Raw genomic sequence first — 72089 nt, forward strand, 5'->3', positions numbered from 1 at the left:
ATACAAACATATGTACACACATATGTAGACACACATACATACATATGTACACACATATGTAGACACATACGTACATACCTACACACATATGTAGATACATACATACATGTGTACACACATGCATGCATACCTATGTACATGCATACATGTGTACCCATGTACATACATATGTATGTATGTACATACATATGTACATATGTATGTACATATGTATTTATGTATGTATGTAGATATGTATGTACATATGTATTTAGGTATGTATGTATGTGCGTACATACATACAAAGACATGTACGTGCATACATACATACACATGTACATACATATGTACATACATACATACTTTCATATATTTCACCTACATATATTATACATACATTTGTTATACATAACATATGTTATACATATATACATGTTCTACAAGTTATAAACGTTATATATGTTATACAAATATGAGTCATACATAAATTTGTATACAGAGCCTAATTAGTTTTTATTGTATCGTTATTAATGAAAAAATTTATTTATCAATTTATTCAATTATTTGTTCGTAACAGAAGATTTGAGCATTTATTATAATAATTATTATTTATTTATTAACTAATAATAGTAGCAAATGTCAAGTGACAAATAAATGTTGTAAATAACAAATGAATATATTATGATAACAACAATCAATCATTTAGATAAAAGTTAGTTGGTGATAGTTTGAGATACAACAAAAATGGAGATCTTAAGATAGATCAAAAATAATTAAAGATAATGTTCACTCTCATTCATTTAATACATTTAGGCTCCTTTGTCTATTTAATATTTAATATAGTACAATAACTACCTAAACAAATAATAACTTACTTACCACTGCGAGCTGAAGAAAAGGTGGCATCATAGCTAGCGCTAGTCCTATTAGTAGTGTCCATCATATCTATAATATGATTATAATAATACTGTAAAAATGAATAGAAGTTGTTTTTAGGAAATTGATAAAATATATTTAATAAATATTCAATAAATTAGTGCAGCCATTAAACTAGTAAAAATGCTTATCCAGTGAGAGAAAGTCTTGCCAATCACCCACAAAACTCAAAACAACTAGACCAGTTAGCTACATGTAGGTACAACTTACCCCTGAGTGATAACTTTGGGAAAAAATGTAGGACGTTGTCTGATGCTTGAATGAGGTGTAGAATTTTACATTTATTCAGATGACCATCAAAACAGCATAGCTAAACTTGTTGCCGGTAGACAGACAAACCATAGAACTAAACCATATTATTGTGTGGTACATAAATAATAATACTACATGTTATTGACAAATCAAGCATATGCAGTGAGCTTTATGGAAAGGATAAACACGTTTGGCTGGAAATACTAGACTGCACTTACATTTAACTGATTGGTTTAACAGGATATCACTGTCTATGGTAGGTGTTCCGTCAACACAGTAATAAATTAGTAATCATAGAGATACTGAGATGGTAATAATAAAGAGAGGCATTGACTCAATTCTTTCTGCTTATTGAAAAATAAAAAATCAATTCAATTAATCTACGGATACTGTAAAAAACTAATTAAATTTTCACTGGTAGAATACGCTAAGCCATTTTGGTTCTACATTAAGTAAAAGATACCAGAGAACCTATTCAATCTAAATTTGCTTGCAAACTGAGCCGTAAGGCTTGCTCGAGCAATCATGCTAACTCTAGTGTCCGTCCCTGAAATTTACCTTACTAAACAAACACTAAGAGCTGAGTTTTTGTATGTATTTTACTGAATTTTAACTTTGTTTTCGTTTAAAATTTGATTGCCTATCTTTTTCCGGATTCAGATTTAGAGTTTCAGAGAGAGAGAGAGGGAGATAGGGAGAGAGGGGGAATAGGAAGAGGGGGAGAGGGGGAGAGGGGAGAGGGGGAGAGGGGGAGAGGGGGAGAGGGGGAGAGGGGAAGAGGGGAAGAGGGGGAGAGGGGGAGAGGGGGAGAGGGGGAGAGGGGGAGAGGGGGAGAGGGGGAGAGGGAGAGAGGGAGAGAGGGAGAGAGGGAGAGAGGGAGAGAGGGAGAGGAAGAGAGAGAGAGAGAGCGCGCGCGAGCGAACATTGCATCCCTTTCAGGTATTGTGAGAAAGATTTCGGCAAAAAGCATTTTCGCATTTTCATTATTCCAACGTATTTAGCATATCTACTTCCAAATTTGAGTTTTTGAGAAAATTTGGTTGATGTCGTATGGCAAAACAAATGTTGCATTGCAGGGAGAAGAAAAAACATTGTGTTCCACATCGTAAGACAAAAAAATTGAATATCGAAAGTTATGCACTGTACTGTCCTTTGTATAGCGTTACAGCTTTTAAAAGGTGTGCATTTAAATTCAGATTTTTAAAAGTTAAAAAGGCATGCACAGCCTCCGACTAGTTGATATGCATTTTTGTTTTAATTTGTTATTTATTCGTTAATATTACCAACACTTTTATACAGGATCATATTATTCATAGAGTTATATTTCGTTAAAGTGATTCCTTCCTGTATTTTCGCAGGCTATTTTATTAATGGAGGAACACACACATGAATAAATTAATTTGTTAATCCAGCTAGCAATAGAATGCAAAGCCTTCACATGAGCATAGCACAGGTTTAATTTTCTATTGGTTACCTTTATTCTACAAGTAAACGTACCTGCTAATCGGATCGTATATATTCCAATACTTCTAAATTGGAATCATTTGTCAATATCCTCAACTTCGATACTAAAAGATGTTGGAGACACTTTCACAATTAAAATTGCCAAGTATGAATTTTGAGATGACGATTCTATGCTGTATTTTGAAGAAATCGTAACAAGCTTGAGTAATTTTGTAAAAATTTGTGAATTATCGGCAACTAGTCGAATGCTGGGCATTGCCCGAGTAAGAAAATTTTTTTTGTACAGAAATTCTACTTTTTATTTGACATATAGAAAACTCACCATCATAACTTTTAAACTTCATATTATGAGAAAAATGTTTTGTGCAGCTCAAATAAATTAGGAAAAAAACTAAAGCAACTGTAAAGGCACTTAAATGGGGAACATATAGCAAGTAAGGGCTAGATGAAGAATGTTTTGCTGCAACAGCTCTAATAAAAAGTGATTTGATATTGATACAATCAAAACAAACTGATAAAACAAAATAAAAATCATGAATATGTTGAGTTAATGATAACAATGAGTACATAGTATTATGCGTATAAAAAAGGTTACTGTCGCAGCAGAAGTTATCCATCAAAATACAAATACAACCATACTGGTACCTCTCGATACCGGTACAAATTTCAAAATGAGATATTGAAATCCCATACATCGAGAAGATACAGAGATAGAAAAAATATAGAAGCCATTCTTACTTGAGAATTTCCATGTGAACATTTTTTAGTTTTATAATTTCCAGTGATTACCCTTTGTTATACCAGGAAATTAGAGATTCAAAATTGTCATTACAGTTGCATTGTAACAGAACATTTGAAATTGAAACTGCCATGAATAGTGGATTTTGAAATGGGTATTAAAAAATTTCAAAAGAAGAACAAGCGCCAAGGTAATATTAGCTCATAATAAAATGGACATATGCAGCTTTAACTACAATAAGAAGTCCGCAGTTAAGCCTAAGATGCTAAGTGCTGCTTAGCCTTGTGGTTACGCGCACATGTTTTCATACTTTTAATTGCAATCGTTGCGAGTTCAATTTCAGTATAATACATGTTTTTTATTCTCAGATATTAATTGCTATAGCTGAACACAGCAAAGGCAGAAGACAAATGACCAGCAAAAACTAAACATTGAGATTTGTATGTATAGAGGGCAAAACTCTATGGCAAAACTCTATGGGCAAAACCCGGCGAGAGTTACAGAAGAGTTTTAAACTTAGCTACGACTACTCATGACAACTAAATTTTAATTTAATGGTTTACTCGCCACAAAATTAACATTACAGTTATTTGGTATTAAAAGAAGGTTCAGCATGTTTTACTCTGTTGTAGTGTAGGTGCAAAATATGTGGAAATGTGATTACAAGCTCTTAAAAGCTCAAAAATAAACAGTTAACGTCAGCCATCACCAAAACGGTGTAGGCTGGAATCAATTTATTTCTCTGACGTACTCAAGCAATGGTTATAGTTTTGACAGGTGAAGTTATCACGTGAATTGAAAGGCCAATAAAAAGCTCAATATAAAACGTCTCGTAGCACTAGTTTATGACAAGCACTTTGGGATTTTTCCCAAAAAGCCTGTATCAAATATAGATGCTCGGTACTTTATAGTTTTGTTTCGGCTTGGACTAATCATCTAGTCGTAATCTGATCATGTGACCCATAATTCCTGCCATACCGCGCAAATAATTTTTGCAGCATTTTTTGACAATTACAGATGACCAACAAGCTTCTCATGCTTATCAGAGAATGATATGCACTCCTTAGAGCTAAGGTTAAAAAATTAAACGAATTGGTACGGTGGGTTTTGAGATATCAGTGCTCAAAATGACAGCATTACAAAGATGATGAAATATGACAAGAGGCATGTAAAGACGTAAGGTCAATAGACATGGTTTTGTTGAATGCAAGAATAATATTTGTGAAAATATTTCGATGAATAAGGTTGCATCAAAGTGTAAACAGAAGCCATCTTGTTCAGTTACGCCCCATTTGAGCCATTTTTGAAAGATATTCTAATCTACGGCGGTTTTGTGTGGCTGCGATCAACTGTTCGTTTTTGAGCTTTCGAGAGCTTGTAATCATATTTCCACATATTTGGCACCAAGAACACAACAGATTAAGACATGGTGAATCTTTTGATACCAATTAACTGTAATGTAAATTTTGATGCAAATAAAGCTTTAAGGTAGTAGTTATTCTCTCTTTTTAAACAAGCCAGCAACTCTAATTATTTGCTGGTTACAATAATAATTAAGTCACAATTATTATTTAAGAGATGCTAAAAATACCATTTGTGATTAGCTGATAGCTAAGAAACATTAAGGAACACTATTTTTTATTAGCTGATAATTGAGAGACGTTAATGAACACCAGTTGTGATTAGCTGATAGGTGACCCTGAGGACCTGGAATGATTTCTAAATGTTCATGAGTTTTTGCCAATGAGTCAGATTGGTTAATTATTTTATTGATAGAATCTCCATTGCTGTTAACTACTCAGCTGACATCAGCAGAAAAAGCTCACACCATAGAGTGACATTTGCTTTTATCAATGCATTCGTTTGAACTAATAAATATATGCATGACAAGAAACCAGAACATCAGCAGATTTGTATACCAAAACCTATTTTGTTCTAGGCACGCAGATTGAGCAGACAGCCAGGCATATACAAACATCATTGGAGCAAAACTAATGGTAACTTAGAGGTGACATGTTATGCTGAAAATTTCAAAAACGAATTGACACTCAGTTCAAAATAGCTGAATTCATGATTTGTGTAAATTTATGTGACACATATTATGTGATTTTTGGAAAAAATAGCAAATAAATTTTACATAATGCCAAATATTTGCTCACAACAAGCTAATTTTATATGTTGATAAACACATTAGTGGTCTTGATAGAGATTTGTTTACAAGAAATTATAGTTTTTGCAACATTCTAGTTTCTACATTTTCATATTTGTGACTTTGACTTTGCACCTTCACTTGCTTACTTAGCCAGTACTAGCAGCACTACATGTATGTTTATTTTGATGATGAGCTATCAAATGACATATTACCACGGTAACTTAACAAGTTAACATAATGCGTGCCGTCTTCAGGAAATTGGAAGCTGTTTGATTTTTAGTAACTTTTGTTGGTTTTTTTTCCTCTGTCGAGGTTAAAGAGCAAGCTAAACTTTTTCAACATAATATCTCATTATAAGTGAGTACAGAACAACAAAGAAAAACTATTAAAAACTTTAACAAAAGTATAGCAGCGGTTTTTATAAACAAAAGAATAATGAAAAAGTTTCTATCAGCTGATGAGGTACATTCGAAAAATCAATTTACTGATTGATTTTGATGAACGGTAATTACAAAGAACCAATTCATTGTATAAAATTTAGATTATCTGTACTTGCTACACATTTGTGGCTGTTTGTCAACTTCAGTGCTCCAAAAACCTCTAAGTTTAAGGATTTCTAGAAGTGGTTGCAAATTTCTTATCCTTTTGTGTATAAAAATGAGTTTCAATAAAAAAATATGACAACAACTTATGTGTAGATTCTAAACTAAGATTTTTTAAAATCAAAAATATTAAAAGAGGCTGTAATTTCCATTAAGGAATTTTTTTCAAGAAAAGTTTTGTTTCCAAGTTGTTGCAAATCACACCTTTTTTAAAAGAAGTATATTTAGTTTACAAAGGATTTTTCTTTCCCAAAAACATTTTTCTTCTTTTTATAGTACTGTAGTTTGACATGTAGAAATTAGCATATACATATAAAATATTTATTACTTGAAAATATCTATGTTTACCCTAAACTTTCTAGTTGATTCCCGAGTAACCCTTGCTGATAACGAACATAGTGGAAGTAATATTACCCTTGTCTTTGCACTATTGTTCTTTTTTGAGGAAACAGCTGGAAAGGGGATGTTGTATTTCAACTACTGAATTAAAAACAGCAGAAAAAAATATTTGGTTAAATGCATGAATTATAAATATTCTTCTTACTGCAAATGAAAAAAAGCATCAAGTGTGCTGTCTTGCGACAACCAGTTTATCTTTGTGTTGTATTAACGACTTCACGAAATCGTTAATATTTCAGGGTCCATCACTACTCACATGGGATTATGAAATCCAACTCTGTACTGCAATCAGCTGAAATGCAAAAATTATTCATATCTTTCTGGAATGAAAAAAATAATCGATATCATGAAATCGTCAATTTCGCGAAATCAAAATACTAATTTTGGTTTTACAAAATCAAAATACTAATTCTGATTTTATGAAATCAAAATTGATAATCACATCGATAAGTCCTCCTTCTATTCTTTGTCTTTACCTCTCTCTAGATAGAAGAGTAAATGGTTGGTCATCAGCTGATAAATTTAATATTGCTCATAGTGTACTGTAATCAATCTTTAACAGTCTGTCAAGTTAAATGAGAGGACAATTACCCTTTTCTAAAAGACAATTTTGTATTTTAAGTATTCAAGGTTAAGAATTGTATGGACGATTATGAGCTTAAATAGTTCCTTTTAACTATATAAACATTTTATGACCTTGACCTTGCAAAAGAAGTGAAGAATTTTGATTTGTGAGATGGTTGCTAGGGAAAATATCAAAATGGTGCTAGAAGAGTTGAACGTCAAGTGAAAATGCCCAGCTTATGATTTGTTACACGCTTACACTCTGGAAGTCTAATGTATGTGAGAGACCTTCAGGTGCTCTGATAAATCACAGGGACTAACTATTTGGGCCGAGCAGTGTATTGATCTGCCAGGCCAAATCTTGCTATTGTGAGCCTTATTGAAAATAGTGTTTTACCATAGTCTCCATCTTTGAATTTACACAGATTGGTTTTAGCTCTTTTATAGTACATATTAGCAGTGGTTTATACAAATATTAGCGCTTCAACTTCAAATAATAGCATATAATCTTACCAACATCACAGGAAATTTATTAGTGATTATATACACGTTTGTGGTGATATAGAATACTTAACTACTCTAAATCAGGTTTCTTGTTGATTTTATATTTCAGCGCTTCATTGATCTACCCATAAATCAAATTACATCAGTACCAGATGTAAACTGGTGCTATTTCTGTTCAATGATGTAGCATCAACAGATGTTTGTTAAATTTTTGTGTTCAATTTTTTTGCTTTTTTGTCTTTTAGATCAGATTGATCATGCTATTAGTTTACTAACAGGTGGTTAAAACTTCATTTTAATTACCTTCTCCTTGATTTATTGACTTAATTTTTTTTAATAATCAATAGCATTTGATGAGGAAATTTAATCTTAAGCTTTTAGTTTATTTTACCTTTATTTTAGGTTCATACCATGGCATGAAAATAAACAGGTTCATTGGGTTATAACCAAGCATAAACAATGATAATAACTTGCAGAAGGTACACACTTGCAAAATTTGATGAATAACTGCCATAAAATCTCTGTTTGACTGCTATGATGCTGTGTGTTTTAACCCTTTTCCTATAGTGGCATTCTATTAGATGTGACATTTAAATAGAAGGTGGCCGTGTATTTTTTGAATCGCTGGTCAACACTTTGGGAAGATAATTTTAGCTCTTTTTTACGGGCAAATCAATAATAATCTTGCTTATATTTTGCACGCTCCTTTCTGCCGGGCAACATTAACAACGCCGATGTCAACAATTTTGCTAAAAAGCTTTCAATATAGATTTATGGTGAAATATTAGCTCCAGCTAAACAAAGAACTGCTTTAAGTAAACTTAATTATACCAATACAATTAATTTTCATTTTTATGGTATCACTTTCAATGTATTAAAAAGAATACTGAATAAAAAAACGGAATTCGATACGCCGTAATAACGAATGCTACAATATTTGCCGTTCCTAAGGAGTATTTTCATCAGTCATCCAAATGTTTCAAAGTTTTCATATCAGGTTGTAAACCACTTTTACTAATGAAGCTAAAGACAATTTTACTTTGAATCAGAGTGTGGTTTCGGGGATCATGATAATCAATCTGCTCAGGCACACTGTCACTTGAACCATGGTAACAATGAAAATATTAATTGTTTTTAATGTAATCCAGTCAATATTACATCATTTTGTAAAAAATTTCTTACTGATCACTTTCTATTTTAGGTTCATAAAAACCAAATATGCAGAATAGAAAAAAGATGATCTACTAGAGGTACAGATCAATTAAAGGGGCCCACTGTATTTTAGAAAATCTTCCTCATTGGGAGGTTCTATGAAAGGTGGTGTTCAATTAGAGGTTTTACGGTAAACCAAACATCCTATTTCAATCACTCATTCCCATTGGTCACATGGTGGTATATAAAACAAGTCTTGACTGGCATGAATTATTGCAGCTGGTGGTATTCTTGTCAAAATTGTATGGTAAGTAAGAAAGTTTGTACAAGTTTGCTATATTAAGCTAAAAAATTGGATTTAAGTTGTTTTTTATTATGTTAGGGGTGCGACAACACAAGATTACACTATGGGATGCGAAATAATACATACAAAAATTTTCATCTAAATCGGTAATTTATGGTGAAAGGTATTTCATTGGCTTAGAGTTTAATGATATGGGATAAATATATCTTAGTTGCAGCAAGGCTATGCTATAACAGCTTATTCGGCAAGCCAAACACATTGATATACTGTACTTTAGGATCTTGACACATAAAACCTTTTGAAACCTAAATAGTTGTAGCAAGAAGACTATTATTAATGAAGTCAGTTGTATTGTTAGTGTACCGCTTTACATGTAATTGGTGGAGTTTTTAAACAATATAATTCTAGTTCAGTGCAACTGCAAATTAATAAAGCTTACGAATTCTTCTTTTACGGTGTTTTATTATACTTGTTTTATTTTTGAAAATGATGTATTTAAATTTTTTGTTGTGTTTTAGAAATGTGATGGCAACATAATCTTGAACTATTTTGTTATATATACTAATGTATAGGACTAATTCTACACAGAAATAGGAAGTGATTTTAATCTATTTGCTGAATCACAGACTAAAAATTATCAACTCTGACACAGGCTATGTAATAAATGAGTGAATCCAAGATTATTCATTTTTACCTGATAATATTTTCTAATAAACTTGCTTTACCTTGGCTTTGCAACATGTTGATGCATCAGCCAATAATTTGCTTTGTTTCAGGGATGGTCGCAATTAAATCATAGATGTGTTTTAACAGAGCTGAGTGAAATAGATTGTTTATATTCCTTGTGAAATACATGTAACTGATAAATGTATAAGAGATTGGTGGTCTTTCAGTTTCAGCTGTAAAGAGAAATCACTAATGAAATGACAGAAATTAGATAACCACTAGATGATTTTGCTATTTCTAGAACTGAAGTCTGAAGGAAACTGCTTACCATCATGAACTGTATTGCTCTCGCTGGTGTATTATGCAGTTTAATAGTACTTTCAAGTAAGTTGGATAATGCTCTCAAAGTATTCAATAGATGCTCTTTCAGGTTTATATTGAAGTACTGAAATAAATGAACACATATTAAATTTAAATTATAACACCTCTTTATGATGGTTTATCTTGTTGAATTTTTCCATCCATAAACTATTTTACTCGAACTAAGATATTTTGCTCATTGAACAACCTAATTGTTTATTTTAATTCTGGAAATGTATAACGCAAACATTAAAATTAGAAAATTTGCTTAAAATCATGCCAAAAGATTAGAACCTGATTCTTTATACCTGAAATAATTTCCAGTATTTTTTTTCTAAAGAAATGATTTTAAACCAATTATTTAGCTGGTTGTCAAAGTCTTACCAGTGAAATGTGAATGCTGTGCATCCACTTTCATTTCAGATCATTTAATTGTGGTAGTGTATTTTACTACATGCTGAATATTCATTTTACATTTTGAGAGTTTGTCAAATATAGAGCCCCTAATTAAATGAAATATCTAGTTTACAACATACAATTTAGAATTAAGGTAATCTTCATTTACTTTTATAACAGGGCAGTACCATAATGAAAATAAATTTATTTTGTTTGTTTAAGAATGACTATAGTTTTAAACTTTCACTTTATTTACAGTTCAACAAATCTTTTAATAATTTATATTAATTCAGTTTACGATTACCAACAATTTTTAATATTTCAGGTGTAGAGGAAGTTCAATCACAACCTTGTGGCCTTTGTGAAGCACACGATGCGGATAATGGAGAGTGTGTTCACTGTGAAGAGTGGTGCGATAGAATTGGCTGTGAAGATTATGGATGCAATGCGGCTCCAAACCATTGCAGATGCAAATTGTGCCCAACCGATGATTGTCGAAAAGCATGCAAAAGACGAGGCTGTAAGACAGGCGTATCCAGTGGAGATGACCAATGCGCCTGCAGAAAATGCCCCTTCTTTGAATAAAAGATTTAGAACTTACCGTTCTATTTTGATTGAGTTGATTGTAAGGAAAGGTTGTTAACCAACCTCAAAATAAATGCGATACTGCATATTGTAAAGCTGTTTTATATACACTGTTTTTTTGTGTTGGTTGTAATAAATTTGGTTTGTTAGTATCACCTTCCGATGTTGCAATCAGTTTTTGTAAACTGTTGAAATTACTAACATTAATTTTTTAACAATAGATCTATCAACACGCATGCTTAGGTTTATGTATAACAAGTGAGATTAAATAAACCGTCATTATTGAGTAATGAACCTTTTAACCATAACGTCTTGCTAATCCATTTGAAAAGTTGCTTTATTGGCTTATTGCCAGAACAGAACAAGGAAAGCTTCAACACTTTGAGCATATTAAAATCAGCTAAAGTCTTCAACTGCCCATTTATGTGGTGCTATATTTTTGATGACGGTTCTGCAGATGAGTCCAAATCAATCAGTTATTGTCATCTGACATGACCATCTATTAACATATATTTTTTTATTATTTTAGTAGGAGAGATATGTTTATCATTTTGGTCATATCATATGAGAGCCATTTACCATATCTGAAGAGATATTTTTATCCTATTATTGGTTGTCATAAACAATTATCACACAATGAAAACCAACATTACAACATAACAACAGCATAACAAAACATTTTTAAACATGCGTAACTTTGCCACGCTTGACTAGAAAATTTTTTATTTGGTGACAAAAAGCTATTGAAATAAAAAAAGATTTTTCTGTTCACTCTTTTTGCTAACAAGCATAAAATATGTTTGTATATTCAATCAGCTAAAGATATATATATATATATATACATACAATGTGATGAATAAGTTTTAATTTTTGACAAAGTGTAACACCTTATGTTCAAGTTGAGCATGAAAAACCTTTTTGCTAGATATTTCTGCCTACATAGCCATACAAACAGGTTGCTTAGTTGAAGTAAAAAGATTTTACCACTCTCTGCTGCCAAAACAGCGCAGAACTCAACTTTTAAAATTTATATGCTAAAAATTTATTTTGTTTGGACAAAAACAACCTAAATATATCAGTTTTTTTCTTTTTGTGGCGTTTCCTACATATTGGTTGTTATTGGTATTAGCATATTCTGGTGCAGAAGTTATTGTGACCATCGACTCATGGGATTTTGGTACAGGAGCAATTGTGACTGGACGCCCTTCCTAACACCCTTAATGGTATTTTCATGATTCAAACCATTGACCTAGTAGTCTTATGACAGCACACTAAACACTTAACACCGCTTCCTTCCTGACTGTATTATTGATTGCCAAAAACATCCGAATATTTTTCAAACGTTACACAAAATATCAACTCATTTGAAAGAAAAATTTTGGGTATCACTGGGTTTGACATGATAAAATTTAATTGTGTCACATGAGCTTACTTTAAATTTTCATAATGCATAGTTGCTTATTTACATTTAGTTCAGAAACACAGAATTAGTTTTAATTCAAATTACTGGTATAAAGCTCAGCAAGACAAACTTTAGCTGCTCTACACAATGACTCTCTGTTTGCAAGCAATACTCATCTTGCCAAAACAACTTAACAAATCATTTATTCTATTGCCTCAATAAAAAGGATTGGAGCTTGCCTTCAAGGTTATGGAAAACAGTTAAAGGTAAATGAGGTCATGAGTAAAACTGAGTCGAGGGTAAAACAAAGGGATAAATGAGTCGACAAGATTTAGAAGCTGAAAAAAATGAAAGTTTAAGAATGTTATAATAGTAGGATGTAACAAATAAGCCAATAGTTGAGATAAACTACTCAATGCAAATTTGTGTTAACACACAAAATCTGTAGTTTAATTATTTGCTGGAATAAAAAAACTATATTCGCAGACATTCGAAGAAAACCAAAAGTCACCATAACTTGCTTGAAGATTGTCAGAAACTATTGCAAGAAACCAAGGCAGAACATTTATCCAGTAATTATTTAGTGAACCTATTTTACTCAAAATAATTTTGAGTTACACACTATTGAAACCAAGAAATTCAAACTCGAAACTGTTTAAAATCCTACACCACTTTATTTGTAGACTTATTTGTTCCGTAATTTAAAGTTGGAAAGATTGATCTTTATTTAGCCACTGGCCGGTGGTTGGGATAGTTGCAAAAAATCTTATAGTGGTCGTTTTGAAAAATCAATTCAGAATACAGTAAAAGAGTTGGAGCTGGCATCATCAGTTATATTGGCCTTAAACTGGCATCATCAGATATATTGGCCTTAAACTGGCATCATCAGATATATTGGCCTTAAAGATAAAAACTGTTGTGCTCATGTCTACCAGTCATTTATCTGTTGTTGCGTTTGTAAACTATGAGTATATGTGTATCAAGAAGAAAAATACCTTTTAAGTTCATGATTCACATGCGTTTTTCTACATGTTTTCATTTATCTATTTACCTATTTTGTTTATATAATCAGCTACTATAAAAAGTTTACTATGAAAAGTTCTAGATAAACTATTCTACCAACTTTTTTAGTTGCCAGACATATACATTCAGACTTTTTCAGTGTTAAAAGATTTGGTAAACGTCAATGTCTTTCAGATACATTTTGACATTGATCGTGGCTTATTGATATTTAAAAAAATTGTTTGTAGCATATCTCAAGTTTTGTGATATGCTACAAATGTTAGTGTATCATAATACTTGCTATAGGAATAATATAATAATATTAGCCAAGACATTGCAGCGTTTTTGTTGTGTATTGACTAGAAACAATTGAGCCTGAAGTGCAAATATCTTGGTAGGTGTCATCAAGTGCTACATTGAGGATTAGAGTGAAGTATGATGGTGCTTTTTATAGTTGACAAATGATTTATTTGAGAAGCGCACGAATTTTTTGAACATTTGTTAAAATATCTAAAATATTCAGTTCATGCAAGCTTGAAAATTGGATTACATTATGACCTTTACTTAATAACAATTTTTTGGCACTGATAATTATGTGAAGCTCTTTAACGATTAAAATTGCAATCGTAATGTATACAAGAAAACGCAAAAAAGTTGACTCTCAGTTAAAGATAGCTGATTTCATGATTTATGTAATTTTATGTGGCACATTTTATGTGATTTTTGAAAATTCTTAGCAAATAAATTTTACATTAAACTAGATATTTGCTCACCAGAAGCTAATTTGGTATGTTTATAAACACATTAGTGGTCTTGGTAAAGATTTGCTTACAAAAACTTAAGCTTTGTGCCACATTATATTTTCTAAATTTTCATACTTGAGGTATTTGCTCACCAGAAGCTAATTTGATATGTTTATAAACACATTAGTGGTCTTGGTAGATACTTTTATATAAGAACTTAGGCGTCTTGCACTATTCTAGTTTCTACATTTTCATATTTGTGACTTGGATTATGCACCTTCACAAATTTTCCTAGCAGTACTACGTTGCTAGGGTGTCAGGGTGGCCTAGTGGTAGTGTCTTTAACTGACAACCATGGGGTTGCTAGTTTGAGCCCTGCTTAATGCTGATCTGATAAAAAGCTCTCAGCAAGCTGCAACCCTAACTTGCTGGGTCTTTCGGGTCAGGATCATAACTTGGAGGCCCCGTGTATCACACTGACAATTTGGGTCCATTAAAGATCCACCTCTGTCCTTCGCACATTGGGCAAGTGAAATGGCTATCTGGCAAGTCAAACTGAATGTGTGGCAAAATGCATTCCTTCGTGTTAATCTGACAGTTCTAGAACAAGCTCTTGATAAGCGACCACCCAAGGTAGCCTATAAAAAACTAGTCCTAGCGGTGTTTTTCACTACTAGAGAACGTGAAAACATGAGAACACTACCAAGCATTGTCACTACATGACAGTGGCATACCATTGCATTTGCATGCACAGTGATCCTATACTAACCCATCTAAAAAATTTATATTCTCAGAATAATTCAAGAATGTTCTGAAAAATCCTAAAAAGTTTTCATTGTAACAATATCACAAGATAATTTGTAGACACCTTGTTAACATTCTGGCAACATTATGGCAAATGCATTGCTGGAAAGTATTTCCCACCACGTTCAAAGAACTTTGTGGGAAATACGTTGTCTCTGCCTCTCTCTAAATAAAAGAGTAAATGGTTGGTCAGGAGCTGACGTAGTCAATATTGTTCATAGTGAACTTTGATCAATCTTTAACAGTGCAGGAAATTGAATGAAAAAACAATTACACTTTTCTAAAAGGCAAGTATGAATTTTAAGCATTGCAAGGTTAAAGATTACATAGTCGATTATGAGGTTAGCTAGTGACCTTCGACTAAATCAACATTTTATGACCTTGACCTTGCAAAAGAAGTGAAGATTTTTTAATCGTGAGATAGTTGTCAGGAAAAATATCAAAATGGTGCTAGAAAGGTTGAAGGTCAAGGAAAAATGCCCAGCTTATAACTTGTTCCACACTTGCTCTCTGGCAGTGGAATATATGTGAGAGATCTTCAGGTGTACTGATAAATCACATAGACTAACAATTTAGGTCGAGTAGTGTTTTGATCTGCCAGGCCAAATCTTGCTATTGTGAGTCTTATTGAAAATTGTGTTTCACCATATTCTCCGTCTTTGAATTTACACAGATTGGTTTTAGCTCTTTTATAGACATATAAGCAGTAGTTTATGCAAATGTTAGCACTTTAACTTCAAATAACAGCAGATAATCTCACCAACATCACAGGAAATTTATTAGTGATTATATACACATTTGTGGTGATATAGAATAGTTTATTATCCTAAATCAAGTTTGTTGTTGATTTTATATTTCAGTCCTTCATTGATCTCCCCATAACTCAATGACACACCAACACCAGGTGTGAAATGGTGCTCTTTCTGCTTAATGTTTTAGCAACAACAGATGTTCGTTAAATCTTTTTTTCAACTTTTAGCTCATTTAGTTTTTTAGATCAGATTGATCATGCTATTAGTTTGCTAACAAGTAGTTAAAATATCATTTTAATTACCTTCTTTTTGAATTATTGACTTGGTATTTTCTCAATAATCAAGAACAGTATGAGAAGATCTAATCCTAAGCTTTCATTACATTTCAACTTTATTTTAGGTTTACACAGTGATGTAAATTAAACAGGCTCATTGGGTTATAACCAAGCATAAGCAACAGTCATAACTTGCTTTAGGTACACGCTTGTAAAATTTGATGGATAACTGCCGTAAAATCTGTTTGACTGCTCTGATGCTGTGTGTTTCAACCCTTTCCCTATAGTGGCATTCTATTATAAGTGATATTTAAATAAAAGGTGGCACTGTATATTTTGACTAGCTGGTTGGAATTTCTAGAAAAAAATTTTAGCTTTTTGGTAGGGGAGTCAATGATAATGTTGCCTATTATTAGCACACTCTTTTTGGGGGGGCGACATTGTCTTCGTCGATGTCAGCAATTTTGCTGAGCAGCTTTTTATAAACATTCATGTTGAAATATTAGCTCAAGTTCAAGAAAGAACTACTTAAAGTGCTGCAAGTCATACCAATGCAATTAATATTTATTTTTATGGTGTCGCTTTCAATGTATTGAAGAGAAGACCAAAAAACCTAAAAGTTAGAAAACAAAACTTTGTGCATCGTAACAATGGCTGCTACTACGTTGTATGCTGTTTTTGAAGACTATTCTCCTTATTAAAATGTTTGTCTTCATATCAGGTTATAAACTCTCCTTATGAATGTAACTAAAAACATTAGGTTAGACTTGGCCGTTAGTAGCTTTAAACCGAAATAGATGCTTTGGTGATCGTGATGAGCGATATACTCAGGCACACTGTCACTAAAGCCATAGTAATAATGAAAAAATAATTGTTATTAAAGTAATTAATTTTAGTCGCTATTAGACCATTTTTTAAACAAAAACTTTCACTGCTTACTCTGTATTTTTTGTTGATGAACACCAAATATGCTGAATGGCAAAGAGGTGATCTAATAAAAGTGGATTTCAATTAAATGGTGTTGCTGTATTTTTTAAATCTTTCCTTGCAATACGATTCTATTAAAGGTAGCATTTAATTAGAGGTTTTACGGTAAATCAAACATCCTATTTTAATCACTCATTCCTATTGGTCACATGGTGGTATATAAAACAAGTCTTGACTGACATGAATTATTGCAGCTGGTGGTGTTTTGTCATAGCTAGATGGTAAGTAGAAGTTTGTAAATTTTGCTATATTAACCTAAAAAATCGGACTCGAGTTTTTTGAAAATATCTCAGAGTTGTGAAAACACGATATTGAAAATATTTTATACAAAATAGTACATAATGAAAACTATCAATTAAATTAATATTTTTGGTGAAAAGTAGTTCAATAGCTTAGATTTTAATAAAAGTATATTCTAGTTAAAGCAAGGCTATGCTATAACAGCCTACCTAGTAGGCTAAACAAAATAATACATTGTATGTTAGGATCTTGCCACATAAAACTGTTTGAAAACCCAAATAGTTGTAAAAAAAATTTAATATCAATGAAATTAGTAGCATTGTTAGTGTACCGCTTAACATGTATTTGGTGGAGTTTTTTAAACCATATAATTCTAGTTCAGTGCAGCTGCAAATTAATAAAGCATACAAATGCTTCTTTTATGGTGTTGTATTATACTTGTTATATTTTTTGAGAAGATTGTATTTGAAATACTTTTTTGTTGTTTTAGAAATTTGAAGGCAACATACTCTTGAACTATTTTGCTATGTATACTGATGTATAGGACTAATTCTACGCAGGAATAGGAAGTGATTTTAATCTATTTACTGAATTACTGACTAAAAGTTATCAACTTTGACATAGGCTGTGTAATAAATAAATGTAAGCAAAATTATTCATTTTTAACCAGATAATACTTTCTAATAAACTTTCTTTACCTTGGCGTTGCGACATGTTGATGCATCAGCCAATAATTGGCTTTTTTTCAGCAATGGTCACAATTAAATGATAGATATGTTTTAATAGAGCTGAATGAGATAGATTAATTATATTCCTTGTAAAATAACTCATAAATGTATAAGAGATTAGTGGTCTTTCAGTTTCAGCTGTAAAAAGAAACCGCTAATGAATTGACAGAAATTAGATGACCACTAGATGATTTTGCTATTTCTAGAACTGAACCCTGAAGGAAACTGCTTACCATCATGAACTGTATTGCTCTCGCTGGTGTATTATGCAGCCTAATGGTGCTGTCAAGTAAGTTGGATGATGCTCTCAAATTATTCAATAGATGCTCTGTCATATTTGGATTAGATTACTGAAATAATTGAACGCAGTTTAAATTTAAATCATCAAAACTTTTTATGATAGTTTATCTTGTTCAATTTTTCCATCTACAAACTATTTTACACAAACTAAAATATTTTGTTCATTGAATAACCTGATTGTCTATTTTTTATTCCGAAAATGTATAACGCAAATATCAAAATTAGAAGATTTGCTTAAAATCATGCTTAAAGATTAGAACCTGACACTCTATAATTGAAATAACTTCTAGCTTTCTCTTCTAAAAACGATTTAAACAAATTATTTAGCTGGTATCAAAACCTCACCAATGAGATGTGAATCCTGTGCAGTCATTTTTGTTGCAGATCATTTAATTATTATAGTGTATTTTATTACATGCTAAATATTTATTTTACGTTTTGAGAGTTTATCAATTAGAGAGCATTTACATGTACTTAAATGGAATCTCTAGTTAAAAACATGCAACTTAAGATCAAGTTAATCATGATCTATTTTATACCAGGATAGTACCGAAATAAAAAATTCTTTTGGTTGTCCAATAACAATTATGGTTTGAAACTTTGACCTCATTAGTATTTTAACAAATATTTTAGTAACTTACTTTAATTCAGCTTACGGTTATCAACAATTTTTAATATTGTAGGTGTAGAGAAAGTTCAATCACAATCTTGTGATCCTTGTGAAGCATATGATGCAGATAATGGAGAGTGTGTTCACTGCGAAGAGTGGTGCAATAGAATTGGGTGTGGAGGTTATGCATGCATGTCGACTCTAGACAGTTGCAAATGCGAGATGTGCCCGCTTGAAGATTGTCGAGAAACATGCAAAAGACGAGACTGCAAGTCAGGAATACAAACTGGAGACCACTGCGGCTGCAGAAAATGCCCCTGGACTTAACCAGAGTATTAAATACTGTTTATTCGATTTTGATTAAGTTGATTGAAATCAAAGGTCGATAACCTCAATATGATGGCGATACTGCATATTGTAAAGCTGTTTTATATACACTATTTTTTGTGTTGGTTGCAATAAATTTGGTTTCTTAGTATCACTCTCTAATATTGCAATAAGTTTTTGTAAACTGTGGAAATTACTAACATTAAGTTTTTAACAATATATCTATCAACATGCATGTTTATGTTTATGTATAACAGGTGAGATTAAATAAACCGTCATTATTGAGTAATGGATTTTCTAACCATAAAGTCTTGCTAATCCATTCGAAAGGTTGCTCTATTGGCTTATTGCCAGAACAGAACAAGGATAGCTTCAACACTTTGAGCATATTGAAATCAGCTAAAGTTGTCAACTGCCCATCTATGTGGTGCTATATTTTTGAAGACTGTTTTGTAGACGAGCCCAAATCAATCAGTTATTGTCATCTGAAATGATCATCTATTGAGACATATTTTTATCATAGTAGTAGTTGTTATAGATAATCATCACTCTATGAAAACCAACATTACAGCATCCACCCAAACAGTCGCTAAACATTAGCGAATTTGCCCAGCTTGGCTAGAAAATTTTATATTTGATGACAAGAAGCTATTAGGAGAAAAACTAAAACATTCTTCTGTGGAACCTTCTTTGCTAACAAGCATAAAGTATATTTGTGTATTCAATCAGCTAAAGCTATATATATAGTATGTGATAAATAAGTTCCAAGGCTTGTCAAAATCTAACACCTTATGTTCAAGTTTGAGCATGAAAGATTTTTTGCAAGACATCTCTGCCTACCTAGCCATACAGACCAGTTGCTCAGTTGAAGTAAAAATATTTCATTGTTCTTTGGCGCTAAATCAGCGCAGCACTCAACATTTATAATTCGTATGTTAGAATATTTTTTTGTTTGGATGAGAAAAAACCTGACTATATAAACTTTTTTTGGCATTTCTCATGAATGTTATTGGAAATGGCATATTTTGGTGCAGAGTTTAATGTGACCATCTGCTCATGAGATTTTGGTACAATATCCATTGTGGCCTGATGCTTTTCTTAACACCCCTAATGGTCTTTTCATGATTAAAACTACTGACCTAGTAGTTTTATGACAGCACACTAATTACTTCACACCGCTCCCTTAGTGAATATATTATAAATTGCTGAAAGCATCTAAATATTTTATAAAAATTGCGCAAAATGTTAATTCATTTGAATGAAAATCTCTATGATTCCCTGTTTCAACATGATAAAACTCATTTGTGCAGCATGAGCTCATTTTACATTTTTATGATGCAGATTTGTGTGTTTACATTTATTCCTTCAATACAGGATCAATTTTAATTCAAATTACTGGTATAAAGCTCAGCTAGAAAGACTATCACTTCTACAAAATGGCTCTTGTTTTGTAGACAATACTCATCTTGCCAAAATAACTTAACAAATCATTTATTCTATTGTATCAATAAAAATGGTTGGAGCTTGCCTTCAAGATTATGGAAGACAGTTAAAGGTAAATGAGGTCATGAGTAAAACTTATTTAAGGGTAAAATAAAAGGATGAACGAGTCAACAAGATTTAGAAGCTCACAGATATGAAAGTTCAAAAATGTTATACTAGTAAAATGTAAAAAAATTACCCAATGGTTGAGATAAACTACTCGAAGCAAATTTGCGTAAACACACAAAATCTTTAGTTTAATAATTTGTATGAATAAACAACTGTATTCGCCGGCATACAAAGAAAATCAAAAGTCACCCTAACTTGCTTGAAGATAGTCAGAAACTTTTGCAAAAAACCAAAGCAGAACATTTATCCAGCAACTATTTAGTTTTATCAAGCTTGCTCAAAATTGTTATATGATATTGTGTAAACTATTTGGCAATCATATAGCGACGAAGTGCTCAAGGTGCTATAGGTAAGGAACTGAGTATGCTATTGATTGCCCCAGACAAACCAATTATTTAATTGCGTGGAAATGGTATTGCCTTATGTCAATTATTTTGGTACTTGCTCTATTAGAAGTTTTTTAAGCTTATAAGTGCTTAAATAGTCAATAAAAAACATCAATTCATCATCATTTCAATTTGCGTATTTAGAGTTTCATTGTTTTTCAAAAGAAGTTACTACATTTAACTGATACCTTCGCGCTATTTGTCATTGCTTTATTTTATTTTTACAGTTGAAAAAAAAACTTTTAACTGCTTTTAATGTTTGCATGCAAAGTCAATATATTGATTATAAACATAATCCAGCCACTTCAAGATTAGCTATATCAACTTCATGCTAGATAGGTTTTTGCAGCACCATATTAATAGCCTCTAAGATTTTATGACTCTGAATAGCTATATGCAATATTTCTGCAGAGGTTTAGCGGGTGCTCATCTCAAGCCAGTTCCTGCAAACCAATCCAGTGTCGGTCTACTAACTTGCGAGGTAATGCAAGACAACAATTTGTTGGTAAAACATAGAAATTGAGAATGATTGATATCTGTCATTTTTCTAGAAACTATGTGTTTACTAGATTATCTGTGCTGCTCATAAGTCACTTCACTTGCGAACTTTAACTTTAGCGCATAGCGTAAAGGTTTGGCTATTTATCACAACAATAACTAAGCTATTTTATTTAAGACCACTAGCTAAACCACTCATTAACATTCTTATTCTAAGAGCGATGCCAACGGGAACTTTAAGCCTTGAAATGTCATGGTCTTTGAGAACAAGTAAGAACACACTGGCTCAAATTGAATTATGTTACATTCATTGTAATTCAAAGTCTGAGATTCTGCTCTTTTTTTTAAGGTTATCATGTTCATTATTGTTGGGTAAACTATTTATGGTTTCAAATTCTTGTATTACTGAAATAAGAATGAAAGTACTTAAAGAATAAAATACAGTTGTTTGAAAGCTTACAAACACATTACCCATCAAATAGTCACGAGCTTGAGGTAAGTGGGTATACGAGTATACGATGTTTCAAGTATACGACACATTATGTTTGTAAAGCTGCCGTAGAAATTCTTTATTCTAAATATAACTAGAGATAAGCTTGTGTGAGTTCTGGGGTCAAAAATAGGGAGGATCTATCACATTCCAATTTGTGAAAAGAGAGCTTACAGTCAGCTAAGATGAAATACAGAGATGATGGAAATCCTAAATTGCTTCAATGCTAATCGTTTCTGTTAATAAGCAGACGCTCTGTCAAAAACCCACAACTTTTGGGGAAACCATTTATGTTAGTCTTGAGTAAAAACTGATTAAATGTATAGAATAAAGCTCTCATAGAAGATCGCTTTCAAGCATGAAAGCGATTGCTGTTCTAGCACTTTACACCAGCTGTTGTAGTTTGCCACAGTTTGCAAACCTTTTAGTCTGTCTGCTAAACCTGGGTTTTTGGTCTACTTTAAATTTTGTTCTACATCAGTCTCCAACTATACCTCTATTATATTTTAAATATTTTCCATAAATTTCTCAAACACCAAATTATCTAATCAAATTAAAATAACCCTTCTCAAAATCTAAATTGCCATTTTTTTAAGGTCTGTAGTAAGTTTGATATACGGCTCTATTTACGCTGTTTCTTTAAACTTTAGTATACAGTACTATGTATTTTTGTTATTTTTAAACTCATATCTACATAATTTTTAAAAGCCTCGAGATGTAGGGGAGAAGTGGGTAATGTGGACAGCTGGGTAATGTGGACAGTTAAATTATTAGCTAAAGTTTATAGCCAATTCCACTTGTTTCATTTTATAAAACCTTTCCATTTCCTGTTGGAAGAAGTCACACGCTGATTTGGAAGTCTCTATCCATCATACATCAATCTGTAAGCATCTTAATATTCATCATATAAATAGTAATTTTTAATTGAATTTTACTACCTGGGTTACATAGTGTGAATGTTGCTGGAACTCTTGGGGCAATATGTACACAAACAAAGCATATTGTGTTGTTTATCTCTAATGATTGCCAGAAGGCAACTCCTGACTATGACTGTAATTTATCAAAATTTGTAATAATATATAAGACGGGGTAATGTGGTCAAGACACTTTGGGGTAAAGTGGACATGTTCACATTACTCTTATGCGATGTCCACATTACCCTCTGCTGCAAGGCATATGATATAAACTGCTTAATTTGCTAGTTTCAATGTTAAGTTTAAATTGTTACTACTACTACTACTAGACTTACTAGTAAGTTTACTAATATACGTACATGTAAATTTCTCAGTCCAACAATTGATTGCCAATAACTACGAATGCATAAGTGAATGTGGTTTTGCACCATCTATTAATTGTGATTAGTAGACGCGAGTTCTTTTAAATGTTGTAATTAGAAAATGAATGTTAAATTAATTGCCTTAATTTAATTAAAACTATTTCCTCTGAATAATTGAAAGTAGACTTTTACCTGCACAGGAGTGAGAGGATTTTCAAGACAGACCTACTTGTAAATATTTGAGCCGCAGCCAGCTCGAATTAGTCTTACCTCAATCGCTGTCACAGGGAAATACAGAAAGAACCAGAAGTTGACTCATATTTGGTTTTAAGTCATCAGCATTCCATTTAAGATGGACATAATTTGTTATACCAACAACACTAAAAGACAATCTGAGTTATTACCATGACTTAGTAGAATTATTATTTTATATTTTCAGATTTGAATTATTACAGTGCAGTTTACGTTAAATTGAATATAACCAAATGCCTATATTACTTGTAGCTATTTAAATATTTGAGAAATTTTTATTTTTAATGACAAAAAATGACATGTTCACATTACCCAATTCACCTGTTCACAGTACCCACCGATGGTGGATAATGTGGACAATCTTGTGGTTTACGGTATGGTGGATTCTGAAAGAACTATTGCTTGTATTACAAAATATGCAATTAAGAAAAGAGAGCCAACATAACTCTACAAGCTAAATATATAATTTAGAGTATTCTAAAGTGATTAGCATAGTGGTAACGAAAAGAAAAACTATCCACATTACCCACTTCTTCTCTAACTCGTAATTTTTTTCTTTGCTAGTTTGGGAGCAAGCTTTTTAATTTTACCCATTGGAATGTTGTATCGTTCAGCTAGTGACATCATACAGTCGGAATACTGTGTGGGAATAATTGTTTCGGATGCCACTTGAAAGTTATTGCGTTTGTCTACTTCGGGCGACATAACCATCATCACCAATTTCATATAGTGACTCAATCCATTTAAGTCTATGAATAGGAATTTTTTTAGACATTGCCTATTCATGCAAGTTGTACATATTTACATACATTATGTAGCTGCTCGGTTGAGTTGGGTCATAGTCTTTTAGATATGAATTATTGGCTTTGGCGTATCTCAGAGATCCACAAGTTGATACCCCCTCTTCTAATACCCGACTCAAAAAGGCTGTACATGTCTACACCATTCAATAGCTTTAGTTAAATACCAGTTTTTTTTAGCAAGGAATCCCAGCTTAGAGAAGGAGATGTAATGCAATGACAAAGATCGAGTTCGTAATTTTCTATTCTAGGTTTCGAAAGCTTTCAAACGCATCCGTGAGTAACGAACGGTACATCAGTTTTCAGATAAAAGTTGTGACATTCACTCAAGTTTGTTATATTTAATCAATGTTGTACTTTTTGAGAGTGTTTATAATCGGATTGCTTAATGCTTCTTTGCAAGGTAGATTTGTTTCCTTAAATCTTCAAAATTAAAGTTCCTTAATTTTCACTCAATATTCCAACTTTGAGAGATTCAAACTTTTTTCATAAAGTTTATATTTACTCACACGCTGGGGTTGTCTTCAACTTCAAAGAGATACAAACAGGATAGTACCCCAATAGAAAGCACTTGTTACCATCAATCACATTAATTACCATGTTTTTACTAGCTAGCTTTTTAGATTTCTTGACATATGAGACACCTTTGAGAGATTGATAATTATAAAATTCCACAGAAATGATTAAAATCTTTAATATAGTCCAGCCAAAAGCATTATTTATATATGTATCTAATCCGCGCTTAATCGAATCTAATTGATAATTTTTGAGCACATAAATGTCTGCAGGTTTTGGTAATTTTACTTCAGCTTTTCTGTTTGTAGTACCCCAAAAGTTACTAAGCGCTGTACTACCGCTTTCTCGAATCAGTTTGATTTCCATACTCAGTCTAAACTTTTTTCCAAAAGCTATACCTGAACTCTTATAGCCATGATTAATTGCTTGCATATTGATTGCACTAACACATTTATGTCACTATTATTAAAAGATCTCACACCTAATGTTAACTTTTTGCCATTATTTATAATTTTTTCATTAATAACTGCCCGCTGTGGGCCTTCTTCAAAACTATTAGTTAGTCATTGAATAGCATTTATCAACTCTTATTTTCTTATTTTGCGTAGCTTAGTATTAAAATTGTTAACTAAGAGTTATCACTCACAAACTTTTTTCTTTTTAAACTGAGAGGTAGCGGCACGAAATTCCTATTTATAATATTATGTAACTCAGCTTTTGTTGATCTACTATATTCACAAACGTCAAAACTTTTAAATCCTTGCATTAAATCTTTTTTAATGCCTTTGCATTATGTGCTGCCATTTATTATAAAATAGACTAAACATTCTTAAAATTAACTTTAGATATCCCATGGTTTTTAAATACCGTGTATATTTACCTCTCTCCAAAGATTTGTCCACTGCTATCATATTTTTGTTGCAAGCCGTCGTAGACAAATCCCTTGCCAGGTATAGTTCGGTTGGCTATGTATTTTGGCATAAAAACTGTTGATTCTTTGCTAGTATCGTCATTTGTAATTGTGACTATATAAGAGTTGTATCTAGTTGGTTTAGGGCTGACTAATACAATGCTGTAAAGAGCGGTTTGAATTAAGTTAACTAGTTTGTATATCCGCTCAGCAGTCACTTTAAACTCGGTATCATGTACTGTCTTGCTGTTCATGCTTATTTATTATAAGCTATGCTTACTACAACATTTGGTAAGATTAGTATGCTATATGCATGTTCTGGCTTGCATTGCCGTAAGGACCTTTGTACTCAATGACCCCAATCTTATTTCCATATTTTTATTCTTATTTTTTATCAACTTTTACTTTTTTATATCATCAAACTTAGAGAGGATAAATTTTGGGGTCATTGAGTACAAAGGTCAGTGGGTGTGAGTGTGACAGAACTCTCCTTGTAGCACACTACTAGCAAGCTTTTATTCAATCTTATTCTATTTTTTGCTGCAATAAAAATGAAGCCAATTCTAGTTTTGTAGATCTAGTTACCCATAAACAACATATCATGTCATATTTGCAAAAACTTTGCCCAAATCTGTTCAAAGTCTACATCTAGGATCGATTTTAATGGGTTAAGTTTATTTTAGAGTTGCCTACTCGCAAGCGCTTGCTCCTGCGCTGCCATGATTAACAACTCTGTATTAATCCTCAGTTTACCTCTGTTGAGCAGCGTATATCTGTGGTTGAGATTGCAGACATTCAATACTTATTGATTTTTTGGCTCAATAGAAACATTTGGTCTGGCAGTCAGGTTTCTTATCATTATTGTGCAGCTCAATTGTCACAGCAAATGAGTGGAATTCAGCTATAAACTAGTCTATCATAGTGGCCACTGAGATGTCTGTTTTTCTTTCATAATCTGTTGTACATTTTTTAGTCCTTCTGCCCCTATTGTTTTACTAAAAGTTAATCTAGCAGTATCGAACTTGGATTGGATTGCTCCATTAGTGATCAGCAGCTTGCCAGTTGCTATGTCGGTTTCTTTGATGGATTTTATGGTTTACCTTACTATTTTATCTAAATACTTTTAATTAGCAGTCATTGAACATTTATTGTAGACGTTGTTCCTGGCCTTTGGCTACCTTTGTCAGAACTGCCAAACCTGTTTATTGTATTCAGCACTACAATAACCAGGTTTGGCAGTTGTAGCTTTCTAACATACTCTAGTTTCTTGGTTACTATTCTTCGCATAATTCTGAAGGACTGGTACCCGTCTCCCAGATATTTGGTAGTACTAGTGTACATTTTTAGGCTATCTATGTAAACAGTAAGTCCTGTCTCAAAGATTAACCCACCACATTTTTCAAAGTCAAGGGTCATTCAGATATCCTTGCAATAAACTTGAGTAAGGCGTATCAGCAAAACCATTGCATTTCCCTTCTTTGCATACAGCTAAATCATAATCTTGTAAAATGTGTGGCTTATTTTTTCTGCAGCTCTTTGTCTGATACCAATGTTGGGTTCTTTACAACATATTGCTTAGAAAGCTAAAGTATATGCAGCATATTTTCCTAACATTACCTTAAATTTCTGAGTAATTGAGTTATAGGCATTTTTTGTATTCAATCGAAGCCGTAGTACAATTAATATTTCTTTGCTTGCTTTCTAGTTGAAGTAAATATCAGCTGTTTAGTGATTATGTTGCAACTCCCTGCAATAAGTTTTGTATATATATACATGTGTATATATATACATACTGACTATATATATAAATATATATATATATATATAAATATATATATATATACATGTATATATATACAAAACTTATTGCAAGGAGTTGCAACATAATCACTAAACAGCTGATATTTACTTCAACTAGAAAGCAAGTGATGAAATATTAATTGTACTACGGCTTCGATCGAATACAAAAAATGTCAATATATATATACAGTCAAACATGGATAACTCGAACTTCACAGGACCGAGCGAAAGTGTTCAAGTTATCAGAACGTTAAAGTTATCAGAGCACTGTCACAAGTCCATGTATTTATTTATTTATTAGTAGATACAAACACATATACACACTATAATAGAAATCAAAAGCATAAATAGCTTGTTTCAAATAAAATGCTTCTAATGTAAAGTTTAAAACTTTTTTATCAAAAAGTATAGGAGATTTTTCAATCACTTGAGATTGTTTTGTTGTTTGAGGTGATGTTATTGCCAGAACGTTTTTTTAGATTAAAATTAGCAAAACTTGATCGTTGTTGAAATGCTCAGAAGAAAAGACATCTTTTTATTTTGAGCGTTTTAACCGAGATCAATTTTGCCGATTTTTCTTGAAGTTTATGCGAAGGTCACCTCACTTTTCCATGCTTCCGAAAGGCGATCGCTAAGCGGATGTTTGGTAAAAATCAAAATTCACCAAACCTTTAGAAAAGTCGTTGACAAAAATATTTTGCCGACGGTGGTAATAACGGCGTCTATGATTTACGAAAAGTTGAGGTTTACCTCTATGACTTGGAATAAAGTGATTTTCTAAAGCGATAACAAGCGTCTCGGTAGCCGTTGGGAAAAAACTGTTCGAGTTAACAGAGTTGAGGTCGAGTTATCTATAACAATTTATCATTACGTCAGAACGGACCAAAGAAACAGTTCGAGTTAACCATGTGTTCGAGCTATTCTTGGGCGAGTTATCCAGGTTTGACTGTATATATATATATATATATATATATATATACTGACTATATAGATATATATATATATACTGACTATATAGATATATATAGCTTATATATATGTACAGCTATATAGCTATATATATAGCTGTATAGCTATATATGTATAGCTGTATAGCTATATATATGTGTACATATATAAAGCTATATATGTACACGGGTCTGTAGCTTGTACCACCCATGTACAAGCTACAGGCTTGTACACGGACGGTACAAGCCTGTAGCTTACGTATGGGATAGAGGGCTTATAAAAGTTACTATCCAAAAACAAAGTTATATAGAAAGTGTTTATGTAATACTGTCAGCTAAAAGAAATTTCCTATCATGTCGGTAGGTTGATATTATTTCCTGTCGTTTATTCAGACTACTCTTTTCAGAGTGCATAACAATGTAATATTTTTAGCAGGCACAAGTTGCACAGATTAGAAGTGTTGTTGTATGCAGCAGATATCCTGACGATGCTCCATTTAATGTCATACACAATGTTTTGATCTTTTAGCTCCCCTATATGTTTGCTAAGGCTGGTTTTATTTCTCTTGTTGGTGTCATTAAATGTTGCTTTGTGGTTAGAGTGGCGAGCCTTAAACGTTGTTTCGCAAAGTCCAATGTATGACTGGTTTTGTTGGTTAGCATCTGTGACAGTCGCTTGGTAGATAATGCTCCTAGATAAGATGTCCTTCCAGCGAGCAGGCATTCCTCCGCTCTTCTGCAGTTGCAGGTTGTTCCCGTGATGGTATCTTGATTTGCTGCGGTCTGCATTAGTCTTTTATTATGACTGTCTATAGTCTTTTATTATGACTGTCTATGATGTTGTTAATATTTCTCATACAGCTGTAGCTGAGTTTCAAGGTATTTTCATTGAATATCTTCCTGAGTGTGTGACCTTTATGAAACCATAGTTATAAAATCACGGCCTATATTCGTACTCGTGGCAGCATTGAACGGTGGGTTGTACCATATGATATTTCTTTTTCTGTTAGTTTTACGATTGCTGTGTTGAATTGGAGTGCATAACAGTCTATGGTGGTATCTGCTTTTGTTTAGGGCCTCTTGATATATGTCAACTGTTTCTTTGAATACAGTCTCACTTGATGATATAGCGGACAGGCGCTTGTTGATGGAGTCTGGTATGTTCTCTAGTATCTGGGGCGGGTGGCTTGATTGGGTATGTATATAACGAGGGGCGTTGTTCGGTTTATTGTAAGGCTTGTACGTGTTCTGGTTGATGTCGAGTGTAATGTCCAGTTTATTGTAAGGCTTGTATGTGTTCTGGTTGATGTCGAGTGTGATGTCCATTTTATTGTTAGGCTTGTACGTGTTCTGGTTGATGTCGAGTGTGATGTTTAAAAAAGTTCACAACTTTTCTAAACACTTTCTATATAACTTTGTTTTTGGATAGTAACTTCTATAAGCTCTCTATCCCATATGTAAGCTACAGGCTTGTACAACCCAGATTTTAATTTTAATCTTTTAATGATGCAGTTGTGAATGTGAGCCCTAACACTGGCAATAGGGTAGTCATTTTAGCATGAGCTATTGTCTGATGAATGTACTCTGTACATTAAACTATTAGTAATAGAACTCATTTTTAGTCATTTCCTACTTCTTATATATATATTTATATATATAAATATATATATATACATATATATGTATATATATAAACATGTATATATATATTTATATATACATATATATACATATATATATATATATATATATATATATATATATATATATATATATACTAGTTGTGCTACCCGGCGTCTCCCGGGTAGCACAACTAGTATATATATATATATATATATACTAGTTGTGCTACCCGGCGTCTCCCGGGTATTAAAAATCAGCTTATAAACAATGAGAGGTAACGAAAGTTGCCCGTTACCTGCTATCAGCCTTGCAAATTGCCAATAGGAATTTGAGCAAGCTTACTAATGAGAGCTACATCTTCTACTGACGTTATGTCATGACTTTGCATCATGACCGAAATCGTAGCGTATTTGCTCTCAAATAGCTACATATATTGCCTAGCGACTCTATCAAGCTTGTGTGGCTTAGTAGGCAGTCAGATTGTCGAACTGGAGGTTCAGAGATTACAGTTTTCTGCTTTACGGGTTCTATATTTCAAGATTTTAATAGCTGTAGCTGGAACTACACACATACGTACATGCGTACATGCGTACACACCAACTTTGAAAAATATATATAGATATATCTACATTTATATATAATATATGTATGTGTGTATTTTGCTCACTGTAGTAGCTCACACTATTAGCCTTAGTGCGAAGCTCATCACTTTCTTAAAGTCAGTGAAGTAACTTAGTTGTTTCATGGCAGAAAGTCAACTCTCATTGGCAGTGGGATTCATCTCCCTTAACACAGCTCTGAGCTACACTGATGAGGCTTCAATAGCCGAAACAGTACTGTATGTCGCATATTGGATATATCAATATATTATATATCCCGAAACGGTACTGTCTGTAGCATGAGTATATATATATATATATATATATATATATATATATATATATATATATATATATATATATAGTGAGCATTGCCCCGAGTGTGGGCGCAATGCTTAAATAATACAACATTTAACGTATGCATACGCTATACGGTATATGATATAGCCTTTGATCAATATGCATTGTATAGCTCAGTGGTAGAGCGAGTGGATTAAACACTTGTGGTTGCAATTTTGGTGAGTTCAAATCCGTCAAAATGTGGAATTTTAATTCTAAGATTTTAATAGCTATAGTTGGACAGACAGACACAAAAACTTTAAGAAATATATATATATAGAAGGTATAGAAAATACATAGATATGCTTACACTTAAAGATACACACATGTATATATTTATACAAATAGATACATGTAAATAAATGAGGATTGAAAGTAAGATTAAGGGATTTTGCAAGGAAGTTTGCAGACTCATTACACAATCCATCCATAACTTGGAGTTTTCAAATAGACCACATAAAAAGCTCTAAGATTTGTCAATTAGCAGTCAGTAGCAATATTGACACAATTGAAGCAGTACACCGAATAGTGGACATCAAAAAATTGACAGCCTGTTTGCCCATAATTCATGAAATGTGTGTCTGAGGTCAAAAGATAATTGCAGAGCTCCATAGCAGATCATCCAAAATCAAAAAAGAGGCCCTTCGGAATGGCTCACCAAAGGACGAACTGTATTTTTATGATGGAATAACAACATCATTACACGTAAAAAAATACATAACATATTAGAAAAAAGTAATATGTAAATTTTTTTGAAAGCAAAACATTAAACCAGAAATTAAAGCAAACCAACAAATCACAAATTTTTTGGATGTAAGGCTAAACTTTACGGCAAGCACACACAGACTCATACGAAAACATGGCAGCAGCATAACACCGAAAAATGCCATCATTAAAAAATTTACATAAACAAATGGTTATGCACACTTTTACTAAGTCAACCAAAATTTGGCAAAATGAAGCCATGATACGGCGGCGCACTATCACCAAGTATCTATAAGTATGTACTAGCCACACTATGTATGCGTGTGTCTGTTGCTCGCTTGATTGTATTAGAGCAACTTGTGCTAAGAATACCAAATCGGTCTATAGGATACGCAAGTCTGCACAGATTAGGACTCCCCAAAACCATATACCTACTAGAGTCTAAAAAAATATTTCTACAATAAAATTTTTTAACTTAAATAAATTAGGTATTAATAATTAATAGGTTATTAGGCAATAAAAAGTAACCAAGTAAATTTCAGTAAAGACCGTGGTGAGTGATGGTTTAACAGAGGCCACTGCTATGAGGAATTACATTTTACTGATCAAAACTTTAGCACAGCGATGACCGTAGAGTGAAAGTGACATGTTGAGGATGTTGATGAAATAAAAATCTTTTACACATCACTTCTGAGCAGTACATTCTAACACTATCAACCCTCAAAACAGAAGTTAGGTTTGCCAGTTCATTGAGTATTCTTATAGCAATTACTGTTCATGATTAAACAATTGAATGAGAATCAACCGCGGTACCCTAGCTGTTGCAGATTCAGATGTTAGCCCTAAAGTGAGCAAAATTGTCTGATTGCAGAGATACATGTAGAGCAATAACAGTGAGTGATATCAATACTTATTCAATTAGATAGATGGTAGGTAATGTTATCAGCGTAGTACTTCCTTCCCTTTTCATGTGTAAGCTGTTGATTTTACATTTTGTACCCTTGTTAGATTTCAGTTTTAATCTACCAAGAAATGTGATTTGTAGATGATGATGAAGTTGAATATGTTTTACATGTGAATAAATGTATACATTTTAACTAATTACAAGAACCAAGCTCCAAACCACCTGAAACTTGGAGATTCCAGATAAAAAGCTGCATGATTTTTGGTGTTGCTAAATAGCTTCTCTTGAGCATGGCCAACATGATATTTAAAACAACTGCTGTCAATAAGATAGGCTAAAATCTAATCAGGTATTTTGTTTACAGCTATATCTTCTATCTGATATTCTTTACACTTCACACCCTGCTCTACCTTGATCTCTAGTCTTTCTTGATAACATAACAATAGAAGCATGAATTTTGGTTGATGGTTTTTCGTTCTGTCATTTTTTAAGAAAAAATGTTGAGATTTTAAATCTTAGTAAAAAAAACTATAAGTAAATAAAGTGAAAGGGTTACTAAAATGCCTAAAAAAAGAAAACAAGGTTTTCTTGGATGACACTATGTGACATGCAATTGATTCTTTTAAACATTCACCCAAACAACTAATCTAATGTCTACCTAACAGTCAACTATCTTTTTCAGAATTTTTGCTTGAGTATGAATGTGATGAGTTTTGGAAACCGAAAACTATTTCATTGTACCAAAAATGTCACGCTATGCTTTGGTTAAAATTAGTAAACTACAAATGAAAGAAAAGTGAAAAAGTTAGGCCGGATTAACACTTTCACAAATCTGGATGAGAAAATCAAGAATAACTGCAATGGTTATTTTGGGTTGTAAGCCTCATGCTGAAGAATGGTGTCCTGAAGCAGATTCATCCAAGTTTTCTCATTTTTACTAAACCAAAGCCATTCATCTAAAAAGGAATCTATCATAGACAGCAGCGTAAAAAGGGAGGTTATTACCTCATAAAAAGATGCGTTGTGGCAATGAAGACCAAGTAATACCTGATGGAATATTGATTAAAAGCTAATTGATAGGAACCTGACACAACACTTCAAACATTTCATCATCTCGTAATCTGGTAATACTGATGATAGGCTTCGATTTCTTTAGAACGATAGAGTCAGATGTTTCTAGCCCAATGTTAGTGTTGGATTGTTGAAATCTTGTCTTATCCCAGCAACCACTTTATTAGAACTGAACACGCATAAAAAATAGGTATGATAACATAGCAATATCTAGCCTCAATAATAACTGGTAAAGTAATTAGCTAGAGTCAGTACAGGCAGTAGATAATAGACGAGGCAAAAGAGCATACTTGTAGACAGGGTATGAGTAATTATATAAACAAAATTGCACTAAACAACACTTCCACTTAATTTTGACACAACTATTTCAGCAATCCAATACATCTAAGGCACAACACCCATCGCCGCTCTCAGCCGTTCGTATTTAGATTTCGGTATTACTTTGGTCATAATGTCAGCTACCATGTCTTCTGTTGGACAGTACTGAATACTAATGTCACCATTTTCCTAAGCTTCTCTCACATAGTGATATTTAACGTCAATATGTTTGGTACGAGCATGAGCAATAGGGTTAGATGAAATTGCGATTGTTCCTTGATTATCCTCATTAATTGTTACTGGTTTCTTGCAGTCAGGTCGTATATCTTGAAGCAGTCTTTTGAGCCAAACTGCTTCCTGGGAAGCTGAACACAAAGCAATGTACTCTGCTTCCGTGGTAGACAGAGCAACCACAGGCTGTTTTTTACTCATCCAACTAATTGCCCCTCCAGCTAACATAAATACCTGTCCAGATGTAGAGTGTCTGTTGTCAATGTCACCTGCATAGTCAGAGTCCGAATAACCTACTAGTGCACCACTAAGCGATTTACTATACTGTAGTTTATGATTCATTGTACCCTTCAGATAACGCAGTATTCTTTTTACTGCTGTCAGATGTGAGCTGTTTGGATTGCAATTAAACTTGGTGACAGCACTAACGGCCTGTGCGATGTCTGGTCTAGTCCCCAGCACCACATAAAGAAGACTTCCTGTCATTGACTGATATAGCTTGGCATCTACTTGTTGACTGACTCCATCATTTTTGCATAGTGTTACACTAGAGTCTGCTGGTGTTGAGACTGTGTGAGCTTCTCCCAAGCCATACTTGTTGATAATTTGTTGAATGTATTGCTTTTGGTCCATTTCCAGAGTTGTCTTTCCTTTTCTGATTGATATGCCTAGGCAGTAATGAATCTCACCCATGTCTTTCATTTTAAATTGAGATTTAAAACTTTCCTTGAGCCGAGACATATCTTCGTTGTTTTCACTTACTAAGATAAGGTCATCCACATAAACAGCAACTGCAGTTTTTGTGACTGGATTTTGTATACACAGGGATCTGCATCATTCTGTTTGAATCCTATTTTCTCCATGAATGAGTTGAACGCATGATTCCAACAGCGAGGTGACTGTTTCAAGCCATACAGAGATTTCTTCAGCTTGCAAACCATGTTTTCTTTGCCTGGCTGTTCAAATCCTGGTGGTTGGAGCATATACACATCTTCGTGCAGTTCTCCATTCAGAAAAGCGGTTTCTACGTCCATTGGATGTATTAGGAGGTCATTTTTAACAGCATGAGCAAGAATAGCTCGAATTGATGAGTACCGCACTACCGGTGAGAAAGTTTCCTCATAATCCACGCCATATTTTTGTGCATAACCTTTGGCCACCAGCCTTGCTTTAAACCGTTCAACTGTTCCATCACTGTTGTGTTTCACTTTGAACACCCATTTGCAGCCAATTGCCTTTTTACCTTTTGGTAGGTCTACCAAGTCCCATGTGTTGCTGTCGACTAATGACTGACACTCTTTATCTGTAGCTGCCTTCCATTCAGCTGATCGATCGCCACTGAGGGCTTCTGCTAAGCTACTTGGTTCAGAAATGTTACTAGCCTCACAGTTTGAGTGAGTTCTGGTATCTTCTGAAGCTACTGTGGTGACAAACTCATCAATACCGTATCTAGTTGGAGGGTGTCTTTTATGAGCTGAGGAACGACGAGGGTGCTGTACGTTAGACTCTTGAGTGTTGGAGCTTGTGTCAACTGTATTCAAATCTACATCTAGTCTCTGAAAAGCGCTTACAGGTTGGCTACAAAACACATCATCAGAGCATTGAAAATCAGACTCATTGAACACAACATCACGGCTAGTAAAAGATCTATTTCTATTTTCATCTAACAGTCTATAGCCTTTTGATTGTTTGCTATAACCTAAAAACCTAGCTTTAATAGCCTTACTATCTAACTTTTGTCTGAGGCTACTAGTTACATGGGCATATGCAACACAACCAAACACTCGAAAGCTCTTTACATTAGGCTTTGTACCATACCACAACTCATGGGGTGTGACTTTATTAAGTGCAGCTGAAGGTACACGGTTGCGAACAAATGCTGCAGTAGAGATAGCTTCAGCCCAATACTTGTTAGGCAGGTTTGAATGTTTAAGCATTGTTCTTGCAGATTCTACTAATGTTCTATTGAATCGTTCAGCTACACCGTTTTGCTCTGGAGTGTATGGAACACTGCATTCGTGGGATATACCTTTGCTCTTCAAATAATTACAAAGCTCGTTCGATAAATATTCACGACCGTTGTCCGTTCTGAGGGTTACTATGTTTTGATTGGAACTGTTAGCTGCTGCTTCAAACTCTTTAAACTTGTTCATTACCTCAGATTTGTGTTTTACAAAGTACACTGTGCAACACCGTGAGTAGTTGTCTATGAAAGTTACAAAATACCTACTTCCTCCTATTGACTGTGTTTCCATAGGACCACACACATCACTATGGATCAGTTGTAACTTACGTGTAGAGTTGCTTCCACTAGCCTTTGGAAATGGTTTGCATGTTATCTTTCCTTTTACACAGCTTTCACAGAATAACAGTCTATCATTTCCTGTAGCAGTTTTGACACCTTCTACTAATTGTTCTTTCAGCATAGTTTGGAGTTGTTGCTCATTTACATGGCCTAATCGTTGATGCCAAAGATCAATGTTTGCCACACTAGCTGTATAGTTTTCATTGGTGTTTGCAAGAAGTGGTTGACAACTCAGCACAAAAAGTCGATTTGCTGCATATCCTACACCTTGCAACTGTCCATCATAACTGCGTATCCAGCATTTGTCATTTGCAAACTTGACTGTGCTACATTTCTTGATCGCAGCACGAACTGAAAAAAGGTTGCATGACAGATTTGGTACGTAAAGAACGTGCGTTAGAGTGGCGGTCTTTGATGCACTTACTTTGAACAGCATTTTCAGACTAACATCACCATATCCCATAGCTTCCACTGCTCGGCCATCACCTAGCCTTACCAATTCAGGTTTTTTAAACTCTGTATAATTTACTATAAGTTCTCTTTGATTTGTCATATGTGAAGAGGCTCCCGAGTCTATAAGCCACTGCTTGTTGTTGCCAGATTGTGTTGTATCGGCTGGGAATACGTACTCTGTCTCCTCTGATGTACTCTTTATTTCTGCATTCTGATTAGCTACGTTAGCTCTATGACTATTTCTGTCCTCTATACGCCGTTGTGGACACTGACGTTGTGGACACTGACGTTGCAGATGTTGCGGAGAGCCACAAGTGAAGCATTTACGTTGTTTGAAACTACGTTGTTCGTAAAACTTTTGAGTGGTGACCAAAGCAGCATTACTTTCCTCTTTGCAGGCATCCTTCTTTTTCAACTCTTCATGCAGCAAAGCCTGTTGCACAAAACTCATGTTTAAATCATCCACTCATGCCTCTAAGGCAGTCACTATAGTAGAATAGCTGTCTGGTAGGCTTCCAAGCAAAGTTACTATTTGGTCCTCATCACTTACAGCAGAGCCTATGGCAGCCAACTTGTCAGCCATCTCTTTCATGCTTTTAAGATGGTCGGATACTGAGGTTCCTTCCGTCATCTGCATTCGGAAATACTTCTTTTTTAAAAAAAGTTTGTTTGCCAATGTTCCACGTTCAAAATGCTGACATAGAGCTTTCCAAGCTTCGTTTGGTGTCTCACATGACGTTATGAGATAAAGATGAGACGAGCTAATCGCCATAACTATCAGAGTAAATGTCTTTTGTGACTCTTCTTTAAACGTATCCGTGGCTGTTTGATCGGCACTGCCACTTAGAGTCTTGCTGCCATCTGCATAGCCCCACATTCCTTTCGATAACAGCATGTGTTTCATTTGAAACTTCCATGTTACCCAGTTACTACTGTCAAGCCTTTTTACACTCCATTTATCACTCATTGCCATATCCATCAGTTACGAAGTATTGAAGACTCTGGGCCCATAACCTGTTGAAATCTTGTCTTATCCCAGCAACCATTTTATTAGAACTGAACACGCATAAAAATAGGTATGATAACATAGCAATATCTAGCCTCAATAATAACTGGTAAAGTAATTAGCTAGAGTCAGTACAGGCAGTAGATAATAAACGAGGCAAAAGAGCATACTTGTAGACAGGGTATGAGTAATTATATAAACAAAATTACACTAAACAACATGGATATGATAATTTATATCTATGAAACCAACTAAGTTTTAAGTAGGTTGATGTAGGAAATAGAAGAATACAATTCTATGAGATCAAGAGAATGTGGAGTAGGCTGATGTAAAAAATGGAGTATATAGTTTTAAAGGAGCAATTTAAAGTGTAGAATTTGATGTAAAAAATTCAAAATATTTCAAAGATCTTGCTTTATAATTTGTTGTAGAAATATAAGATGTTTCTATATTTCATGCCACTTCAGATAAAAGCTTTAAGAAGCTCATCGTCCAACCATCTTATAACTTGACTAAGAATCAATAGTTAATATAAACTCTTTTAAACTCGGAGAACTATAAATAGAATAGATAATGAGACCAGAGATCATATGTTGTGGCACTATGGATGAAAGAACAAAACTGCTAGTGGGTAAGTCAAAGCTTCTGTAAGCGATTATACCTGAAGGTATTCACTGTTAAAGTTTTTAAGTTCATTTGATGCTTTATTATACTCATGACTCTACGAATAAATTATTTTGCTTGACATTTTAGGCATTTCTTTAGGGTTCATGGTTGCAAGCAGCAATGGAAGTGAAAAGTTGTTTGGTAAATACAGTTTACCGGAAGACAACCTACCACCCATTTTCAACATTAGCACAGCTACAGGGGAAATCAGATGCGCTGATAATTGCATTGCACAAGAGGAATGCTATGGCTTCATATACCAAAGCTCTAACGAGTCATGTGGTTTGTTTGGCTGTTTCAACCACGAAGAAGAGAAATATAGTATTGAAGAGAGTGGCCATGAAATCTATGTAATGGAGGTTGATCACCATCTTGCCCAAGGTAGATTTTATAGCTAGGAAAGTTGAGATGTCCAAATAAATTAGGGATAGAACTTGATTCAGTTGTTCGCGATATCTTATGAAAGTTTTAATTTTAGGAATGACAACGCAAAAGGAATTATCTAGCAAATTTAGATAGAAACGAAATATTTCAAGACCTGACCTCAATGGGCTAGTGAATAGCTTTGATCAAATAGATCGTTAGAAACCATTTTGATAAATGACATGGTTGGTCAAAGATCAAATCTGATTGATTTTATAACTTCTTTGGCCTAATTACATTACTATCAAATATTTTTGAAAAATACTCAGCGCTAATATATATATTTTGAAAATTTAAACTATTAAATTACAAATACTGCAAAAATATTTAATATGTTGGTTATTTGGAGCAGATGTAAAGTGTCAAGAACAAGTTTTTTACAATTTACCATTTTTAGAAAAACAAATATTAGTCTATATACAGTCTACATTAAAAGCTTTCTAATAAACTGATCTAAACGGAAAAAAGATGTAACTAACAGCTATGATTGGCTTCAGTGTCCAAGATTCAAAAGATCTAGTTCCACAAATACTATCTTTCATTTCAACCATGGTTAGAACTACATAATTGTCTAAAACTATTTTCATCTGGTCCTTACAAATGGTAACCTCATTTTAGGAAAGCCAGTAGCCATTTCATCAGTATTCCAGGCTAGTGACAAGCCAACACCTTTCTACGGATCATTTGCTGTTGACGGGATATACCTGCCACCTGAGTATGATAAAAGATTATCACTTGCCCGTACCATCGAAGAAATGAACCCATGGTTAAGAGTTGATCTGCAGACAATCTACTGCATCTGGGCTGTGAGAATCCTCAACCGTGGAGGTAACTGCCAAAGATATTAGAATAGTTTATTTAGAACTTGATATGTTAGCTAATTTAATTAGTCATATGCGGTAGGTGCTTTGGAAAGGACATCTACTCACCATAGGCCTTACTTGAACTTCACTATTAATACTTTTATCCCTTACAGACAGCGATAATGAAAGCAAATATAAGAGACTGAGGGATGTGATCATAACTGCCTCTATCCTTGAGGACAACATATTTGATGATGTCACTTCTAATTCGTTCTGCGGCCAGTTTCTCGGTATTCTGCATCGATTTTTTACAACCATCACCTGCCAACAGCCAATGAGAGCTCAATTTGTTCAACTTCAAATTAAGAGGCATGCAATTTTAAACATTTACGAGTTTGAAGTGCATGGCTTCAAACAAGTGTAACTCTAAACTCTCTTAGACAAAGGTAATTAAAAGCAGAATCAATAAATTCCAGCTCCTTAGTTCCTAGCATAAAGCTGATGACTATCTTAAAGAGAGTTAAGGGGAGTTATGTAGAAGTTTCTTTCTGTTATTTTTGTGAACAAAGTTTATTATTCTTACAAAGGTTCGAACAGAAATATATATACTGTATATATATATATATATATATATAAAAAAATATAATTTTGGTTAAAATATGATTGCATTGAGTAGTATATTTTAACCATTGTGCTCTGTTAATATCTCATTAGTGCAAAACACTAATTCTGTTTGGTTTTTAGCTGCTTTATTAACTCAAAACTTTAATCTCTTTATGCCTTTTGTTTTACTATCATTACACTTTTCCTCATTATATCATTTGGTTTTGTTTTTTTTAATTCTTTTTTATTTTCTTTCAATCTTATTTGTGTTTTTGTTTACCCTTCTTTTTGTTCTACTTTGTCAAGTCAACTCATTAATACGAACAATAGCAATAAATGTGAACAAGAATGTATTACTATTCTTACTACTTTACAACTGAATAATTATGAAAATGCAGATACACACAATGCAAGCGGTCCTAAAGAAATTGTATTAAATTTAACAAAGTATTTAAAAGCACATAAATTATGGAGTTTTTGGTTGCTCTCTGCAGTACAATCTTTAGTGTTTTGCAATCTGATTAATATACTGAGTTGCATATCAATCAGATTTCTAAATCTATGTAATATTTTTAGCTGTCTGTTGCTTTGTTTCACCCTTAAACCAATTTTACTCGTTATCTTATTTCCTTTGCTATTTTTCTTTGCAATATCTCCTTTGTTTTTTTTTTGTCTCAATTCAATTTTTTTTACTTTAATTTTTACGTTGCATGATTATCCAGGTTTGCAATCATGCAGAAAAGTAGTTATAGTCAACAAGAGTCATCCTCTCATCTCATTTCAATTTCTTTTCTCAAATAAATCACTATGCACAGACAAATACATAGAATACAACCGGTCCCAATATTTTTATACTGATTAAAGCCTGATTTCTATGAGTATATCATTTTCTGTGTTTTTGTTTGTTGCCATCTTGTGGTTAAAGTTTGATCGCTGCAAAATTATCAATATAATATTATTAATACATATGCTGAAAGCTTTATACCTCAAGTTCACATACAACAACCATAACACTTTATTCAGTCAGAAAAGTAACCAGCTGAACAGAACTAAGATAACAGTTATTAAATTAAAAAAATGATAACAAAAACTTGGATAAAAATTGAACCTAAAAACACACCCAATCTTACAACAAAGAAAGAAAAACTGTTGCTTTTGTCTAATTAGAAAAATACTGCATATTTTTCAAACCGGAATTAACAACACTAAATAAAATGAATTAAATAACAAAATCATGCAGACACACCAAATTATTTTTTTTGAGAATTCCTAAGCACAGAGCCCAGACCACGTCATTTTGCCAAACCATCAATAGCAGCATGACAGGCACCAAGTGTTAAAAAAGCATTGCAGCTGCCATGAGAAATTATAGACATAATAATGAACACTTTTTTCAATATATCTTCAATATATATACATTGTATGCATACATATAGACAGCATGTAATTCGACTTTTATATTTAAAAGTAACTTTATGAGTAAACATGAACATTTAAAGTAAAATTAAAAGCTACAAAAGAAATCAACACTTATTGTAATAAGTTCAGTTATGGTTTATACAAAAAATATCGAAAAAATATCGAATTAATGTTCATTAAAAATTAATTTAGCGTTTGTTAAGCTGTTCATTTTAAGATAATTTTAAGTCAAAAAACCTAAAAAATAAATCAGAAGGGAGAGGTTGAAGTTATTGAGTCGGAAAAAGAACCAACAAAAGACAGCTAGCAGTAACTCTGAAAAACAAAGCCGAGGGTAAAGATGCTTGCTGTTGTAATTATGCTTTTGGCTCCAGCTACACAGGGGTTGGAAAGGGAAAGCCAGAGAGGTGGCCAGTAGCTGATAATATACATACATTCATATCTGAATAGCACTCAATAGGCTCAAAACACTCAATAGAATAATTTCAGGAGCAATCAGGAGCACAGAGCAGACTTGTCAACACACACACACACAGACACAGCTGATCACGGGCTATCAGACTACCAAGCACAGGCTGGGGAAGCGACAGCAAAGGACAGCCAGCCAACTTTGGAAAGATTGGGACTATTAGACTAATGTCGCAAAGCTTTACAGCCAATGTGGCAACTGACCCAGAGTTGAGTGGGAGTTGCTATGCTGAGGTTCAAGTGCTAGGAGTACGTAGGACAGCGTCACTATCCATGACCTAGCTGGTGCTCCGTCAAAAGACCAAATTAGTGCTCTGATGGCCTTTAGCGAGGGAAGTGTGGCAGCGGCTAGCCAGACTTTTCCAAACTCCTGCTCATAAGAGGTCGACTTCGCGGCCCAATCTCAGCTTTTTTTCTCAGCGCAATCCAGCATCTCACACCATCTTACATCTGCTTAAATCAGTCAGACTTAAATCAGCAGCTTAGATCAGTCAAACCAAGAGACTGATGGTTTGGCCAAGCTGAACCAAGAGACTAACGACCAAGCAAACCAAACCAATAGACCAACAGTGACCAAATTAGGCAGGCTGTCGGCCAACCGGTCTTTGAGATAGAGAGACTATCTTCTCATGTCTATATGAACCAGGCCGAACATTATTAAACTATTCACTCAGAAGCTTTCATATAGTGTAACTACATGTACTACCTTTCGCTCTATATACTTATCTACTATAACATTGTGCTGTGCAAACATATTTAGTTATACAATCTAGACATGGCTGGTTCATGCCAGTGTAGAGAAGAAAAGGGTCACATCAAGGTTCTTAAAGGTAGCAAAGCTAACTATATCAGTGTTAAAAAAGTTGGCCAGGCATACCAATCCCGTTTTAGTTTGTATACAACATTGTTAAACACATAAAATCAAAATTTGCGTTCATATTAAGAACAATGAAAGGAACTCGTAAATCCAACAAACTGCATCACAGATTATACAATTTTAATAGGTTAGTTGCAAGCAATAAATATCTACATGTAGGAAGATTTTACAGCTTTTAAATGCATATTTATTTAAAGTTCTATAACAACTTGGAAATGAGGTATAGCAACTTTTTGTAAGTCCTGCCCAAAGGTTTAAATTGCGCTATTAATTGGCTCTGGACACCAGGTAATGCCGAGTCATATATTATCGGTAGCCAATGGTTTAAAGCTTGCATCTCTAAAATAGTCACCAAAAAAGATTGACACGAGCCGAGACAACTCTTAACGAACAACTTGGCTGAAATTATTTTGCTACGCTGCTGATATCCTTATTAAACTGTCGGTTTAAATGTACCAGACTGGTCGCTACTCTTTTTATCACACAGCCCTGTTGACAGATGGTGATGACTGTCACTTTTTATGAAGGAACTAAACTTGCCAGGAACCTATCAGCAAATACAGTACCCAGTAGTCTAGCCTAAGGACCAATAAAAATTCTAAAGTTGAACTGTTTTTATATTTAAAGTGTAACTAGGATAAAAAGATCTTATACACAATGCTTGTATAGAGTTCAGGTTCAAATCTGACTCAAATCTTTTAATTTGTGAGCTGAACAGCAACTGCAGCGTTAATAGTTTGCTTTGACATCTTTTCTCCTTTTTCTGATAAATCTTAATAGTTTCATAGACCATGATTGTAGTAATTTTACAAAAAAATGATGAAAGTGCACACTTTTGATGTTCATTTAAAATTTGATGATATTTTTTTCTAAATAGAAAAGTCTATTCTGCAAAATAAAACTAGTAACAAATAGTCTATACATCTCTAATAAAACAAACAACAAAAGATTTTCACTATAAAAAGTGGTACTACCTGTTGACCATTTATCTGTATTTAAGGGTCAAGGTCGGGATAAAAGAGAATTTTTGGCAATACTTTAACTCATAACATCCAGATTGGTAGACCAAAGCGGTAATACATGCGTGAATTGATCGCATTCCTGAATTTGGCCACTATAAATTCTGGTCCAATCACCTCCTCTTGTTGTTAGAGTTTGTTATTCAGGGTTTCGATATCCGGGGAGTTTAAATTAATTTCTTATTCTTGAGAAAATGGGGAAAAGTGAGAATTAAACAGATGAGAGAGGTGAGAAGGTATAGAGTAAATTTCATCAGAGCTGTAGAACAGATAGTGTTGTGACAGCGTAAGTGATGAAATTTAGTTATCCAAAGCTTGCTTCTGGTGAGCACTGTGATGGTTCGTGGGAGATATTGATAGAGGAGAAGAATTTGTGTCAATTTTTCACTCAAATTTGTGAAGTTGAGTGAAAAAGGAGAGACAAGAGGTTATAAAGATGAAAGAGAAAATAGAAAACCTATTACGAGGTTCAAACTTAATTCTCTTAGGGAGAACTATTAAACACAGTGGTAGAGAAGTTTTAGAACATGCAGTGTTCGATTTAGATAGTGCGATTTCTACTTGCGATTTCGTTAAAGAACAATTTCATGAGCTCGCTGAACATTGCCTCTGACAATTTTGTACAAAAATCACAGATGCTCAGCTATTCAGTGGTGTCAGTTGATCTACTGAATCAACTTCATACTGATACGCAGTTGCGGTACACATGCAGTTTCAAGTTTTGAAGAGTTTGCACTTGCAGCACGCATGAATTGTTTGATTTCAGTTTATGTATTGTAGAAGTAGTTGTTCAGTAGAATGCAGCCGGTAACTTGCAAAAAAGAGCACACCTGCAGTAGCAATAAATGTTTACTGCGCATTAGAAAGTTATAATGCTTTGTAAAAGTACAATGTACTGCACCGCAATGTTACAGTATTATATAAGCAGCGTCTTTACTAGCTGTATCATGTGGTGATAGAGTTATTAGATAGAATATCTATTAATACTATTAATACAAACCATCAAACAATCTACGTATATATTTATCAAAGTATGTTTTATGTTGTATGTCTGTCTGCATCTCGGCAATAGCTGTTAAAGTCTTGAAATAAAGAACCCGCACCTAGTCGAACCCTACCATTTGCTAGTCCGGCACCTTACCCACTAGGCCACAGAGATTCAGTTGTTCACTTGCTGATATAAGTCGCTATCTGGTAGCACATACCCAACGGCTTTGAATACCAGACAGGGTAATTGCAGAATTAAGTGGTTGTCATCAGTTAGCTTTCTAAAACTTCCCATTGGCAATCTGCCAGGCTAATAGCAAGTGTCATGCAACTCTTATTACTTCTCAATGTTTATCAGCTAATCTTTAATACCCTAGCAACGCCGGGTAGCACAGCTAGTAATACAAAATTTTATAATTTTTACAAAATTATTTTCAAGTGAATATTAGCCGCAACACAAGAAAGAAAAAATTTTGATCGAATGATTTTGTTTCGAAAGTAATGGAAATTTGGTATAAGGATGATACAATGGCCTTGTCAATACAAGATACTAAAAATATGGTCTTTATTTACTGAGTTTATTTATTTTGCAATAGGGTGTTAATTTAATAGATAGTAAATAGTATAAATATTATTATTTGTTATATTTATATTATTTAATATTTATTTTATATATTATATTGTATATAATATTTACTAGAAATCCCCCTGTCATCCAGCCCACAACCAAAGTGTTATTGGAAAAAAGAAAGGGTACTGCTGGTTGAGAAATGCACTATTAGCAGTCAAATGGCACTGCAGTGCAATAGGAGAACTGCAATGGTGGCTGCAATGGTAGCTGCAATGTACTGGGTGTTATTATGTACAACAAACAGCGATAATGAAAGGAAAAAATTATATGTTTATACATATATATATGTTTATTTTATAATTATATATAATATAATTATAATTAATTATAATTAATATAATTATATTTATAATTATATGTTTATAATATATATATATATATATATATATATATATATATATATATATATATATATATATATATATATATGTTTGCAATAGGAGAAGTGCAATATAAAGGAAAATATATTGAAGTAAAATGGCAAGCTGCTGTGTAATATTCACAGTTTGAAGGTTGTGTTGAATGTAGAATGGTTTGACAGCGATCTGTAACAGGAAGCAAACATTAGCATTCACGTGTGTCTGGAAGTTTTTTGTAAACTGGAGCAAAATAAAGAAATGAGTCATGATCACAGAAATCATGGTTAAGTTGGGTGTGTAAGATTTAGAGTTATCTACATTAGCAGAAGGAGAAAATTCTCAGTTATTTTGCAAAAAAAGATTTGATTCCAGCTTAATAAAGCAAATTTTATGGTCAATAAACTAAATGCATGTTTACCATTAGTGCGAAAACATAGTCCTGGGGAAACTGGTGTTAAATTTTGAGAAACAAAAACCAACGAAATGTAAACAATTTTGTTTCCATTTCAAAACGTCATAGCAACCAATATCAAAAAGTTGTGATATTTATTTCGATTTTGGAATTTATATCCAAAATATTATGCGGAATTTAAAAATCTAAACAGATCTTAGTTAGTTGTCATAGAAATAGATGTATATATGTATATATATATATATATATGTATATATATATATATATATAAACTATAAATTCCTAAGAATTATGGGCTAGTATTACTAAAATTAGAGTGCTCAACAAATATATTGGAGCAGCTATATACTAATAAATTATTTAAAAGCAATACTTATCTTTTTTTTCCAGCTACTGTCAGTTTCATGATATTCTCATTCGTCAGGCTGTGTTGGAATAAACAAGATGGTGACTAATCTCTTCTTGGCTATTTTTCCCTCCCTTTTGTTCTTATTGTTTAATTTCTTCTTCTTCTGATTGGCTGTTGGTTAGTAGCTACAAAATGAGAGAGAAGATAATTTCTGGAATGACGACAGGTTGAGACTAATTCAGATTTTTTATTAAGTGTTGCTAAGTCAGGTCTATTAATGATGTAGTATTTTTCTGTCAAACATAGGTTGCACCTTTTGCTGGAGTTGTTGTAGGATTTTGTCTGTTTTAGTACAGTCCAGTCTAGTTTGTAGTTAATGTCCTGGTCTTTCAGTTTCCAAATGTGTTTGCTTAGTTCAGTTGCGTTTCGCTTGGTGCTGTTTTTGATACTAGTTTTGTGGTTACTATATCGTGTTTTAAAGTCAGTTTCACAAAGTCCTATGTATGATTCAGTAGTGTTGTTGTCTAGTCGTGTCACTTTGGCTTGGTATATCACACTTTTTTGCAGGCAGTTTTCATTAAGTGGGCATTCACTTTTGACTCGGCAGTTACAGTTTTTTGTCATTTACTGGAGTTTCATTGCTTTTACCAAGGATTCTTTTGTTGTGTGCATCAATTTTACTCTTCATGTTGGGCATTGTGGAATAGCTGATTTTTACTGTGTTCTTGTTGAATATTTTGCCTAGTGGGTTCTTTTTGTCAAAGCATTTGTTTACAATTTTTAAGAATATTTTGCCAATGTTAGTCTGTACATTGCTGTTATATGGTGGGTTGTACCATATTACTTTTCGTTGCCTGTTACGTTTTTTAGTTGTGGTTTCTGGTTTGTATTTTAGCCTGTACTTGTAGTTACTGTCATTTAGTGCTTGCTGGTATGGTGTTTTTGATTGCTCAAATATATGTTTGTTAGCAGAGAGTCGAGAGAGTCTTTTGTTGACGTTTTCTGGTAAGTTTTTAATGATGTTAGGGGGTGGTTACTTTGGGCATGAACATATTGTATGTTGTTGTTGGGTTTAGTGTATGGGCTGTGTGTACCACTGTTTAGGTCTAGAGTTACATCTAAAAAATTGATGATTTTTTGGTTAGCTTCAATAGTGATTTTTAGTTTGTTCTGTTTGAATGTTTTGCATATTTGTTTCTTCATGTTTTCGATGCTGCGAGGTGTGCCATCGCAGATTGCAAGTCCGTCATCACGATAGAGTCCAGTGTTGCGTTTGAGTTCGTGTTCGAGTTTTGAGTTCGAATTTTTTTTACGCTGGAAAAAAAGATAAGTATTGCTTTTAAATAATTTATTAGTATATATATATATATATATATATATGTATATATATCTGTATATATGTATATATAAGAAAATGTAGGCCTATTACTTAACTTTGCAGACATTAAAATGGCTTCGCAGTACCGCGATATTGGGCACAGCCGTAATATCATCAACAAAATCTTTAGAAAAATAATAACAGTAACATATTGCACACCATCGGTCACTATATACTTTGATCTTGTAAATTCGAATGACTATTCTTATCATTAAATCTTATAATAATCTTATAAAATCGAATAATTAAATCGAATAATTAAATCGGCAAAAAAAACGATAACCATTCAGTACCTCTACGCTATTCACAGAAACCTTCGGCAATAGGACAATTTCATAGACTGGTTGAAATGTGCACGTTTTTTTATGAAATGCGCACGGCTTAATAGTTTTACTATCTGTCGCACAGCTTTATTGGCGTTTTGTTTGCCAGTTTTAATTTTGATTAAAAATGGCTTGTCAGGTTTTAATGGCGATTTTAGGCCAAATTAATCTGTCTATTTATGTATTATCCTATCAGATTGGTAAGTTTTAGGATATTGTCTCAATTTTTTAAAGACTTGGTAACGTATTTAAATAGATTTATATGCGTTTTGTATCACTATTATACATAAACAACTCTACACAAAAATGATTAAATTCTTTGATAAGATTTCGGTACAAGGGTTTGGTTACAGCTGTTGACGGATAATTTTTTGGGAGTTGTGTGTGCGTATGCATTTATCATAAAGTCCCAAACACTCGCTTCGCACATGGTTGGTCGTGGAAAAATGCATTTTAGTTTAAATTTTTAGTGATTTATTAATTAATAACTTAGTACATTGTATACTATAATAGATTTAAATTATTTTGTATATTCTATATATATTTATTTTTGTTTTTATACCTACAGTAATATTTTTATTTCATTCTAAATCATTAATTTTTGAATTCATAGAGAAGTTTCTAATGCAGGCGTATGCACATCTGAACATGCGGAGATACTATATATAACAATTAAATCATACCTTATATGGATACGACTCATTTGGTACATTTTCACTAAACTCTTCAGGATGAGTTGAATGAAGGTCTGATGTTGTACCATCGCACATGAGTTTACGAGATGCAAACTTCTAGCTGCTTTAACAATCTTCTACCTAATATCTATTCTCTAACAGAGAAAGGCATTTCAAACCCTATTTGTCAAACTATTTGTTCGATTTTATTGGCTAACTGTTGCCTTTATTGTTTTATTATTCTCAATTCTTTCTTATACCGCTATAACTTTTGTAAAAAGCAGATGTGGCTTAGTCATCGAGAGGTCTAGACGCTGCTGGTTACAATAATGAATGTTAAAATGCTGGCTATGTAATATGCAATGAGTCTATGAATCCTTATCAAAAGGCTTGAAGAGCGGATTACTCCTCAGTAAAGTACTCCATAAAGAGTTATTGACTGTTCACCAGTTTACTGGTTGTTGGAGTTTCATTGTAATTGTGGACAGACATGTTGGCATCTCAAAGGCTTTATTTGTACAAAGCTGTTTATAGAACAAATAGAACAACACAAAGCAGCATCATCAAAGTGGAAGTTATTGTCTCATTATAAGGAATATTATGACTGTGATTAAATATTGATTGAAAGCTACTTGATAGGAACCTGACACGACCCTTCAAACAGCTCATCATCTCTCCCAGTCTGATAATAATTGTGATAATCTTTGTTTCTTTTGTAAAGTTTTTATGTTGACAAGCATTGCAATAAACAGCAAAAACTAAAGCAATGAGCTTCAAGGAAATATTTTAATTCATTTTACGTAAGTTATTAATTATTATAATATCACAAAGTTTTTCTTGTATTTATTTGCTAATAATGTCTGAACATAAGAGATTGCTTCTTGCACATCCTTTGCATAGTATTTCTTCAGCACGTTTTTGGCCTGATCAACAACATCTGAGTGAGGTCTCTTTTTTGTGTCTACAGTCTCAGGTGCATCTATGAAGCACTTTAGACGCTGCTTTCTGTAAATTAAAATAAATGATCATTAGTGTCTAATCTATATACATGTATATACTTCTCAAAGTTTGTTATCGGTCTGGCCTTTGGTATGTCAAGCTAGAGCTATTAAAATCCTGGAATTAAAATTGTGCATTCTGATGGAATTGAACTCACGGAGATGGTAACCGCAAGTTTGAATCCATGCGCACTACCACTGAGTTATACAAGGTATTTTGATTGAATACACTATCATCTACCATATAGCTTATGCACAAGCTAAATTACGTGTTATTTGAAACTCTATGAATTCTATTAGCTCTATGAAACGCGTTTCTTTTTTCGTGCTTTCTTGAACGTCTTTTTTCTGTTTTTCATAAGAGTCATTTGCTATATCGCGGTTAAAGCCAGTTCTTTTTACGCGGACATATGTATTATCTCTGTAAGATGAGCCTTTACATTATCTCTCTGTTTGGTCAGACAAAAACAGTATGATATCTCATTTTTACATTTGTATGAGTGTCGAGAGGTACCAGTATCGAGAGGTACCAGTATTGAGAGGTACCAGTATCGAGAGGATTCAGTATTGAGAGGTACCAGTATCGAGAAGATTCAGTATTGGGAGGTACCAGTATCGAGAGGTACCAGTATTGAGAGGTACCATTATCGAGAGGTACCAGTATTGAGAGGTACCAGTATCGAGAAGATTTAGTATTGAGAGGCACCAGTAATGAGAGGTACTAGTATTGAGAGGTACCAGTATCGAGAAGATTCAGTATTGGGAGGTACCAGTATTGAGAGGTACCAGTATTGAGAGGTACCAGTATTGAGAGGTACCAGTATTGAGAGGTACCAGTATCGAGAGGTACCAGTATCGAGAGGTACCAGTATTGAGAGGTACCAGTATCGAGAAGATTTAGTATTGAGAGGTACCAGTAAGGAGAGGTACCAGTATTGAGAGGTACCAGTATCGAGAAGATTCAGTATTGGGAGGTACCAGTATTGAGAGGTACCAGTATTGAGAGGTACCAGTATTGAGAGGTACCAGTATCGAGAGGTACCAGTATCGAGAGGTACCAGTATTGAGAAGTACCAGTATCGAGAGCTACCAGTATTGAGAGGTACCAGTATCGAGAGGTACCAGTATTGAGAGGTACCAGTATTGAGAAGTACCAGTATTGAGAGGTACCAGTATCGAGAAGATTCAGTATTGGGAGGTACCAGTATCGAGAGGTACCAGTATTGAGAGGTACCAGTATTGAGAGGTACCAGTATTGAGAGGTACCAGTATCGAGAGGTACCAGTATTGTTGTATTCAAAGTTTTGATAGATAGCTTTTGGTAGAACAGTAATATTTTTTGTAAACACACACATTTCTATGCAAGCATTGCTATTATTGATTCAACATATTCAAGATTTTTATTATTTTTTTTAGTTTGTATTAATTGTAACATTACCGAATTATAGACTTAATTTAGCTATTACTTGCTAATTATTTCACATTTACATTTAAAACTTTTTATAGTTGTTTTATTTATTTTTAATGTATTTGACCTGCACAAAACATTTTTCTCGTGAACTGAAGTTTGAAAGTTACAGCTGTTTGACAAACTTTGAAAACCTTTACAGTTGTTTTTATTTTCTCTCGTAATTTGTTTCAACTACATAAAACACTTTTCTCATGATATGAAGTTTGAAATTTAGAATGGCAAATTTTGTTACATGTTAAGTACAAATATATTTTCTGTCCAAAGGCTATTTTATTACCTGGGCTATGTTGGGCATTCAGCTTGTATTGAGATATCAATTAAATTTATGATATAACAACTTGAAAAACTGTAAAACCTTCAATTGAATGCCACCTTTATTTAAACGCCACTTCTATTTGACCGCCACTATGAGAGGAGAATTGAAAACTAGAGTGCTCCATCTACTTGAATGCCAACTTCATTTGACCACCACTTTGACTATCTTTGATTTTTATGAACAAGTAATATCAGGTGATCAGTAAAAGAATGTCCACAAAATCTTATTAACAATTAATCGTTTACATTAATAACAACCGATTCTTTTGGTGTCTAACTCCAAGGTTTTTGCTTTTTGTCGTTAAAACTTTGAAAGCGACACCATAGAAATAGTTTATAACAGTCTCAGGCTAATAGTATTTCCTTGTTTAACGAGGTCTTGATACTTCGAAGTACATATATAAAACACAGTTTAAATTTACAATGGTAGATGAACATTAAAAGCAACACCATAGAAATTATTACTAGCTGTTTCATGCTACTAATATTAGACCCTCGTTTAACTCTGTCATACTACTTTGATGAACATAAATAAAAATGGTTGGCAAAATCTGAGGGAAAGGTTACATTTAACGAGCAAAACCTTTACGCACTTTACCTTTAATAAAACCTGCTAAATGCCGCTCGTAAAACTTTTGCTCCGCCAAAAAATTGTTTGGCTGCTAATACCGTCTAGTTAGGCAGTGCAGGAAAAGAGTTGAGGTCAGAAGACAATGTGGAAAGTAATGGAAAACTAGAAGATGTTCGTTCTATCAAAAGCTACAATCGGAATGCAGCTATCCAAGCAGAAGATGAAAATATTTTGTTTTACAAACCATAATTTTTGTTTCTGTATGTAATATAAGTGTAGTTTATTTATGTCACTTGTTTAGAAATATTTATTGGTAAAATTTAATAGATCATCAAAATATAACTCATAAATTTGCAAACTTATAGCATATTACTCGATAGCATTGCGGTAATTTGATCACACAATTGATCGACGGTCATAACTCTTTTTTTGTTGGACATATATGTAAAAAGCTATTTTTGGCTGCAGACTGTAGCAAACATATTCATGAGTGCAATGAGTTTTTATGCAGCATTGATGAATAAAAATATGAAATATAAATATGCCTTCAAATTTAAAATGAATTAAAAATTGAAAGTGCTTATATAAACCCATTATAATATCAACTCATATCATTTGCAAGAAATAGGCATCAACTATTAAGGATATTTCTCACTTTCTCAAGGCAGATTTATTAAAAGATCTTTGATAAGTTGGAATTAAGTTAGCAGATTAATTGCATCCAAAAGGTTTAATATCTCTCTGCCGAAAAAATAGAGCAAAATATAGGCAGCATTTGCTTTGCCCGTAATAGGGCTAAATTTATCTTCCCAAAGCTCTGACGAGCCATTTAAAAAATACACCGCCAGCCTTTTAACGCCGTCTCCAATTGATAGCCACTATAGAAGAAGAGTTGAAAAATAGAGCGCCATGGCGTTCAATTAAAGGTTTTAAGGTATATTGTTTGCAGTTGAAAAGTTTTTCTTTTTGCCGAGGCTTCACATGAATTCCTTTTAACATTGAAGTCAGTTAAATGTATTATGCTGCCACCAGGTCTTTCGTGTCATGATCTTCTCTAAATGCTAAAAATAGACGTTTTTTAAATTTTCTTGGGAGTGTACAGAAGTGGTTTCCTGTTGCCTCTTTCAGTTTTTTCTGTCCGTTTTTTTCCTCTGGCGCATGATCAATTTAACACCAGATGCCCTTTTTGACATCCATTGACCTACTGGCACTGCAATCCAAAATGCTAACAGCTAAACTGTGGCTGCTCTTCTAACCTAGTCTTACTAACTTAGTTCCTAACTATCACCTGTAAAGTAGGAGAGTAATGAATTATGAAGCGATAAAACTGCAAAAACGATAACATTCTTTTTCTGTTTGCACGAATGGATTTTTGTTTTGGTTTGACTATTATTGAAATAAAATGTATTGATTGATTGATTGTTCATAACATAATTCATTGTTACCAGCTAGTTCAGTAAACTAAAGAAATCTCATGATGCAAATTTATTTATATATTTCAATTCTTGTTGCTCTAGTTGTTGCTAAGTCATAACAAGTTTTTCTTCGTGTTTTAGGCACTTTTACATCTCATATTTTATCTTTTCTTTTCCTTTCCGTAATCTCTTTGTTCTTTTCTTTTTTCACTCTTATTTACTTTATTACCTCTTTATAACCAATAATAATTCCATAATAATTAATGAATCATAATATGGAAAAGTGGACTGTCCTACTTTTGTCAATTATGTTATTACCATGGTTACGATGTTTTATAAAGGTCCTCTGACATATTAATAGGTGCTTAAATACGATTACTTTACTCTAATTTATACTCGAGCAGACAAACAAGTTTTGAAAGCTAAGTACGTTCAAGAGAACTTACCGTTCAGTAGTTAGGGTAGTGTTGAAACCAAAATATTCAACAACATCTACGAATTTGCTGACGTTCTTTATGAGATCTTGATAAAAAACTGTCTCAACACTGCCTTTGTAATCTTTCAACCAATATTGATGAAAAGTCTTCCATCTCAACATATAGGGTTGAAACCAGTCCTGGAACACTGCAAAGAGTAGAAACAATGTAGCCTAGTTTAGAGGTTATCTGCACATGGTTGTTAAATAGGAAAATAACTCTACTCAAGTTGTATAAGGTTATAAAACAAATATCTACATGTAGTCATTATTAAGTCATAAACATATGGAACTACAACTAGTGTAAATTACCAACTTACCACTACTGGGAATCTCTTCTTTCGGAACAGTATAAAGAGTTTCATTTATATCTTTGATATTCTTATACTTGCCTTTCTCCTGTGTATACTTGCCATTCTTAGTTCTCTTTCTTTTTGCGAACTGCCTTTTTCTACAATTATCATAGTAATTGTAAAAGGTTACATGCACTTACCCGTGCATGTATCACATTTCCTAACACAACTGATTGCCTAGCAGTTTTCATTTATGTACTCAGTGAACCCAATTCTTACTCAAATAATAAATTGGCTTGTTGCCAACGGCGTGACTGAGTCTAGCTTAGGCAAGTTTGGTTTAGGCAAGTTTAGGCAAGTTTAGGCAATGGACACTGTCTCTGCCTCGGGCAGCATTACCTGGTTTGTGATTGGATGGGGAGATCTGTTCAGATTGAGTAGACCCATAGATATATATACCTAGATTGGCCAATAGGGAAAAAGCTTGTCAGACCTAAATAGCACGACGTAACGTCACTGCATTGTACCTCACGCTTGACTGCACTGCTGTTTACAATGAATCTAATGGGAAGAAGGTAACAAAATTACATTTATTTTCACATAAAAACCTTCTTGTATACATAAACCAGTAAACTAAAGCAATTCTGTGATAATATCTGATAACCACCATAGATTAAAACTATAAAAGCTATGAATTGTTGCACACAAATCATGGGCCATCATGGCTTTATTTGCAACCCTCTCTTATCCCCATTCTCTCTTTTCCCCTTCTCCAAAGAATAAGTTAGAAGGGGAAAAGAGAGAAGGGGAATGGAGAGGGGAGGGGAAATAGCCCACCCACTCTAAGAGCCAGACCTTGGCTAGGTAAATAGACTAATATGCTGAACTAAACATGACTAAATATGATGAGTATGCAAGTATGTCTGAAGTCAAAAATGAGACAGAATGATTATTTTACAGCTGGCTAGGTCACCAAAGCTGAAGTGTAATGATTGTATCACTAGCATCGTGGATGTTACCAACGTTGATGTAAACCAAGCAACGAATTCCCTAATTACAGTTAAGAATCAGGGTGGCTTGACTTTGTCTTAGCCTGTGGTGATTGAGGTTTGCAACCACAGCGAGAAAGCGACAAGAGTGTTGCTTAGTAGTGCTGGATTGGTGAAAAACTTTGCCAGGCTAGCACTAATTGCCACCACTAAGAAGCCAGTCACGAAAGGACAATACCAAGTTATTTGTACAATATGCATAAGCAAGTTAAAGGTTGACCTGCAACAAAATTCACATTGCAGTTATTTGGTATCATAAGATTCACCATGCCTTACTCTGTTGTGTTGTAGGGGTGAAATATATGAGAAGGTGATTACAAGCTCTTAAAAGCTAAAAACTTATACAGTCATTTTAGTGTATCAAGACTTCTGGTGGCTGGCTAATTCAAGAGTGTTTTATTTTTACATTACAAGCAATATATATGTGTATGCAAGTCATCAATGATTCACCCTAGTGACGATTTCAGGTGCAAAGACAACAGCACCAAGAAACAAACATATTGCCACATTATTGCAATTGTTGACAGTATGATTCAGGTGGCATTCTTATGACCCTGATACACTACATCCCTTACCAATTTTACAAAATTGAAAGCTTACGTAATACAGGTACATAGGCTACAAAGGAGGATATGACAATTTTTGACAATTCAATAAACATATAAACATATTCCTTCCTTTTCTTCCAAAAGCAGAAATATTCACATGAAACATATGCAAGATCTGTTGAGAAGTTCACACAGTACTAACTCAAATTCTGGCTGGACTAAACTAGAAACACTACACACAGTAGATAGCAGAGAGACATCACACACAGTGAATGGCTGAATAACGTCACATTTCAAAATTGAGCAAACAGTGCTGACTGGCTAACTGACTAGTAGATTTACTGGCTAAGCTGACTGACTTAAAACAGGGAATCGTCGTCCTCGTAGTCAAATAATTTCTGTGCCTTCTCAACAGCTCTGATGTTATTCTTTGGGCAGGCAGGGGCTTTTGCTAAATGACCGTTGCCTCCACATTTAAAACATGTGCGCCCTTTTGCTGGGCACTTGTGGTCAATCCGTTGCTCTAAACCACAATCACCACAGATTGCTTGTCCCTTGCTGAAACAATTCCTCTTGACTGCATTCATTTCAGATTTCACATCTGGAAGTGTAATCTGCTCTATAGCGACCTTGGCATTTGCTTCTTGCAATAACATACTAATATCAGTTAGCTTTGATTCTTCAAGTGCGATCAGCTTTGACCTCAGCATTGTGTCCCGCATGCCACGTAGAAATTGTTCCACTAGGTTGATGTCCAGACTACTGGCAAACTCACATTGGCGAGCTGTCCTTTTCAAGCGGCTGACATATTCATTGAGATTGTCACCCGAATTCTGTCTCATCTCTCTGAATGAAAGTCGTTCCACCAGCCAGTGCTTTGACGTACCAAAGTGCTTGCATACAAGGTCAACTAGGCCACTGTATGTCAAATCCTTAGGCTTTTGTGGGGCTGCCAGATCTCGTATTGTATCGTATTGATAGCCTTTCAAGCCCATGAGCAGCATGTGCTGACGAGAGTCTCCCGTAACCTTGTTCACAGCAAAATATATCTCCAACCGCTCCAAATATGACTCAACACTCGTAGAGTTGTCAAATTCTGGCAAATTAGCCATGGCTTTATTATCCGGCATCCTCGTCACCAATTTAGTGTATCAAGACTTCTGGTGGCTGGCTAATTCAAGACTGTTTTATTTTTACATTACAAGCAATATATATGTGTATGCAAGTCATCAATGATTCACCCTAGTGATGATTTCAGGTGCAAAGACAACAGCACCAAGAAACAAACATATTGCCACATTATTGCAATTGTTGACAGTATGATTCAGGTTGCATACTTATGACCCTGATACACTACAGTCATACTTCAACTAACGAGCTTAATGCGTTCCGAGACTGAGCTCGTATGTTAATATACTCGCATTTTGGTGCAATTTATTTATATATCGAACAATTAATTATATATTGCTTGGTTTCCATTCTCTGAAAATGCAAAAAAAACACTCAAAACAAGACATTGTAACAGAAAGAACATGTTGGTTACTGTCATAATTTACCACATGCTTTCAAAAAGACACAATCAAAAAATAATACAAGGAAATGTGATTATTTAAAATGTAAAATTAAATACATACAATAGCAGCTAATGCTAGCATTCGCGAGAGAGGGAGATATAGGTTATCTTTCATTACAACAGTTGTCTTTGATAAATTTGAATTTTATTAATGTCTTAAAAGACAAACTCAGAAGCAAACCTAAAAGCAAACTTTCATTTTTAACTTGACGTAATTAAAGTTTCTTCGGCGTTCGTAGTTTAAAGTTTCTCGCTGGTTAGCTAATTTTTCCTTTGTTTCGCTTACACGACTAGCCGGTCGTCTTAAAATAAATCTATCTAAATACGTTCGCCTTTGTCGCCCTTTTAACGTGTTGCGATTAGGACGAACACAGGTGTCGTCACAAAGGATTCATGCACGACCACTAGCCAACTAGCTCGAATGTCTATTGTTATAGTTTTGATAGATAGCACCGGTCTTTTCACGTAGCATCGTTTCAGTTACGCTGTCACCGGAGAATTTTTTATCTTTTAATCAATTAAATGCCTGAGCAGTCTCTCCATCAGCAGTTGTGAAGATCGCTGCGCCGTTTAGAAACTATGGTTAGTCCTTTTGCGAACTAAATGCCCTGAATATAATCTGTCTGTTTGATAATTGTGGATGTATTTCTGTCATATTGCTGAGCTAGCTCAATCACGCATACACATTTCGCATATTTTTCAATAACTTTCTGTTTAATATCAACTGTTATCATTTGATTTTTTTTTGCACCATCTTTAATTTTACTGGCAAACTTTCAGTCAACGCAGAGTACTTTTAATTCACATACAGTGTAATTCTGCACTGAAAATCGCGCACAAAGACGCACTACCAAAGTATAAACTTGAGTAGTTGAAAAATACAGAGTGATGCCGTTCTCATAAAACACCTTCGACATACTTGGCAACTGACTCATGTGCTCGTATCTCAAAGATGGCTTGTATGTTAGCACTGAAACTTGCATAAAAGCTGGCTCGCATCTCAAGTTTCCCGTACAATGGAGCACTCGTAAGTTGAAGCATTACTGTACTTAGTAATGTTTAGTTCAACATGATATTAGTCTTTTACCTAGCCAGGGTCTGGCTCTTTGGGTGGGTTGGCTATTTGCCCCCCCCCCTCTCCATTCCCCTTCTCTTTTTTCCCCTTCTAACTTATTCTTTGGAGAAGGCAAAAAGAGAGAATGGGGATAAGAGAGGGTTGCAAATAAAGCCATAATGGCTCATGATTTGTGTGCAACAATTCATAGCTTTTATAGTTTTAATCTATGGTGGTTATCAGATATTATCACAGAATTGCTTTAGTTTACTGGATTATGTATCCAAGAAGGTTTTTATGTGAAAATAAATGTAATTTTGTTACCTTCTTCCCATTAGATTCATTGTAAGCAGCAGTGCAGTCAAGCATGAGGTACAATACAGTGACGTTACGTCGTGCCATTTAGGTCTGACAAGGCAACCGATGGGAATAGCAATTATTGGCCAATCTAGGTATATATATCTATGAGTAGACCAGTCCGGTGTTACATAGAAGTGTTTTTCTCACGGGCTAGCCTAGTCCCGTGCTCAAGGATTTCCGCCACACCCACCAAACCCCGCGCTCACACAAAACACGAACAACAGGGTAGACCGTCTAATCGCTGTCTTTTGCACGAATATTAAAAAATAACATATGTCAATTCTATCGGCCAAACACAGCCTACTAATAGATGATCGAATCAAATCAAATTCAGCGGCAGTCAAAACAATGGAGTTAGCGATAAAATTAAGCCGGCGTTCATATGAACAGTATGAATTTGACTGGCTTAAAAATAGTTTAAGTTTTGATACGAGAGAAATGAACCCACCCGATAATACCAGATAACAGACTGCCTCTGGAACCCATGAGAGATATTTTGGTGTATTATGAACTCTGGTTATTCTTGGCCAAAAACCGCAGGCAGGTATATTTCCAGAGAAAAAATGGGTATTAACCATTATGCAACTTAGTTGGCCTATTTTATATAAAGTATTCGGATACATTAATAGGTTGCTCATCCATTAGTAAGTTGTGTTCGGCCGATAGAATTGAAATATGTTGCTATTTTTGAATATTCGTGCGGAAGACTGCGATTAGTGGGTCTACCCTGTTGTTTGTGTTTGGTGTGTGTGTTGGGGTTGGTGGGTGTGGCAAAATTCCTTGAACACAGGACTAGGCTGGCCTGTGGCTTTTCTTAGTGTTTGGCAATCTGCCACTCAGCAGAAGCAATCAGTTCACAGCTGACTTTACAGCGAGCAACATTAGTAAACTTTGAAATCCAATAGTTTTATTACATTTGTCCAACATTACTGCAAGTTTGCAGATGGCAAAAGGTATGTTTTTAATAATATTATTTCCTTGCCTTTTTAATACATTGCAATTGCAATAATTTCTTATGCATTCTTAGAATTGGTGTATTAGTGTTATTATGTGTATTTGTGAATTAGTGTATTTCTTTTTAATCTTAAGCTATTGTTGCCTTTGATACTTTGTAGATTTCACGGTTTGATGGTTAGCTATTAGACTAATGTCGCAAAGCTTTACAGCCAATGTGGCAACTGAACCAGAGTTGAGTGGGAGTTGCTATGCTGAGGTTCAAGTGCTAGGAGTACGTAGGACAGCGTCATTATCCATGACCCTAGCTGGTGCTCCGTCAAAAGATCAAATTAGTGCTCTGATGGCCTTTAGCGAGGGACGTGTGGCAGCGGCTAGCCAGACTTTTCCAAACTCCTGCTCATAAGAGGTCGACTTCGCGGCCCAATCTCAGCTTTTTTTCTCAGCGCAATCCAGCATCTCACACCAGCTTACATCTGCTTAAATCAGTCAGACTTAAATCAGCAGCTTAGATCAGTCAAACCAAGAGACTGATGGTTTGGCCAAGCTGAACCAAGAGACTAACGACCAAGCAAACCAAACCAATAGACCAACAGTGACCAAATTAGGCAGGCTGTCGGCCAACCGGTCTTTGAGATAGAGAGACTATCCTCTCATGTCTATATGAACCAGGCCGAACATTATTAAACTATTCACTCAGAAGCTTTCATATAGTGTAACTACATGTACTACCGTTCGCTCTATATACTTATCTACTATAACATTGTGCTGTGCAAACATATTTAGTTATACAATCTAGACATGACTGGTTCATGCCAGTGTAGAGAAGAACAGGGTCACATCAAGGTTCTTAAAGGTAGCAAAGCTAACTATATCAGTGTTAAAAAAGTTGGCCAGGCGTACCAATCCCGTTTTAGTTTGTATACAACATTGTTAAACACATAAAATCAAAATGTTCGTTCATATTAAGAACAATTAAAGGAACTCGTAAATCCAACAAACTGCATCACAGATTATACAGTTTTAATAGGTTAGTTGCAAGCAATAAATATCTACATGTAGGAAGATTTTACAGCTTTTAAATGCATATTTATTTAAAGTTCTATAACAACTTGGAAATGAGGTATAGCAACTTTTTGTAAGTCCTGCCCAAAGGTTTAAATTGCGCTATTAATTGGCTCTGGACACTAGGTAATGCCGAGTCATATATCATCGGTAGCCAATGGTTTAAAGCTTGCATCTCTAAAATAGTCACCAAAAAAGATTGACACGAGCCGAGACAACTCTTAACGAACAACTTGGCTGAAATTATTTTGTTACGCTGCTGATATCCTTATTAAACTGTCGGTTTAAATGTACCAGACTGGTCGCTTACTCTTTTTATCACACAGCCCTGTTGACAGATGGTGATGACTGTCACTTTTTATGAAGGAACTAAACTTGCCAGGAACCTATCAGCAAATACAGTACCCAGTAGTCTAACCTAAGGACCAATAAAAATTTTAAAGTTGAACTGTTTTTATATTTAAAGTGTAACTAGGATAAAAAGATCTTATACACAATGCTTGTATAGAGTTCAGGCTCAAATCTGACTCAAATATTTTAATTTGTGAGCTGAACAGCAACTGCAGCGTTAATAGTTTGCTTTGACATCTTTTCTCCTTTTTCTGATAAATCTTAATAGTTTCATAGACCATGATTGTAGTAATTTTACAAAAAAGTGATGAAAGTGCACACTTTTGATGTTCATTTACAATTTGATGATATTTTTTTCTAAATAGAAAAGTCTATTCTGCAAAATAAAACTAGTAACAAATAGTCTATACATCTCTAATAAAACAAACAACAAAAGATTTGTATTTAAGGGTCAAGGTCGGGATAAAAGAGAATTTTTGGCAATACTTTAACTCATAACATCCAGATTGGTAGACCAAAGCGGTAATACATGCGTGAATTGATCGCATTCTTGAATTTGGCCACTATAAATTCTGGTCCAATCACCTCCTCTTGTTGTTAGAGTTTGTTCAGTGTTCTTCAGGGTTTCGATATACTGGGCGTTTAAATTAATTCCTTATTCTTGAGAAAATGGGGAAAAGTGAGAATTAAACAGATGAGAGAGGTGAGAACGTATAGAGTAAATTTCATCAGAGCTGTAGAACAGATAGTGTTGTGACAGCGTAAGTGATGAAATTTAGTTATCCAAAGCTTGCTTTTGGTGAGCACTGTGATGGTTCGTGGGAGATATTGATAGAGGAGAAAAACTTCTGTCAATTTTTCACTCAAATTTGTGAAGTTGAGTGAAAAAGGAAAGACAAGCGGTTATAAAGATGAAGGAGAAAATAGAAAACCTATTACGAGGTTCAAACTTAATACTCTTAGGGAGAACTATTAAACACAGTGGTAGAGAAGTTTTAGAACATGCAGTGTTCGATTTAGATAGTGCGATTTCTACTTGCAATTTCGTTAGAGAACAATTTCATGAGCTCACTGAACATTGCCTCTGACAATTTTGTACAAAAATCACAGATGCTCAGCTATTCAGTGGTGTCAGTTGATCTACTGAATCAACTTCATACTGATACGCAGTTGCGGTACACATGCAGTTTCAAGTTTTGAAGAGTTTGCACTTGCAGCACGCATGAATTGTTTGATTTCAGTTTATGTATTGTAGAAGTAGTTGTTCAGTAGAATGCAGCAGGTAACTTGCAAAAAAGAGCACACCTGCAGTAGCAATAAATGTTTACTGCGCATTAGAAAGTTATAATGCTTTGTAAAAGTACAATGTACTGCACCGCAATGTTACAGTACTATATAAGCAGCGTCTTTACTAGCTGCAATGTACTGGGTGTTATTATGTACAACAAACAGCAATAATGAAAGGAAAAAATTATATGTTTATACATATATATGTATATGTTTATTTTATAATTATATATAATATAATTATAATTAATTATAATTAATACAATTATATTTATAATTATATGTTTATAATATATATATATATGTATATATATATATATATATATATATATATATATATATATATATATATATATATATATATATATATATATATATATATATATATATATATATATGTTTGCAATAGGAGAAGTGCAATATTAAGAAAAATATATTGAAGTAAAATGGCAAGCTGCTGTGTAATATTCACAGTTTGAAAGTTGGTTGTGTTGAATGTAGAATGGTTTGACAGCGATCTGTAACAGGAAGCATACATTAGCATTCACGTGTGTCTGGAAGGTTTTTCTAAACTGGAGCAAAATAAAGAAATGAGTCATGATCACAGAAATCATGGTTAAGTTGGGTGGGTGAGATTTAGAGTTATCTACATTAGCAGAAAGAGAAAATTCTCAGTTATTTTGCAAAAAAAAGATTTGATTCCAGCTTAATAAAGCAAATTTTATGGTCAATAAACTAAATGCATGTTTACCATTAGTGCGAAAACATAGTCCTGGGGAAACTGGTGTTAAATTTTGAGAAATGAAAACCAACGAAATGTAAACAATTTTGTTTACATTTCAAAACGTCATAGCAACCAATATCAAAAAGTTGTGATATTTATTTAGATTTTTGAATTTATATCCAAAATATTATGCGGATTTTAAAAATTTAAACAGATCTTAGTTAGTTGTCATAGAAATAGATGTATATCTGTATATATATATATATATATATATATATATATCTGTATATATGTATATATAAGAAAATGTAGGCCTATTACTTAACTTTGCAGACATTAAAATGGCTTCGCGGTACCGCGATATTGGGCACAGCCGTAATATCATCAATAAAATCTTTAGAAAAATAATAACAGTAACATATTGCACACCATCGGCCACTATATACTTTGATCTTGTAAATTCGAATGACTATTCTTATAATTAAATCTTATAATAATCTTATAAAATTGAATAATTAAATCGAATAATAAAATCGGCAAAAAAAACGATAACCGTTCAGTACCTCTACGTTATTCACAGAAACCTTCGGCAATAGGACAATCTCATAGACTGGTGAAATGTGCACGTTTTTCTTATGAAATGCGCACGGCTTAATAGTTTTACTATCTGTCGCACAGCTTTATTGGCGTTTTGTTTGCCAGTTTTAATTTTGATTAAAAATGGCTTGTCAGGTTTTAATGGCGATTTTAGGCCAAATTAATCTGTCTATTTATGTATTATCCTATCAGATTGGTAAGTTTTAAGATATTGTCTCAACTTTTTAAAGACTTGGTAACGTATTTAAATAGATTTATATGCGTTTTGTATCATTATTATACATAAACAACTCTACACAAAAATGATTAAATTCTTTGATGAGATTTCGGTACAAGGGTTTGGTTACAGCTGTTGACGGATAATTTTTTGGGAGTTGTGTGTGCGTATGCATTTATCATAAAGTCCCAAACACTAGCTTCGCTCATGGTTGGTCGTGGGAAAATGCATTTTAGTTTAAATTTTTAGTGATTTATTAATAACTTAGTACATTGTATATTATATTAGATTTAAATTGTTTTGTATATTCTATATATATTTATTTTTGTTTTTATACCTACAGTAATATTTTTATTTCATTCTAAATCATTAATTTTTGAATTCATAGAGAAGTTTCTAATGCAGGCGTATGCACATCTGAACACGCGGAGATACTATATATAACAATTAAATCATACCTTATATGGATACGACTCATTTGGTACATTTTCACTAAACTCTTCAGGATGAGTTGAATGAAGGTCTGATGTTGTACGATCGCACATGAGTTTACGAGATGCAAACTTCTAGCTGCTTTAACAATCTTCTACCTAATATCTATTCTCTAACAGAGAAAGGCATTTCAAACCCTATTTGTCAAACTATTTGTTCGATTTTATTGGCTAACTGTTGCCTTTATTGTTTTATTATTCTCAATTCTTTCTTATACCGCTATAACTTTTGTAAAAAGCAGATGTGGCTTAGTCATCGAGAGGTCTAGACGCTGCTGGTTACAATAATGAATGTTAAAATGCTGGCTATGTAATATGCAATGAGTCTATGAATCCTTATCAAAAGGCTTGAAGAGCGGATTACTCCTCAGTAAAGTACTCCATAAAGAGTTATTGACTGTTCACCAGTTTACTGGTTGTTGGAGTTTCATTGTAATTGTGGACAGACATGTTGGCATCACAAAGGCTTTATTTGTACAAAGCTGTTTATAGAACAAATAGAACAACACAAAGCAGCATCATCAAAGTGGAAGTTATTGTCTCATTATAAGGAATATTATGACTGTGATTAAATATTGATTGAAAGCTACTTGATAGGAACCTGACACGACCCTTCAAACAGCTCATCATCTCTCCCAGTCTGATAATAATTGTGATAATCTTTGTTTCTTTTGTAAAGTTTTTATGTTGACAAGCATTGCAATAAACAGCAAAAACTAAAGCAATGAGCTTCAAGGAAATATTTTAATTCATTTTACGTAAGTTATTAATTATTATAATATCACAAAGTTTTTCTTGTATTTATTTGCTAATAATGTCTGAACATAAGAGATTGCTTCTTGCACATCCTTTGCATAGTATTTCTTCAGCACGTTTTTGGCCTGATCAACAACATCTGAGTGAGGTCTCTTTTTTGTGTCTACAGTCTCAGGTGCATCTATGAAGCACTTTAGACGCTGCTTTCTGTAAATTAAAATAAATGATCATTAGTGTCTAATCTATATACATGTATATACTTCTCAAAGTTTGTTATCGGTCTGGCCTTTGGTATGTCAAGCTAGAGCTATTAAAATCCTGGAATTAAAATTGTGCATTCTGATGGAATTGAACTCACGGAGATGGTAACCACAAGTTTAAATCCATGCGCACTACCACTGAGCTGTACAAGGTATTTTGAGTACATACATTACCATATACTACATAGCTTATGCACATGCTAAATGACGTGTTATTTGAAACTCTATGAATTCTATTAGCTCTATGAAACGCGTTTCTTTTTTCGTGCTTTCTTGAACGTCTTTTTTCTATTTTTCATAAGAGTCATTTGCTATATCGCGGTTAAAGCCAGTTCTTTTTACGCGGACATATGTATTATCTCTGTAAGATGAGCCTTTACATTATCTCTCTGTTTGGTCAGACAAAAACAGTATGATATCTCATTTTTACATTTGTATGAGTGTCGAGAGGTACCAGTATCGAGAGGTACCAGTATTGAGAGGTACCAGTATCGAGAGGATTCAGTATTGAGAGGTACCAGTATCGAGAAGATTCAGTATTGGGAGGTACCAGTATCGAGAGGTACCAGTATTGAGAGGTACCATTATCGAGAGGTACCAGTATTGAGAGGTACCAGTATCGAGAAGATTTAGTATTGAGAGGCACCAGTAATGAGAGGTACTAGTATTGAGAGGTACCAGTATCGAGAAGATTCAGTATTGGGAGGTACCAGTATTGAGAGGTACCAGTATTGAGAGGTACCAGTATTGAGAGGTACCAGTATCGAGAGGTACCAGTATTGAGAGGTACCAGTATCGAGAAGATTTAGTATTGAGAGGTACCAGTAATGAGAGGTACCAGTATTGAGAGGTACCAGTATCGAGAAGATTCAGTATTGGGAGGTACCAGTATTGAGAGGTACCAGTATTGAGAGGTACCAGTATTGAGAGGTACCAGTATCGAGAGGTACCAGTATTGAGAGGTACCAGTATCGAGAGCTACCAGTATTGAGAGGTACCAGTATTGAGAGGTACCAGTATCGAGAGGTACCAGTATCGAGAGGTACCAGTATTGAGAGGTACCAGTATCGAGAAGATTTAGTATTGAGAGGTACCAGTAATGAGAGGTACCAGTATTGAGAGGTACCAGTATCGAGAAGATTCAGTATTGGGAGGTACCAGTATTGAGAGGTACCAGTATTGAGAGGTACCAGTATTGAGAGGTACCAGTATCGAGAGGTACCAGTATTGAGAGGTACCAGTATCGAGAGCTACCAGTATTGAGAGGTACCAGTATTGAGAAGTACCAGTATTGAGAGGTACCAGTATCGAGAAGATTCAGTATTGGGAGGTACCAGTATCGAGAGGTACCAGTATTGAGAGGTACCAGTATTGAGAGGTACCAGTATCGAGAGGTACCAGTATCGTTGTATTCAAAGTTTTGATAGATAGCTTTTGGTAGAACAGTAATATTTTTTGTAAACACACACATTTCTATGCAAGCATTGCTATTATTGATTCAACATATTCAAGATTTTTATTTTTTTTTTTAGTTTGTATTAATTGTAACATTACCGAATTATAGACTTAATTTAGCTATTACTTGCTAATTATTTCACATTTACATTTAAAACTTTTTATAGTTGTTTTATTTATTTTTAATGTATTTGACCTGCACAAAACATTTTGCTCGTGAACTGAAGTTTGAAAGTTACAGCTGTTTGACAAACTTGAAAACCTTTACAGTTGTTTTTATTTTCTCTCGTAATTTGTATCAACTACATAAAACACTTTTCTCATGATATGAAGTTTGAAAGTTAGAATGGCAAATTTTGTTACATGTTAAGTACAAATATATTTTCTGTCCAAAGGCTATTTTATTACCTGGGCCATGTTGGGCATTCAGCTTGTATTGAGATATCAATTAAATTTATGATATAACAACTTGAAATACTGTAAAACCTTCAATTGAATGCCACCTTTATTTAAACGCCACCTCTATTTGACCGCCACTATAAGAGGAGAATTGAAAACTAGAGTGCTCCATCTACTTGAATGCCAACTTCATTTGACCACCACTTTGACTATCTTTGATTTTTATGAACAAGTAATATCAGGTGATCAGTAAAAGAATGTCCACAAAATCTTATTAACAATTAATCGTTTACATTAATAACAACCAATTCTTTTGGTGTCTAACTCCAAGGTTTTTGCTTTTTGTCGTTAAAACTTTGAAAGCGACACCATAGAAATAGTCTATAACAGTCTCAGGCTAATAGTATTTCCTTGTTTAACGAGGTCTTGATACTTCGAAGTACCTATATAAAACACAGTTTAAATTTACAATGGTAGATGAACATTAAAAGCAACACCATAGAAATTATTACTAGCTGTTTCATGCTACTAATATTAGACCCTTGTTTAACTCTGTCATACTACTTTGATGTACATAAATAAAAATGGTTGGCAAAATCTGAGGGAAAGGTTACCTTTAACGAGCAAAACCTTTACGCGCTTTACCTTTAATAAAACCTGCTAAATGCCGCTCGTAAAACTTTTGCTCCGCCAAAAAATTGTTTGGCTTCTAATACCGTCTAGTTAGGCAGTGCAGGAAAAGAGTTGAGGTCAGAAGACAATGTGGAAAGTAATGGAAAACTAGAAGATGTTCGTTCTATCAAAAGCTACAATCGGAATGCAGCTATCCAAGCAAAAGATGAAAATATTTTAAATTACAAACCATAATTTATTTTTCTGTATGTAATATAAGTGTAGTTTATTTATGTCACTTGTTTAAAAATATTTATTGGTAAAATTTAGTAGATTATAAAAATATAACTCATAAATTTGCAAACTTATAGCATATTACTCGATAGCGTTGCGGTAATTTGATCACACAATTGATCAACGGTCATAACTCTTTTTTTGTTGGACATATATGTAAAAAGCTATTTTTGGCTGCAGACTGTAGCAAACATATTCATGAGTGCAATGAGTTTTTATGCAGCATTGATGAATAAAAATATGAAATATAAATATGCCTCCAAATTTAAAATAAATTAAAAATTGAAAATGCTGCCAAAGTGCAAAGGGGGACACCCATTATAATATCAGTGCATATCATTTGCAAGAGATAGACATCAACTATTAAGGATATTTCTCACTTTCTCAAGGCAGATTTATTAAAAGATCTTTAATAAGTTGGAATTAAGTTAGCAGATTAATTGCATCCAAAAGGTTTAATATCTCTCTGCCGAAAAAATAGAGCAAAATATAGGCAGCATTTGCTTCGCCCGTAATAGGGCTAAATTTATCTTCCCAAAGCTCTGACGAGCCATTTGAAAAATACACCACCAGCCTTTTAACGCCGTCTCCAATAGACCACTACTATAGAAGAAGGGTTGAAAAATAGAGCGCCATGGCGTTCAATTAAAGGTTTTAAGGTATATTGTTTGCAGTTGAAAAGTTTTTCTTTTTGCCGAGGCTTCACATGAATTCCTTTTAACATTGAAGTCAGTTAAATGTATTATGCTGCCGCCAGGTCTTTCGTGTCATGATCTTCTCTAAATGCTAAAAATAGACGTTTTTTAAATTTTCTTGGGAGTGTACAGAAGTGGTTTCCTGTTGCCTCTTTCAGTTTTTTCTGTCCGTTTTTTTCTTCTGGCGCATGATCAATTTAACACCAGATGCCCTTTTTGACATCCATTGACCTACTGGCACTGCAATCCAGAACGCTAATAGTTAAACTGTGGCAGCTCTTCTAACTTAGCTCTACTAACTTAGTTCCTAACTATCACCTGTAAAGTAGGAGAGTAATGAATTATGAAGCGATAAAACTGCAAAAACGATAACATTCTTTTTCTGTTTGCACGAATGGATTTTTGTTTTGTTTTGACTATTATTGAAATAAAATGTATTGATTGATTGATTGTTCTTAACATAATTCATTGTTACCAGCTAGTTCAGTAAACTAAAGAAATCTCATGATGCACATTTATTTATATATTTCAATTCTTGTTGCTCTAGTTGTTACTAAGTCATAACAAGTTTTTCTTCGTGTTTTAGGCACTTTTACATCTCATATTTTATCTTTTCTTTTCCTTTCCGTAATCTCTTTGTTCTTTTCTTTTTTCACTCTTATTTACTTTATTACCTCTTTATAACCAATAATAATCCCATAATAATTAATGAATCATAATATGGAAAAGTGGACAGTCCTACTTTTATCAATTATGTTATTACCATGGTTACAATGTTTTATAAAGGTCCTCTGACATATTAATAGGTGCTTAAATACGATTAATTTACTCTAATTTATACTCGAGCAGACAAACAAGTTTTGAAAGCTAAGTACGTTCAAGAGAACTTACCGTTCAGTAGTTAGGGTAGTGTTGAAACCAAAATATTCAACAACATCTACGAATTTGCTGACGTTCTTTATGAGATCTTGATAAAAAACTGTCTCAACACTGCCTTTGTAATCTTTCAACCAATATTGATGAAAAGTCTTCCATCTCAACATATAGGGTTGAAACCAGTCCTGGAACACTGCAAAGAGTAGAAACAATGTAGCCTAGTTTAGAGGTTATCTGCACATGGTTGTTAAATAGGAAAATAACTCTACTCAAGTTGTATAAGGTTATAAAACAAATATCTACATGTAGTCATTATTAAGTCATAAACATATGGAACTACAACTAGTGTAAATTACCAACTTACCACTACTGGGAATCTCTTCTTTCGGAACAGTATAAAGAGTTTCGTTTATATCTTTGATATTCTTATACTTGCCTTTCTCCTGTGTATACTTGCCATTCTTAGTTCTCTTTCTTTTTGCGAACTGCCTTTTTCTACAATTATCATAGTAAGTGTAAAAGGTTACATGCACTTACCCGTGCATGTATCACATTTCCTAACACAACTTATTGCCTAGCAGTTTTCATTTATGTACTCAGTGAACCCAATTCTTACTCAAATAATAAATTGGCTTGTTGCCAACGGCGTGACTGAGTCTAGCTTAGGCAAGTTTGGTTTAGGCAAGTTTAGGCAAGTTTAGGCAATGGACACTGTCTCTGCCTGGGGCAGCATTACCTGGTTTGTGATTGGATGGGGAGATCTGTTCAGATTGAGTAGACCCATAGATATATATACCTAGATTGGCCAATAGGGAAAAAGCCTGTCAGACCTAAATAGCACGACGTAACGTCACTGTATTGTACCTCACGCTTGACTGCACTGCTGTTTACAATGAATCTAATGGGAAGAAGGTAACAAAATTACATTTATTTTCACATAAAAACCTTCTTGTATACATAAACCAGTAAACTAAAGCAATTCTGTGATAATATCTGATAACCACCATAGATTAAAACTATAAAAGCTATGAATTGTTGCACACAAATCATGGGCCATCATGGCTTTATTTGCAACCCTCTCTTATCCCCATTCTCTCTTTTCCCCTTCTCCAAAGAATAAGTTAGAAGGGGAAAAGAGAGAAGGGGAATGGAGAGGGGAGGGGAAATAGCCCACCCACTCTAAGAGCCAGACCTTGGCTAGGTAAATAGACTAATATGCTGAACTAAACATGACTAAATATGATGAGTATGCAAGTATGTCTGAAGTCAAAAATGAGAC

General features: G+C 33.8%; 2 protein-coding genes and 2 long non-coding RNA genes across 4 annotated transcripts; 3 read left to right on the plus strand and 1 right to left on the minus strand.

Annotated features, from left to right (window-relative positions):
- The first annotated feature begins 8990 nt into the window (after nucleotides 1-8990).
- Nucleotides 8991-11348, plus strand: LOC137408587 (uncharacterized). The gene is made up of 3 exons (XR_010980100.1): nucleotides 8991-9050; nucleotides 10015-10097; nucleotides 10795-11348. It is a non-coding gene; the product is annotated as an uncharacterized lncRNA (long non-coding RNA).
- Nucleotides 11349-18175: 6827 nt separating this feature from the next.
- On the plus strand, nucleotides 18176-19515 carry LOC137408657 (uncharacterized). The gene is made up of 2 exons (XR_010980107.1): nucleotides 18176-18276; nucleotides 18971-19515. It is a non-coding gene; the product is annotated as an uncharacterized lncRNA (long non-coding RNA).
- Nucleotides 19516-38867: 19352 nt separating this feature from the next.
- Nucleotides 38868-56556, plus strand: LOC137408011 (uncharacterized). Its single transcript, XM_068094402.1, has 5 exons — nucleotides 38868-38895; nucleotides 39018-39311; nucleotides 39972-40181; nucleotides 40330-40446; nucleotides 56534-56556. Exons 1-5 carry the CDS (start codon nucleotides 38868-38870, stop codon nucleotides 56554-56556), a joined length of 672 nt encoding a protein of 223 aa, XP_067950503.1.
- Nucleotides 56557-57149: 593 nt separating this feature from the next.
- LOC137408012 (uncharacterized) lies at nucleotides 57150-57920 on the minus strand. Its single transcript, XM_068094403.1, has one exon. The coding sequence runs from the start codon at nucleotides 57918-57920 to the stop codon at nucleotides 57150-57152; it is 771 nt and encodes a 256-aa protein (XP_067950504.1).
- Nucleotides 57921-72089: the final 14169 nt, after the last annotated feature.

The sequence above is a fragment of the Watersipora subatra genome, chromosome 11 (genome assembly GCF_963576615.1).
Source record: "Watersipora subatra chromosome 11, tzWatSuba1.1, whole genome shotgun sequence".
Classification (NCBI taxonomy): Eukaryota; Metazoa; Bryozoa; class Gymnolaemata; order Cheilostomatida; family Watersiporidae; genus Watersipora; species Watersipora subatra.

Excerpts from the sequence above, each read along its gene's own strand:
- LOC137408011 (XM_068094402.1), top strand. The coding sequence starts at position 38,868 with ATGGATGAAAGAACAAAACTGCTAGTGG. Across the intron at positions 40,182-40,329 it reads GAGAATCCTCAACCGTGGAG|ACAGCGATAATGAAAGCAAA; the intron begins GTAACTGCCAAA and ends TATCCCTTACAG. Across the intron at positions 40,447-56,533 it reads GTTCTGCGGCCAGTTTCTCG|GGGTGAAATATATGAGAAGG; the intron begins GTATTCTGCATC and ends GTTGTGTTGTAG.
- LOC137408012 (XM_068094403.1), bottom strand. The coding sequence starts at position 57,920 with ATGCCGGATAATAAAGCCATGGCTAATTTGCCAGAATTTGACAACTCT.